The sequence below is a fragment of the Vanessa atalanta genome, chromosome 7 (genome assembly GCF_905147765.1).
Source record: "Vanessa atalanta chromosome 7, ilVanAtal1.2, whole genome shotgun sequence".
NCBI lineage: Eukaryota > Metazoa > Arthropoda > Insecta > Lepidoptera > Nymphalidae > Vanessa > Vanessa atalanta.
The window spans coordinates 8,563,651-8,624,598 of NC_061877.1; the positions used below are offsets into that span (position 1 = coordinate 8,563,651).

The window sequence follows — 60,948 nt, forward strand, 5'->3', positions numbered from 1 at the left end:
CTTAATTGTATATTTTTAAAGCGTATTATCGCACTGTGCTGAAGTTAAAATACATTGGCCAGATCATCATCAGTATCATTATGGAAGGAAAACATCGTATTCTTTCAGTTTGAAATTGTAACGTTTCTACATTTGTAAAAAAAACTGAGATAAATACATTTTCTAAGGCTTAAGATCTTCTTTAAGCTGCGCGTCCACCACGCTAAAGCCAAGTTTCTTATACTTCTTCTTTGACTTAGAAGTCTTATTTTTGTATTAGAACATTTATTAACTTTGACTTACCGTTTTATATTTTGGTTCTTCTTAAAAAGGCTATAGAGCCGTAAACATGCACATTCAAGCCCTTCGTTTTCTTTTATATACAATAATATATTTAAAAGTTGGCTGCATAAGCAGTCTAGTTTAAAAACATGTAGATGACCAAATAAAAGCCAAAGCCCGCCTGTATAATGACGCATTGAAACGTCAAAAAACCTGCATCTTGTACATGAAAACACGTCGTCTGTCTGGTTCATTATCTGTGCAACGCCGATTCCTTTTCTAAAAAAAAAAGCTTTCAGTAGTTCTCGGCACACGTCGTCAAGGCCTCTCAAAAATTCATCGCCCGTCTGCACGCCTTGAATGGGTTTGGGCGTACACCGCCCCTGACTTCTTTTGCATAATCTGGTTAATAAGTAATCTTATAGATGCTTAGATTTTATATTTTAAGACGGGCACCTCCTTCGATTACAAATAATATTCGTGACCGATAACGTCATACCTCAGACTTAAAAAGAAACGCCATAAATTAACTAAATATTATTTTAACGTAAGGATAATAATTATGCTTTTTTTATTATAACGCAGTTTTCTGTTTATACATTATACGTATGATTTGAAGTTTGTATGTATTAGTTATAATACACACAAATCTAATTTTGTATATTTTCGTTTCAAGCTTAGTATAATTTATGAGGAAAAAGTCATTGTACTGGCAAAAAATTCGCAATTAATCTTCGCTTCGTACAGATCAACCAACAGAAGCGACGAAGCAGCAAAAACGTTAGCATCAAAACTGCGCCGTACATAAATGACTTTCTTTTTTGCCTACGACACCGCAGATTTTCATCCGAAATGCGCCCAGACTTACATGAGGCTCTCAAAAATTCAACGACACGCGAATGTTACGGTCCTATTCCGTGCATTTCCTAACGAATTAAAGAAAGACTTGGTTTTCTATAGCAAAATTGCATTCAACCGGTTTTAGCGTTGATAATCCTTGGAAATTAAAATTTAAGGTTGTGTGCTAATGGTATTGCTTGCTTTTAAATTATGTTTTATTATTTCGTATTTTTAAGCTATAGTTACATTTTCAAAGTCAGAAATATGAAACTGAGTGTCAGACAGTGTCTGAACTTAACATGGGTAACAGCAGTTTTATTCACTTACATTTAGTAGTCCGCCTTAATAGTTTTTTTTTTTTTATACAACAAATATACGTTGTACATCCGAATTACCAAAATAATATTATTATTAAAAATTAGTAATATTGATTTCTATTTATTGCCTACAGTATTTGAAAATATCTAAACTCTAATTGAAAAAATCTAAAGTAATCATTTTTTTTTTATTAAATTATAATTATTATTTATAGTGGTTGACTGAATACATACATATATGTAGCTTGAAGCCGCTCGTCATACTAATTATCTACGGTGATAAACTAGCCGTTACACGTTCACTTCATTTATCTTAAATTAAAATTTAGCCAGGTTTTCTATACAAAATAAATATATTACATAAATAAATGAGATATGATGTAATACTTTTAATATCAAAGATTAGTATCGTTCATGTCATCTTACCACAGACCATACATCCAAATAAAAAGCATTAATTATGGTGAATTTAAACAAAATATTGTGTACATTGTTTTTTCTATGTGCAGTCACAATTCCATTATTCAATTCTTCATATGTAAAGTAGTCATGAAACACGTAACTTTATTTGTTATGAAATACTTTATTTATTTTATGAAAATTGAATACGTACACCAAAGACACGAGAATTGCATTTTTTGGTTAAGTTGCCTGCGGAGCCTCAGACAATGTTTGATGAATATTTTACTTCATTATAAGGGTCGTTTCAATCTCTTATGCAATTTTAAAAATGATGACGTCACTTTTATAGATACTACAATACATACATTACATTTTATGAATAAATTTTTTTTTTTTCTTATTCTCGTAAATACTATTTGTTGTATCTTTGTCGTATCTTCTAAAACATTATAATTTGCAATAATTACTACTATTACTATATTAGTCATAATTAAAAACTCGATTTACCAATTAGTAAAAATTTTCTATAAAAGTTTTTCTGAAAATGTTCAGGGTATGTATCCTTTCATTTCAGGGTATGGGTATATATTATAACCAGTTCGAAGTACTTGTTAAGTTCGAGTTAACTAATTATTTCTTAAAATTGTATTTTTTTATCATATATCATATCATAGACCGACTAGTACCTAAATAGTAAATTACATTTGCCAATGTGCGACCAACTTTGGAAACTGTGACTTCATGTCCTTTGTACATGTAGTTACACTGACTCACTCACCATTTAAACAATAATAAGTATTGCTATTTGGCGGTAGAATATCTGACCTAGTACTAGTCCAGACGGGCTTATACAAAGCCGTACCACCAGGTATGTACTTAATGTAAAAGGCTTTAGAATACTTAATATGAATAGTAAAAACATTTTCATTATATATACAAGACTGCGTTTCTAGGTGACTAACTAGCGTGCTATTTATATGGAAATCAGTAAGTAGGTTAAGTGCGAAGGAGCCCCGTACTATGAGTATTCTGTTCAAAGAGCGCCTAGAGCTCTCTGCTAGACATTACATTCGCACTTTTTAAAATACAAGTATACCAATGTGATAATTAAAAAAAAATACATTTAACTAAGACTTTATAAAAAGTTTATAAAGTATAAATTAATATTTAATATTAGTTCTTGTAATCTTAAATAAATTTGTTGAGTAATTACAAACTATATTATAGAGGCTACAAGTTATTCTAATACACGCCAAAGATAGTACGTATTGCTGTATTTCAGCTTAAAAGGACTCATATACCATAGGACTCATAAGACCAGCATAATCACAGCTAATAAAGGAGACATACTTTATCTTATGGTTAATAAATTGTCAATATAAAGATGGAGCTATAGTGAGCAATTATTGTACCTGGTAGCTCATTTGATTTTTGTTTACTGAGAATAAAGAAAAATCTGTCAATATAACAAATATTTTAATATTGCTAAAACTCAGTTCGTAATTAAAGAATAGAAAGAAATAATTATCATTTTTGATGAACTAAGGATTATTAATATAATTGAACAGAGTCAGCGTCTCGGGCACCCTTTCTCTTACGTTAGAGACTAAAAGCCTGCTATCCAGTGCAAGATACAAGCGAAAAATTGATAACAATAATTCATAGCACGCATACGTAAAATGTAAATGCTGTCCGTCTAATGTATAGCTTATAAGAATAATTTACGAGTTTACATACCTCAAAATATAAAATATTTATTCAGTGCAAAATTACCATAACATGATGTAATATTGTACATGGAATGTGTCTCCATGACACTGTATTAACTGCATTAACTTTCTTCTGAAAGTAAAGTAAATTTAATTCCTGATCTAAAAACCTTTCACTTTGATCAGGTGAACTGAATAAGGAAGGCTATAAGATTTACAAGATTTTGTGTCTATACATACAAAGTCAGTCAGAAAGCCAATTATGGATATATGTAGGTCATAACATACATATATACCTATGTACGTATAATGTACTATAGATACATATATATATATATATATATATATATATATGTAATATATGTGTATTACTCCGACTTGTTTTTGTTTTCACACATTTCAAGTTAAATAAGAGCTTGTAAAAATAAAAGCGAATCTATGTCCATTTAGTGCAGCCGTGGTTGCTTTTCGGTAGCAATTTGTTACGTGCTTATAATGTAAGCAATGATATATATATAGTGATAATTTATTTGTAACTCACGATTAAAGTACGTACTGTGTATAGAAAACACATATTTAAAAATGTACTCTTTGAATTGATTTCATAAGCCGCAAAACCTAAATTATGTCACTACACATATATATATATACGCGTATATTATATATTAGATACAATTATATGAATCAATGAAGCAACTATCAATACAACGGTTTTATAAATGTGTAATAAATCGTTGATTAGAGAAAATCGCTGAATTTTATAACTTGTACATTGAACTTGAGGTTCTTTTCGAAGGTAGAGACGTACGTAAATTTCATTTACCGTTGGAAAGTGCCGAGCGAGGAGCTTCAACGTAAATTCCACTTAATTACGCACACAAATTGAAGTGCTTTTTCCTATAAGTTAGTACAGAGAACATCCTTATTTTTTACACGTCAATATAATAATATGTCGCTTTTGACGTAATAACAATATTGCAATGTGAAAATACGAAACATATATGTAAGTTATATAATATAATTATATAATTAATCAGCTTAGTAATATAAACTTCAGATTCTAAAGGTAGCTTAACTCATATAGTTTGTTAAATGACGATTCAAATGTGTTCATAAAAACCTACTTGAATAAAGTATATTTTGATTTGATTGACCTACGAATAGTTTTATTATTACAACAATTAGAAAATTAGAAAAAATAAATTATAATTATGTAGCCATTAATTTTCCGATCGGAAGACTTTTACCATTCATTTTTATTTTGATAAAGTGCAAATGAATATAGCATAAATATCTTTTCGAATTTTGGTGCAAATACAAAATGCTACATTTCAAACTGGCAGCAGGAGTGTCGGAATCGCACACATTTTGGCACGACTTTTGCTCTGAAGATCGGCCTTACGAAGGAGGAGCCAAATTAGTAGTAGTTACGTCGTCAGAAGAATCCATCGGTGATGTAACTTTCAAATAATCTCAGTACCTCTCAACACTTCACACTTTGCTGAAACAGGATTAATTTATTAAAAAAAAAAAAACTTTTGTTGTGTATGGTTTAAAAAAACGATTTCAAATTTCAACCATTACTAATTTTAATATATATAGGTACGTTTCTATGTTGAAATCCATTGAAATTGCAATATTCTTTTTTGAATATTAAAACATTTTCAGCAGGGCAGTGAAAATAATTCAAATACGAGTAATTGTACCTTTGTGGGAAACAATAGAATAACCCATTTTTTTTTACTGCAGATTTTTTTAGATAGATAATAAAAGGAAAACATTTTTAACTTAAAAAAGGATCATTCCACATGGTCAAGTCTATTATAAATGCAATATGAAAACGTCCTTTCAATTATTGGACTGCCCGCACCTATTTGCAGTACCGACCCGTATCAAATTTACGCATCGATGCTCTTCCAATAAAAGATTTTTTTGTCAGATTTAACAATCTGTCGATATTCACATACTCGTATATATTACATGATATATTTGTTTTACTAATCATTTTATCTTTGACTGCTAATTAATGCGTATAATTGCTTTATGCCTGGTTCAAACATTCACGAACATTTATTGAACAGTAATCGGTCTTTTATTTGTTACGAACCCTTAAAGACGTTCCTATAAGTTTCTGCGTCACTATCACATAAAATTGAAACTTACTAAACATTTTTTATGGGGACACTTGAATTACACGCCATAGATAATTCAGCACCAGTAAGCAAAACGGATTGTTTTTTGTTTCGTTAAATACGTATAGTTAGTTTTTCATATGTAGGAAATACAAAATCAACTCATTTATAATAAACGTGAACCAATTCACAAAACCACACCAATCTATTAACAAAACCGCCAAAATAATACCGTGAGCTTATTAAAATTTATCATGCTCACGTGCATAGTTATAGGTCTTTGTACAGGCAGCCTGTTGTTTGACAAAGCAGACGCGTCCGGTCCTCATCTCAAGTTTGGCAAGAGGTCTTCGTCAGCAGATGTCAAGTCACGTACATAGAAGACCCACGTTAATAATAATATTTTAACACAAACAATATTACTAACATCGAAAAAATACTAACATCAGTATTCACGACGTATCTTTATCTGTGGATCTAACGAAAATTACTGCGCGTATTTTCAGTGATCAACACAGAAAGAAGAAGCAGAAAAGTGGTAAATAACTCGAAAGTTAACATGTAAGAAATAATATTTAAATATATATATATTATATAATATATAAAACTAATTCAAAAAGTAGCTTGTTCGTTTCAAATAAAAAGTTGCCAATATGAAAAACCGGTTAATTGGTATGGAACCCAACGCAAAGTTAATTATAAAGATCAGTTCAGAAAAAAATCCCGAACTTACATGAACTACACAGATTAAGATGAACTTAAGGCCTCTTAATTTCTAAGTTAGTAAATAATTTTTATGGTTGTATTTAGGTTTTAACGTTCATAGTTCAAGATCATTCGTGATGAAAAATTTTAATACTTATACTTATGTTGGATTACCAGGAAAATCATTAATTCATTCGAGGGTTGAAAAGTAACATCGACAATTCTTCAATTGTATATTAATAAAATTAAAATAATAATATAATTAAATCAAAACAAAATCAATTTATTTCGTCATCGCGCAAACACCGTTTTAGTCAACGTGATGTGAACGTGCTGTTCCTTCGTCCGTATAAGGGCCGTCTACACGCTGTAGGGTACTCGACCTTTCCCAATATAAAGAAGAGTCTGTTTTAACTTGATCTTCATTATACTTACGATTTCTGATCACTAGCCATTACCCATTGTTTCCAACACAGACATTTATTCACAGCGACTTTTTGTTCAAAAATAAGCACAATATTCAATTAAACATATTTTACACATTAATTGTGTGTGTGTGTGTTGTAAAATAAATACTGTCTCAAATAAATTTAACAAATTAAAAATAAAATAATGTTATATTAGGTATTCATAATAATACATGTCATGTCAACAGAGGGTACCTTTTGTTATAACAAATTTGTATACAAAATAACAATAAATATTTAGATATTGACTTAAGATTCTAACACGTCCTCTACGACATAAATCCAAAGAAAGCTCGTTCCTTATTAACTTAGAATCCCACCTCACCGATTTCACAAATTTCGACTCTAAATAATTCTAAAATTCATTAGAAAAAGCCAGCAATCATTGAAACATTAACGACAATCTTAAACCCGTTTCTTCCGTTTCTTTTGTAATAGAGAGTTGAAATAATACAGCTTCTCGCTATTAACTGGATCCGTTAAATTAACTTTTAAATAATAAGAAATTATCTTTTAAAGCTCTTGACAATTTATTCAGAAATCATAAATCTACTTAAGCGTCGAGGCTTCTCAATCACAAAGCCGTGGCCCGCCTTTTTGTGATATATTCTTTTACTCACCATTCACTTCTTCCGAAGTGCCTACTTAGAATTGTACAAGATATTCTTATGGCCCATCCCGCCGGGAATTGCTCGAACGTAATATTGTTTTCTTTGCTTCGACGAAACTGAATTGTTCTCGGTTATGATCGAGCATTGTAAAATCCCCTATTTTTATATTTAAAGTATCTTTGTCTGTTTTCCAAATTCGTGAAAGAATTGTAATGTTAATAAAAAACTACTTATTCTTACGTCGTTTATACAAATGGTGATCTACACTAATCATACTTAATGTAATATTTTTAATAACATTTTGAGATTTCCCAAAGCTTATAATCAAGCGTAATACAAAAGTAATATCAAATGTAATCAAGGAAAACAATATCGCAGATTCACAATTCTTCGCTAAACCAAAGTTGTAGCTAATAATCCGGTTTGAATCGAACACTTAGATTGCAGAGGACCAACTCAAATTCGGTAATTGGATAGAGATTTGTTGATCAAAAACTGAATACACAGACGTTCTGTTTGCCGAACATTCCGAATTCCGATTATAAAAGCATTTTCAGCGTGGTATTCCAATAAAGAAATTTAAAATGTCGAGGACAGTAAATTCCGTTTATTTTCAAAATAAAGTTTTAGAAACTATGAAAATAAATCTTTCCTTTAAAACAGACATATCCTAAAATTAAAAACACATTGCGTATTTTTCTATTTCAATTGAGTCTTCGCTGAGATGCTCACGTAAAAAAAATACGATTTACTTATCACTTTCATACCCACATAAACTATCAAATATTATGTAAAACCATCAACTTTATTAAATAAGGTAGATCGATATTCTAGTATATAGGTTATTTCAATTGTATTATTAGTGTAATTTAAAACTGTTTCCAATCGAGAAAAAGAATATTCACATCCGACCACCAATTACTCAATCGGCCGTGTATCACGGAAATAGAAAAGTTTTCTTTGGAGGTCTTTTGTGGAATCGAATTATCTTGATGAGAACTAATTAAATTAATTTACAAGTTACCGCGAAGAACATTCTTTGTTAAGATAATTTAAAGCTTACAATGGTTTTTGTTGCTAAAGCTAATATATTTTTAAAGTGTTTTAAATGTTATTTATGACTGTAAATATAGTTGTATTATACCATTACGTTACTAGTTTTATTAAAAAATTAAATACGATTACGTAGTAGCACTTTAAAGTAAAAAATAATTCATTTGTTTTTAAAAATTGTTGTTATAGTTTTTTATATACTACAACTACTAATACAACTACAATTATGTGTGCCAAATGCAAAGGATACTTTAATTTTTTTAAAACTGATATCGATAAAACACTTGATTGTGTTCAATTCTTTATATAAATTACATATACAGGGGTTATAAAAACGAAATCTATTGGCACGCTATTGAGGAACAAAATGCATACATGCATGGATAGAACTGTAAACATGTTTTTTTTTTAATTTCCTGATGGCGTTATTTTAATGTTCAATGAAAAATAATCAAATTAGTCGTACTATTTTCAAGTTCGTTAAAAATACGTGAATACGCATCGAACTCTAAACGCCCTCATTTTTTTAATAGATTCAATATCTTCACACTCACCCGCGACCATAGTTTAAATACTGTTTATTTTAATTATTTGTATCGATTTTTCTATTTTTAAATTTTTAATACTTAGATTAGATTAGAAGACCCGAGATGGCCCAGTGGTTAGAACTCGTGCGTCTTAACCGATGATTTCGGGTTCAAACCCAGGCAAGCACTACTGAATTTTCATGTGCTTATTTTGTGTTTATAATTCAACTCGTGCTCGGCGGTGAAGGAAAACGTCGTGAGGAAACCTGCAAGCGTCTAAATTCAACGAAATTCTGCTACATGTGTATTCCACCAACTCGCATTGGAGCAGCGTGGTGAAATATGCTACAAACCTTCTCCTCAAAGGGGAGGAGGCCTTAGCCAAACAATGGGAAATTTACAGGCTAAAAATTAATACAAGAGCAAAAAGTTATTAAATTATTACAACAAGTAAACCTCGTGTTGAGTAAAGCATTTTTTTTCTAAAGAGATGAATCAACCACACAGCTACGACTTAGATTAGTGATACGTGCCTCCGAATTTCTTCCGTTATATAAAATTTACTCTCAATGTTCTCACCCCTGAATATAAGGTTACTAAAATTTACACCACAGTTTTTCAAACTCATTGCTTTGGATCCACAATATTCGATTGTGTTAAGTTATTATTATTATTTTTTTATATATTATTATACATTTACCAATAATTGTTACGCTAGCGTTTTAGAGATTTAGCTTTTAAGTACGAAAAGTGTATTATATCTTTCCTTAGAATTCAAGCTTGCTTAAACACAATTTCATCAAATTCGGTTCAGTAGTTTGGCTATTAAAGAGCAACAGACAGAAAGAGAGAGCTCTCTCTTTACTTTCGTATTTATAATATTTATATAGATAATTAATAAGAATTATTTTTCTTAAATTACAACATTCTTACCTCTTTGTAATACCGTAAAAATAACTTTATTTAATTAGTTAGTAAAAGGTTAAGTGCCATGAAGTTGTAAGGAAGATCCACATTTTTTTTTTAGCTTACATTATCTTCATATCATAGGAATTCTTTGACTGACGCAGGCTAACACCGACCTTTATTAAAACCCTCAAAAATAGCAGCAAGTCATTAATTTCACAGGTGACATTTCCATCGACATTCAACCATCATCATAGCAACTTAGCTATTAAGATAGATTTGGTTAAGAAAACCGGAGGGAACGGCCGCGATGGGTGACGTCTCCAAATATTACCATTTAAACAAGTTTTATGTAAATCACAACGAGGTCGGAGAAACTTATTTTCAGGCCAAATTTTGAGTCGCGTTATTCTTTGAGAGTTTAAAGGTATAAAGTTACAAGATTTCTGATACGGCTTTAATAACTGTTGCTACTAAACAATTTAAAATTTAATAAGCAATTCTGTTCAGCATTCCACAATGCTTTAATATTTTCTTATTTTTCCGTAATCTACATGAATAAAATGGAGTCGTAATTGTTAACGTCGAGAGATATGATATGTGGACGAAATGATCGCTGACTAAGTAACTATTTGTGAAGTGAAACCTAAAAGGACAATGTTTAGCTGAACAGTGAAGTGACAGAAATGCTAATACTTAAATTATTATAATAATATCCTGACTGATTTCTGTCACATATGTCACGGTAACAATGAAAAACGACTACGACTACTGAACAATTGCACAAAAATGATTATAGTGTGTGAGCGAAAATATATAAGTACATTTCGTATTTGATAGAAAGATTATCTGACGCGACCGCATAATTAATAATTTAGTAATGTGGCTTAGGACCCTGTTTTAAAAATGATATATATATCTGATATATATATTTATAAAGAGTTAGTGACTTTATGCCGTAATAGCAACGTTGACTTAAAAAATTAAACTTTTCTCAAAAAGGTTTTAAAGTTAAATAAAAGGTGGAAATTATCTTCGGGCATGAGATATTTTAACGTCGAAATAAAGTTATAAAGTTCTGTGCAAGTTGTAAAGAGATGATAAAAGATGGTGCTTTAAAAGTTAAATGTTATATTATAGTCGAAAATGTTAAATTCTGATAGTTTTATACAATAGACTTCTTCTAATTTTATTCTAAATATTAACATATCCTCCTTATTATTCATAAAATAAATAGCAATAGCAAGCATTATTAAATAAAAATAAAAATCAAATGTTCATTATTATGAATGTCAATTATTGCATATTATAATTTTGATTGTAATACTATTCACACACATTTAAATTTATTTATTTCAAGTGTTAAAACCGCGAAGAATACTTGCAAAAAGATATTTCCGGTTCTAGCGTAATTCCGATTCTTGGAACGAAAAATGAACCAGTCTCTCCTATCGCTATTTCAAAACAAATTTTAATATTTATTGAAATATCATCCGCGGCAGAGCATTTTTCAAAGTTTAAGACTTTCATTGAAGGTAGAAATATTGAATGGGAATATTCTGCAACTCTATAACAACAGTTACATATTATTTCTAATTGCAACTAAATCCAGTCCAAAATTTCAATTTGGTCTACGTAAAGAACGTACATCGCCTTGTTTGTTTTGGCCATATAGTTTCGTAGCAGACATAGCTTGCATTTACGCGTATTCAAGGCATATTTATATTTTTCAATATACATTCATCGTTTTGCTTTAAACATAACAGAGTCTTAAAAACTTAAGAAGCAGCTGTTTATATTACTGATTTAATCTAAGAATAAATATTATTTCACACATTCATACTACTAAAGTTCTTAGCGGTTCTTCTCTGAATAAAATCGCTTTACTTTTAATTATAATCCTGTGAAATGATTTAAAAATGCTTATTGAAGATATATTTTTACTTTTGAGGTTATGAAATTTTGTTTTCAAATATAATTCATAAATTAAACCTGAGACTAATTTTAAGTCGACCAAATCAGGCTATTATTTACGGAATAAAGCTCGAATTGTATCGATACAATTCGCAGAGCGACCGCGACGAAATCACATCGCGTATTCCTGGCTAAGTATTAAATGTAAACGATTGTAGACTTATTACATAAATAGCTTTTTTTGAAGCACTAAAAATAATACGAGAATGAGGTTTATAGAAATCACATTAAAAATTAAAACGTGTCTTTCTAATTTTAAACAAATAGAGAGCAAAGGATCTTAATTTCTATTCTAAATAGAATAAACGAATTTCCGTGGTTGAAAAGGTCTGGAAAAGTTTACGCAGCGAACATTCAGAATTAAGAAGGCCGAATAAACCACTAAGCTATCAAAGTTTCCTGGAATGATTACAGGCTTGACATTACTATTCCCGTCGCATTACGTTACGTAAACTCGTCGGGGCAATAAAAACTTGAGGCGTAAAACAGGAAAGTTTAACGCGAATTGCAAAAAGTTGAAGTGGTAAAGAAGTAGTATCTCAAAAATTCATTGTGAATATTATCTTAACGAACAAAATGTTTCAAATTATTTGTATATTGATAAGTTTAAAAAAAAAACAAATATACTTTACAAGCACTTTGAATCATCATCATTTAACAGAATAGTGAAGCTACCACCGGTTTGGAATGCAGATTTTACCGAGAAGAACCGGCAAGAAGCTCAGTAGTTACTCTTTTTCAAAATTTAAAAATACAAAATCATATTAGTTAAATACAATTGTATATGTATGTAATATATCTGCCTGGAAGTCAACAAGTATTAGCTCCATGCTTTTTTCGCTTTTACATACAGCAGGATTTTTCATTATATTTTAATTACAATTTTTATTCAAAGTTCGTTATGCATTCAATAGGTACTTTTTAATTATTTTGCAACTAATGTAATAATATCTTATTCAGTTAGACGCTAGTACCTAGTTAGTGATTACTCTTCGACACTTTTTTGGGCTCGTTGAGTGACAGGAAACCTTAGAAAGCTTCCAGGCAGAATTTTGGGAGGATTATATTAGTTTTGTGTCAAAAAGCAAATTTTATAAAAATTTAAAATCGGTAACGTAAATTTAATTGTTTTACGGTCGCGACAAAACTGTTAATAAGCCTGTCCCAATTACGTCAAAGTGGCATCCATTTCATTATATCAGTGGAGAGAACTTACATTTTGTTATCACGCCCATTGTCATTCTTCTTTTTAGTCCTTTTCTTAATATTTAAAGAATTTATTTACATTATTATTACTTCCAATTTGTACTCTTTTTTGTTGTTATTGATATGATGGTTAAATGATTGATCAATTGTGATCATATTCGTAATATTCACTGCCGTTTTTTGTTAAAAAAAATTAAATAGATTTTTATAAACGCTGCAATTTAAAATAAGGAAGTTTTAAACTAAGTTTTTAACGCCTCATTCAAGCGAGCCCCGAGATGGCAAAGTGATTTATGGAGGCGAGTTTTATCTGTGATCTGAACCATTTAAATAAGAGAGCTATCCTTGTGATATGTATCTAAAAGACCTACATTTTCTATTTACTTCGGAAGAGGATGCGCAAACAGGACTACAATTTATATTTTTACTTTTAAAATTTTAAAAACGAAATACCACTCCCCTTAAAATCAAATAATAGACTGATTCATTAAATTATTTTCATTATTAATTTACTCAATTTTTCAAATAAGTGCTTTTTATTGATAATAGTTTAGAAAGGGTTTGAAACAGTTTGTTTTTTAGTCTCACAATGCTTGAGAAAAACTGAAAGTTATCGTTATTGTTAAATTATTTTTCCGTGAAAAAACAGAAATGTCTTGGGACACACGGTTGAAACGAAGTTTCTTTTGTTATAGATCATACTTTAAATAACAAACACCATGAAATAAATAAAAAAACGTTTGAGAATAACGAAAAAACAACACATAAATTTGTTATTAAAATCCCGAGTGAATTAAAACAATGACAATAATATAAAATAATTTAATATAAATTCGTATGTAATAGAAGGAAACAGGGAGAAAGGTTGCTTATAAGGGGCATAACATTTCTTCCTAGTGAAGATTTCTGCCAGTTCACTTAAGTACTTCTTTCCAATAAATAATATAATTGAAATTATCCGAAGTGTCATTATTTTTGCATCCATCTCGTTGAGTTGTTAATATACCTGTCACCACAAATTAAAATTGCCAATCCTGATCTGTTTTTTTAAGGCTTATTAAGCCTATGGGTCCGAGGCCAAAGGGCCGAAGGTTGTGACGATAGTCGATTAATAGCTTCAGCTACGTCGTATGTAAATTTCTAATCTAATACTTACTCTACGAATTTCAAAATAAATATGAATTAAAAATTCTCGAACAATTTATTTACGTATTTATTTATATGCGTTGCAACATGGAAAGTAAACTTCACGCTTCATTCGGTAAAACTGAAGCACGAGTAACGAAAAATAAAAAGGTTATCCTTTACAGAAAAATCCTTATTATATTAACTTAGAAATTTATAAAATGCAAAAAAAATGGTTACGAAAGCCTGTCAAACGAAGTAACGAAAACAAACAATAATAAAAATATATCTGCGAATATAAACCTGTGCTGAAACCATAACAATTCTACCGCCATATTCTCGTGTTTCATACGATTGCTTACAATTCCATAATTTTTAAACTAAAAATAAAAATCTAAAACGTGAAGCACTAATTTTCTGCGTGCTTAATTCGTTTTTATAATTCATTTGGTGGTCATTGGTAGATGGAAATATTGAGAGGTGACCTTCACGACGTATTCGATGAAAAATTTTTATATTTTTATCCAATACTTGATATAATATGTGAAAAAATATATATATTCAAATAAGGTTAAAACATAACACGATTTAACAAACAATAGCCGTATGTGAGTTCTTAGAAGAGCGAGCATTGCAGACATAAATTTCGAGGAACAAACTGTACCCAGCTGTTGTCTTGTTTTCAAGAAATAAATACGAATTAACGCACTGGAAGAATAATCCTTTAACATTTAAATTATTGGTTAGCCACCGTTTTGTTATCATATCATTTTATTACCTTTAAACAACACGGTATATATTCAATAATATTTAATTATATATTACGAGTATTTTGTATATCAAACTTCCAATTGGAATAAAATATATCCGATCAATTTACGGTAGGTGTTTGTGTCACAGCAACCAGCTGGAGTAAGAAAGTAGACGGGTGGCGTCTGTGGGCGGCGCGGTTCGTGGGGTCGGACACTCATTAAAGTTTTTATATATATATACATTTATATTAACGTATATAGATAGGATTAATTTTTTTATATATTAAATATAAAAAATATAGGTTGGCAAAGATATACAAGAAAGGAGTGTAAGTATGCATTTAAAAAAATCGAAATGAACGTTTATTTTAGTAAGTTTTTAAAAGTACTTTGTAATCGGCGTTTTACAAATGTAAAGCTACCACTGGTTTGAAATGCAGAATATTACGTAAAGATCCATCAAGTAATTCGGTAGTTAGTCGTTTAACTAATTAAAATCGATATTGCTTGAATTTCACACATCAGAGTTGTCATAATAATTATCTCTTGAAAAAATAATTATAACGAAAAAACACATCATTCGTGTAGAAATTTAGTTTTGTAAAAACTACACTGTTGCATAGGGACGTCGATATTTTTTATAATATGTATGTAAATTCGTATCATACTTATTAACTTTACAACAAATACATATTCCTTCAATTTAATTCAAAACAATCGCTCAACGCGGCTAAAGAAGTTTTCACTGTACATTCAATAACATTAAAGTAAACTTCATCCAAATGTAATCTATGAACTAAAATAAGTATACAACATTTATGTTTGTTGTGCAAAAGATTTATTATGCGAAGTAATGAACTTAGTGTAGAAGAAAATAAATATCTACTTGGAAGAGTACGTGGGGCTCGAGTACGCTACAACTAGATTTATTACTACTTCGCTTCACTTAGTTGAACATCTAATTGATAAAATTAACTCACTCTATCAGTTCTACTTTTATTAAAGAAGCCAGTTCATTTCTGTATATAATACGAATATCATCTGGTCTATATTTATTCAGATTCTTTGTTAATATACATATAGTAAAATTAATGTTGAAAGTATTATTACTTTACGTTCGTTATTCTTTCCTTACTCGAACTCGCTTCAGTTGTTAAAAATATTATTTCATTCATGCGTGGAAATATACATGTTGAATTCGTAACATCATTTGCAAGTCTGATAAAAATTCAATTTCAGATTCAGTCAACATATCAGATGAAGATAATATTTCAGACGGATAAAGTTTTTGCTTTTGTCTAAAGTGATGATAACTTTCCAATAAATTCGAGGTATTTAAGTCCATCCAACACACACACACACACATTTCACACAAGAACCTTATCGTACGGATTATTTAAAAAAACTCTACATCTTAAAGTGCGAATACAATTTCTGTGAAAATTTATTAGTATTCAGTATCACAAGCCAATTTAAAACGCTGTACCCCTTATATACCTTGAATGCATATTAAATAAGACCGTCTTCAATCTAGAGGATTTTCCCTGAAACATTCTAACTAGAAGAGACGAAATTATTCTAAATATTTTCTTATGAAAGAAATTCAAACAGTTTAAAAGAAAATAAAATATAAATGCAATTGGAGTAAACAAAAGGTAATTAAAAAACAAATGTAAACACGTATTTGAATTGAGCCATTACAAAACGACACCATTACTAAATTTTCAAAACAATTACATATGGTATATATTTGCAACATAAGTACCAGTGTAATTATCAGTCGTCAGTCAGTCAGTCAGTCGACTGACAGGACAGCTGGATAAAAATAGAACTTAGTCCATTTGAAACCCAAATAATGTTTTCAAACTTTGCTCAATTGATTCAACGTTTTAGTCATTGTGTTTGTACTTTGTATGTTTGTACATGAGAAGTAAAAACATTTAGTTCTACCCTATATAGTCAGAGCAACATATTATATATCAATTTATTATCCATAAAATATTAAGATTACATCGAAAATAAATGAAATATAAATTTATAGAATAGCGCTTCGTGTTAATATTTATCCTCGTCTAAGACGGACAACCTGCATAGAGAATTAACTAAGGAATTGCCGGTGCGGTTTGCGTAATAGACTAAAATCTGGAATAAGCTGGTATTATTCGGATTTAAATCGAATACTAGTATTAGTAAGCTTTAAGTATGAAAATGAAAAATAATGAAATTTAAGCTTTGAATTAGAAACAGTGCACTATAGGTATCCCACTAATTTGATTATGGTTACTTATGTATATAATATAATGAATAAAAAACAATCAATTATAATAATAAATACGGAAAAAAGTAAGGCTGAATTGATAACTTGTTTCTTTTTATATTTCGGCTTAGGATTATTATTAAATAACATTCCTCAGCATCGTAGCATACTTAAAATCCGCCCAAAGACATAAATATTATAGGAATATGTTATTAATTTTTAAAAGATTATAGGGACTTTGTGTAACAAGTAGTAATAATCGCCGCCAATTTTGCACATTTTCATAACCAAACTGCCACTAGCCGGCCATTAAGGATTCTGTTCGTCTACTTCTTGAAAAACTTATTCCTTAACTATGATGATCAGATGTGGCAGTAAATTAGACATGACTGGGAAGAGTACAGGTGTAGGTCTAACTAGCCGGACATCTTTATTTGTTGTTTGAAGCTAAATTTCCACTAGTAACTACAACTAGGATAACTAGGGACTTTTCTGCCACCTTATAAGTCGCTTTGAGTCACGCTCTTAAAGGGATAGTCTTTCCTTTAATTTACCGCTGAAACAACGGCTTCCAATATTTTTGTTTGGTGACTAGGAAACGGGAATTGTTGTGCCAACAAATAATCACTTTTTAATTTTTCTTAATGTAATCAAATCTCTTGAACCTTCATTTTACAAGATAATATTAAATGTAAAACAAAATTTTATGATAAGTTTTTGATTTTTTTTTTTTAATATTTTGAGTAATAATTATGTAGCTATACAATTTGAGAAGGAATTGACTTCCAAAATATAGCGAAAGCTAGTTCGGAATACTGAGCTGATATACAAAAAGAATAACAAAATTTGTCAGTAAAACAAGTAAATAAAATAAAAATATGCAGGTTTAACCGAGAATTAATTTATACAGCTTTCCCGAAAACCCCTAACACTAAATAAACGATTTTTAGCATATATATAATAAGCGTAGATTAAAATCACAAAATTATATTTATAGTTATCAAATGTGTTGTTTATATACATATTTAAAATAAATGGTGTCTCGAACATTACAACATTGTATATAATGTAATATGTACATATAAGTAGATTAATTAACACACACCCGCATGACATGGCGCTCTGTGTTCCGCTCCTTTCTTTGATAAGAGCTTCAACTAAAATATTTACACTGTGAAGCATTGGTCTAAAACAAATTCAGAACATTCATATATTTTCTACCCTACTTTAATTAATAATTTGTTAAATGTTGAACCTTTTTGGTATAAGAATATAAATTTGAAAAAAATATAAGAAGGAGGTTTATAAGATAAGAAAATATTTGTGTTAATTTAAAAATGTACAGACAAAATAAAAAAAAAATATGATAAAATATTAATTTATGTTTTTGACTTAAGTAAAATATATTAATTTAACCGTCGAGTTAATTCGGTATATTATAATTAGGATATAAATTAATTAAAAATGTAAAAAACGATATTTAATAAGCCCCTTATGAATTCTTCATATTATTTTCTATTTAAAAAAAAAACAAAAACAACGACGACGAAACTGCAATATTTCAATTCATTGGGTAGTATATTAGTAATGTTGAGTAAAGTATCAGTAAATCTATGCAAATAGGTACTTATACTGGGTACAACTGGGTAAGTACTACAAACTCATCAGATATTCTACCGCCAAACAGCAATACTATTATTACCAGTTTGGAGAATAAGTGTAAGAGTTACTACAGACACAATCGATACAACATCTCAACTCCCAAGGTCAATCTAATGAATAGTCATTATTTCATACATCGTCAATGTGGTAGTGACCACTTACCATCTGGTTCATATGGCCGTCCGCCAACCTATAATATAAAAATATATATATATAGATCAAGTATCACGTATAAATTATTTCTCCTATTGGCTAAAACAGATATATCCGCCATGCTACTAGGTTTCTGCTAAATTCGCAATGGAAGGGTTATTAAGGCATCATAATCAATTCTTTATTTAAGTATTGTTTTGATGATTTATAGATATTAGAAAAAATACTGATTTGTCAATTAATTCTTAATTCTAAAAATATCATAATAGTGATGTTATTATAGATACGAACAAAGTCGTCAGCGTGGAGAGTCGTTGATTGTGTATAGTTAAGAAACAAAATGAAAGACAAAGAGAAACGAAAGACGAAGGGGTGAGAGATCTCCGAACCTTCGTTTGATGCTCTTAAATTTGATTAGCTGTGTAAACTATGTGAGCATTCAGACAACCCTTTTTAACATTAATCAAAGGTTAAACTTTAATTAATGAACGGAAGCCCGTTACAACTGTAAGTTCTATGAAGGATTTATGAGATTACAAGAAATACTTCATTAATTTCAATATACTGAAAATATTCATGAAAATATATATTTTGTCGTAATATACGCGTAATATACACCTTGCCGAGCTGCGGCATCATCCTCTGCTAAGGAGAATTATACAGAGCTTAGTCCTTACTCGGTCCAACGGGAGCCTCTGCTATGCATGAGGTTTCCCTATTATGCTACACAATCGAGTACTGGATTAATGAATTTTGCTCGTCATTATTCAGTGGTGAATGTTCAAATATGCAATTAGTAATTTCTATTAAGATGCATATAATTTTAGTTTTTTTCGGACACGTGTCATCTCCGCTTCTTCACTAATACTAAGTGTCGTTATGCTATTAGATACTATAAATATCAAAAAGTATTTATAGCCTTAATAGTTTTTTACCTTATTTTTTCTCAACTATAATAGAATGGAAGTTTTTATAATATGAAGAAAACGGATTCAAATAAGATGTCAGGGCTTTGGCGCACTTTGGAAGCGGCCTGTGTCAAGCAGTGTATGAATGCTAAAGAAAAACAAAAGAATAAATATAAGTCATTGAACTAAAAATCAATAACACGATAATTCGTAAATTTATTGTAATATTGAACATAGTCATAATATTGTGAAACTATTTTATTAAGCCGTTATAAAAACGATATCGACGGTAAAACTTAACTATCACAATACTCCAGCGATAAAACGCTTCATTTTCATAACACTACGTTATCAAAAAATCAATCAAAATAGTTGATGAGAATTGATTGAAATTTGATGCAGATACATGTATTAAAATTAATACAATATAAAAAAAAGTTTAGCAACAACTATCAACAAAATAAATGAAAGATAAGATTAAAAAGGCTATGAATATTATGTAAGTTTTCATAAAAGCAACGTGCGCTTAAAACTTATAATTGGCATTTTATATGAAATCCACCTTATAGGTTAAGGTGGATTTCATATAAAATGCCTGCAACTTTGATTGCATTAAGTATGAAGATCGAGTTACTGTCCTAAGAATATTTCATAAAAATTTAATCAATTGATTTCGTATGTTATTTATGTACAGACAATATACATTTTTATTGTGCCTTTAGGAAATCTCTCTGATGGAAAATATGGTTTCAACTATTATTTTTAATTCCTCTACCAACAGTTTACAGCTTAAAATGTGGTTGCTCGGTGCAAGATACGCAAGTCTACGTCATTCACAAGGTTAGGTAAGTTGGCAGCAATTTGTGGCTTCTAACTCGATGGACGGACTGCCTTGGCGTAGTGCACTTAACTTTGCGGTCACTCGATATTACTGAACATTGTTGTAACTGTTACCAGCGACAAGAATTCATGACCCTCAACGTTTAAGAGAACAATTTTGGTTATGTGAAGATTTTCAATGAAGAATCTATAAGTTTCAGGTTTCATATCAAAATGTATTTATTTATGAAATATTTGTTATTCCCGACATTACCATAAAAAATAAAACAACACACCTAGTACAAATTTAGTTAAAATTGAAATTATAAATAATGTTTTGGACATAAAAATTAGAAATATTAGTCATAAGAATTATGATTAAACCATAGAAATCTATAGTAATATTATAGTGTACACAGATCTATAATAACATATTCATTTTTATTAGATTCATATTTTATATAAATATATATTATCTGTGTATTTATGCATCTGTCATCTCAATTGACACACATCGCAAAAGCGCGGGAAAAGAGGACATATAAAATGGGCGCGCTGTGAAGATGGTATGTGTGCACAGCGAGCTGATATTTAAATATAATATTTATTTTATTTTATTGGTAAATCGACTTTACATGTGAACATTGCAAATATTATAAACGCGAAAGTAATTCTATCTGTGTGTTGCTCTTCACGGCCTAACCACTGAACTTCATACCAAATTTCATCAAATTTAAAGTTATGAAGTTTGCCTAATCGCCAAGGAAAGACCATTGACTACTTTTAATGCACAAAACCTGACGATTAACCCCTAAAATGCGATTGAAGCCACAGACAACAACTAATAGTTAATGATTATAATATTAAATATCATAGTAATATCAACGCAATAAAAAATTATAACAATCTTTGAACAAGCACAACTACTGCAAGTACTACAACGAGCTCAAAGGAAACCTTCAATTTTACCCACATATATATTTGAAGATATCGCTTAGTTTTTACTATTAAATATTTCTAATCGTTTTGCTTACATATTCATTCGTAATTCTAAAGACCAAGAGTAAGAGAAATCTAAGGAGTTGCTTTTTTAAAACGTTAGTATCACTTTAGAGGTTAAGGTTTAGAGTTAACCATTAGTAACGACATATTAGCAACCAGTGCAAGTAGGTATTTTAGTATTCATAATCGAAAACAAAATATACTCAATTTAAAAATCGGTTCAGTATAAGTTCAGCTAAGAATAACGGAATACAATCTCAGTTACTCTACAAATTAAATATTTTAGGTATGTTAAGTAAAATCGAGTGTACAAATAAAATAAATTTAATAAATACACTCGATGCCCGTCCTGAAGATGTACGAATGACTAAGAATGACGGGTTCTTGTTAAAAATAAAATTTTGAAACTAGTTCGCAAAGCCACACATACAAAATAATTATATGTCCTTATATATCTTAACAAAATATCGGATAAAGCTTTTTCTAAGCCTCAAAAACTCAACGGTATAAGCTGCTTGGACTTTTGTCGTCCCCACTTAATCACAAGTTTTACACATTGCATATTAAGAATATAATAAATAAGAAGAAGGCGAGCTTATCAAAATATTCCACTTGAGGTACTTTCTAGATATTGGAATGTTCTCACAACTCATACATGGAAAAATATGTGATCTGTCATTGTATATTTCTAAAATTCATAGGAAATCTATGATACATTTTGTAATATGCACTTTTCCTATAAAATATATAAATTTGCTGAAAAGCAATCACAAATGTATAACATTCTTGATATTCGTAACTATGGTGAAAGAACGATTTTATAATGCTTTAGTATCATCAAGATTTGGAAACACGGTGGTCTTTGACTGTACGGGATATACAGACCCATTTTCGTGACTTCGGTTTCTTAAAAAAACTCTAGGGACAAGACTAAATAGAGTCACAATTAACAGAGTCGCCTTTGTTTAGTTGTTATATAGTTCCTATTACAGGAAATGTGTCTTTAAAACATTAATTTACAGAAATCTTAAGTAGGCTCTTAAGTTTCATATATTTACGGTTACATATTCAATATTCAAACATCCTTAACCTTTTCACCGAAAAAGCAAAGTTGTGCGAGAAATTTCTTGCGTAATTACCGTGCGCAAATTTGTAACATGTCTTTAACAGTAATGATTTACTAGTATACTTATCTACTCATATATAATCTATTCCTAACAAATAACTTACCGTTGTTCAATAAAAACATTGCACAAACTTATATTTAGCTCAATGTTTGTTTGTGCTCAATTTACAAATAAATAAATAAATAAATAAATGTTTTTTAGTTTCCTTATATTTACAAATTGTATTAGAATCATTTCCTTTTATTCTACTGAATTGAAGTTTACCAGCCTGGTTCAATACCAATTAAATGCAATTTTATATTCTACCCAAGATCAGCTCCAGAAGGAACTCCTGAACGATCAACAGCATCGACACAAAATTTAGTACAATAAACCAGTACACAGGTTTCTTTTTAAAAATGGGATTTTACTTATCATTTATTATTGTATTATAACGGTCAATATTTAAATATATATAATAATTCAGATTTTACATAATCGATGGAACATCTAATTTTATATGAATATCGGTAGATTCTAGTAATAAATTGTGAGCACGTTTTATATTGCCTGCAAGCAAGCAGAGACGACATTCTATTCGTGTCAGTTGGGTTACCGCTGTTTTGAGGTACAGTACAAAGTTTTAGAAATATGTCTTCGTTAAAATTCGAACTAGTAAACATCGACGGCGCATGTTATATATATTAAATAATAAGACAACCTTCTATTTTATGTACTCTTAAAATATGTTGTCTCGTGTTTGAAGATATATATTATTTCTTTATAAAACGCAGTATTTATAATGTTATCGTTAAATCAGAACAATAGAAACGGTACATCAGTGCAATTTACATGTCTACTCTACCAAAATTTCTTAGAATAACGAAACTTTTTAAAATAACGATAACTCTTTTTTCTTAAAATAACGATATCAGTTAATAAATTGAGTGTATATTAACGAATATATTTATATACTTCTCTAAATATGTAAAATCACGACTCGCTACTTTTTGCGTCTATCTGTATATTCAATTACTTCCTATTATCTACTTACGTCAAATTTATACTAAAATGTGGTATATGATAAATATATCGCAAAATACAAAAGATGAATTAAAAAAAAATACACCAAATATTTTGAATATTATAATCGTCAATGTTCGATAATCTCAACTAGCGACGTAATAATCAAAAATGTATTGGAAGGCAAGTTTGAACCAAGTTTCACCAATGTCCGCTAAAACTTCACAAATAGTGATTTGGGAAACTTTCTATCACGCCCTAGAGAAATAAGTTGACTCCTACTTTCTTAACGAAATGATTGTCTACGTGTACGTTGTTAGATGTTGGCTCCATTTGTTTGGGATGGATTTTATTTACTCTCTCCCAAAGGATAATTCACTTTATAAGCATCGTATCGACCCATCGGGACCTATAAAGTATTTTTCGCTTTTAGCAGGGAATGAGTAAGGGCTGTTGTGTGGAAGCAAAATTAGGTCACGATAAAATTTTCTATCTGCGCATTTCCTTCCCGTGTTCTCGATTGACTCGCGATTCACGTAACCATAGATAAAAATAACGCAGATCAAAGATTAAACTATTTAAAACTTATACATATTAGTTTATGTATAAAAAAACATCCATGAGATATTTAAAAAACTACCAAAACAAACATTTAACTCTATATGTAATGCACTATTTTCATAGTTATTCTGTAACTTTATAACAATTTGAAAACAATTTACTTGTCATTAAAATGTACGTAACATTTGTAACGTAAAAGTACTTAATAAGTATATAAACTGAAGTTAAAGAAAAATAATTTTGAACTTAAAATTATATTTAATCAAATATTTAACAACAAAGTTGTTATAAAAAAAAAAAAATAAGGCAAAACCTACCGTACTTAGACAAAATGCACTTTAACTAATTCAAAGCTCTCATGAAAGTTTTTAAGAAACTCTGTTTGGTATTTAACTCTTACGGCTATTTTTGCTTAATATAAAGTACACTTAGGCTATTACTGCTTGCACAAAAAACTACGACGAAAAGTTTTAGAAATTTTCTCCGGGCCTCAACATAATTCTCTTAAGAATCTATTCTTAAAAATTCATAATTTATTTGTACAAATGGATTCAAAGAACATGCAATACGTGAAACAAATTCCTTTCAGGAAAATAAAATTGCTCAATGTTTTATTATTAAAGGAGATGTGCGACCGGACCATACAAAATCCGACATAATAATAACTTGCATATAACTTAGATATTAGTGTTCTCTTGTCCTGTATAATATTTTTCCACACTAGAAGTTCGGATTTAGTGATATATACTAGGAGTCACACATACAGACTTATCAATAAAACTTAACTAATAACTTAAATAATAATAATAAAAAAAAAAACAAAAAATATAATCATATATGATGCTTTGATTACAATGTGTGTTATTATTTTATCACGGGTAAAACCATTTCCATAGCCAACATTATCACTCGGTTCTATACCCACTAGAAAAATGTAAATCTACTTAAAAAATAATAGTACTTTCAAAAATTCACTTTTTAAGTACTTGCAAAAAGTCAATTATATTTTTTGTTAAAACATTTAATATAGTAAGCAGTAACGTTTTTACAATCAACGTTTAAAAGTTGTAACAAAATTCTAACGTACAAAATTGAAAATTAAAAACATTTTGTTTCACTAAGGCGTCGTATTTAAGCATTATTATTTTACAACGCTGAATGTTAGACGAGGCAGGGGCAAAGGAAGTTGCACTTCTAAATTACTTGAGCTGCGTAATAAGTGCGCTCATAGCAACACGTGTGCGGAATATCCGAGCATGAGTCGGTGTTATTACCTGCATGATAACTGTTATCTGTGTACCAGATGCTCTTTATGTTTAGAAACCAATGTACTTTGATGGCTTGTATCTAATTAAACTCTTAAGATTCAATTTATTTTATTATTTAGTAGCCGGCTTTGCTCGCGTAGAATAAAGGTCTCCATAAAACGTCTATATTGAACGACAAACTAAAAAATAAAAAATCTGATTTTTAGGTTAAGCAGCCTTCGAAAGCGTATAACTTAGAAATGCTTGGAGGACAAACAAATAAACATAAATTATATTTTATTAAGAATCAACTTAAATTAAGTTTTCGGTTAATTTCGTAATTTTACTATCTCAGTCAGTTTCAGTCAATTAAACAAAAGAACAAACTGTAATTGCAAAGGAAAGCGACATAGTATTACCATGACTACATTGAGCTTTTGTTCGGGTTAACAAATATGACGCACCTGATCGCAAACGCCGCGAAAAGTAAATATTGTCCACGCTAGGTCAGAGCTTGTGGACGCAGCACTCGACCTCTTTCATCGGATATCCGCAGAGTCCGTCACTCGTGGATACTCGAGCATTAGGCAATATTGACTTGCTTTGAGCACTAGCTACTGATTCTCCTGTAATACACACACTGAATGACCGCAAACGATTGCCGTTTAATATCAATTGTACCTAGATTTAGATAAAAATAGTTATTAAAATATTTATTATAATATATTTTAACGTAATTAATAAAAAAAAACAAGACAACTATTTACTATCGATGCGGAATACTTAGAATGAATCTACGTAGCTTCGTTTAATTGTCCATTAGTCAACGAAACGACCAATTACGCGTCCATTAGTGTAGAAACACTCGGAGCAGTAATGGGCATTCAACTGCGGCGGTTGAATACAAGTCTAAGAGTGTACAGTATGCAAAATACTTTTTAAGAGCTTGTCCGAACTAAAAAAAAGATTTAAGTGGAATTTCTTCGATCGTACTACATTTGAGGAGTGAAAATTTTGCGGGTACTTTTTTATTCTGTGCACGCTTATAGTATGCACGCTAAGCAACTGCCTCGTTGGTATTGTGACCAAATATGATGTTGCAAATTCTTAAGTTCCTGAGGTTCCGAGAAAAACGAATAGAAGTTTTTAGGTATTTCTTCCATATTGAAAGAAAAACTGAAAGATTGAAAAGCATATGCTTTTTGTTATTTCAATCTAAATATAAAAATAATTTAAATTATTGCTCTAATTGATGCACGTTTTTTTTTAATTGTGTATTGGCCTATTTTACTAATAACAAATTACTAATAATAATGAACAAATAATAATTGTAAATTCGTTATACTATAAAAAAAAAAAAACACTCGCTTAAATATAATTGTACAAAATTCATGTCCGTACAGGTGACGTGATTTAACCTCGTGTGTTAAATTCTAGGCGTGAAACTCTCTAATAGCAATTTGGACGGTAAATAGGACGTCGCGCTTGGAACCTACTTTACAAGAATTCCAATAATGAAATAAGGACCAGCCTCTCAGCTACTACCGAGCATATTTTGAAGAGAAGGCATATTTTAGTGCACATAGTAATTACACTCGGTTATGAGTTAAATAGAATGCCATACTAATTGATATTATATGTTTCCCTGCACTTATTCACCAAGTATTTTCTTAAATTAAATGAATAACGTTTAATATATAAGTAAATAAAAAACTCAGCCTACATATAATTTGATAAAACTACGCAATAAATTTGTAATATTAAAACAATATATATTATTATTATTAGCAACATAAAGACAACATTATTATAATGTGTAGTGTTGTATGAGAACAGTGCAAGTTGCAAAAACATTTTGTCGACGGCGTCATGTTGTTTCTAACTCCCCTCGACCATTTGTTTCCTGCATACAGTGTGACATTGTTTTCATCCTGGTTTCCCGGTACATAACAACAACAATATTAGAATAAAGTGCATCGATTTTAAGTTACTCTGTTTGTTCAAAATTTCGCGTAAACAATGAGCAGTCGAGGATGAAACGCTAGAGTATAGTAAAGCAGACGTTTTATCTATACGTGTTGAATACTTACGTAAAGTAAGAGATTATTATTAAATACATATTTATATAATTTTTTTAACTTATTATGCATTTTTCAGGAAAGTATAAAATCTCAGAAAAGTCAAGACGTTAAACCTAAAGCACTTTACAGCTTCCTCACGAAAACTCTTCAGGACGTCAAGCAATTTAGAATACAGCACTTATGTGAATGAGAGATCTTATATCTTATTCCAAATGTTTGTAAGTTATATATTTACTGTTATATATTATGTAAATATAGTTAAATACTTGACTTTTCACAACACTAATTAGAACTAATCTAATCCAAAATTGATATTTTTTTTAAATAATGAGTAGGTCCACCCAGCCAGGGGTACATGTCAGTCACCTCCTCGTGGTGTACCCTGGGCAACGGGGCCGGCTTGAGCTTGCTCGTCGGCCACGGCTAAGACTGGCGGGAGGGATGCCGCGGGGCTGCTCCTGGTACGTCCCTGATCGGCGTCAGGGTGGACCATGTGAGTGGCCTCGTTGGCTAGGAGGGAGTGGGAGGGCTCGCTACTCGAGCCTCCCAGGTGTTTTACACCGGCGGTCAGCGGCGGAGCCTACCATCTTATCCGCCGCAGGGCGTCAGCTTCGTTGACGCCCAGCCTCCAGTGGCGGACTCGGGGGAGTTCGCCACATTTCCGCGTGGAGGATGAGGGGGAAGGCGCGCACTAGGCGCGCTTTCCATGAATATTCAGCCGCCTTACGGCGGCTGCCGCTGGTGGGGTCGTGGTTGCATGCCCTTGGCGATCCCGTGGCCTCACCACTCGGCGGCATGGTGGAAACCCGAGGATGGTTTTAGTGGGTAGGACTGGGCATTAGCACTAGCGTGCCCTGGCACGGGGCATTAGTTCCCGGTTGAGTCCCACATACCCGTCCCGGTCCCCCGACCGGGCGGCATGCGTAAATGCATTTCCTCCTCGTTAAACAAAAAAAAAAAAAAGGTCCACCCAGCGATTTTCAACCTCGGCGGCATTTCATACTCATCAACTGCATAAGAGATATTTTAGTGCATAAATGCATGTAAAAACACAGTCGCATTATTTTAAATAAGACTATTTATGACAGAACTAGAGCGGTAATCAAATACGACTGGCAAAATGTGAAGAACGAAGAAAGATTTCCAAATCCCAACCCAGCCCAGCGCTCCTGTCCTCGGGCCTCGGGACTACCTGATAGTGTACCCAATAGATAGAGATAGGTCAACAATGCAGTATTATTTTGTAATACATGACACAGTACAGTAACAGCCAATAAATTTTCCACTGCTGGGCTAAGGCCTCCTCTCACTTTGTGGTGAAGGTAATATATGACATTAAGCAATATTACATACATATTTTAATTTAATACAATCAACTTCGAGCCAAGTGAGTCGAGCACACGTATTTTTTTCGTTTATTCAAACGTTTTGTAAAACTACTGACGCGGATTACAAAATGAAAACGTTATTTTTTATTTACAGAAAAATAAATAATCTATGACAAATAAATAAAAATAAAAATAAAGTTACCGTGGCTTATATCTTAATAAACTAGATATTGTAAAATTATGTAATTTACTAGCAATACTGTCATCGGATAATGTGGGAAGAGAATTATTGTTATACATTTTGAAATTGAACATAACATTACACATGAACAACACACAAATGCACACAAAATAACATTGACTTTTCTGAAGATATTTTAGAGAACTCAGTCTCATATACTTACTAAGATTCCATGTATATACATAAGTGTTTTTAGCGTTCGCTTTAAAAGTCCCGAAAACAAAAAATGCTTTAACTAAAATGTGTTAAAAATGTATTACTCAAAAGTCAGAGCTCTCGCCGTCTGTCTCATTTTATTCATTTTCGTTAGGATTCTGAACATCATTAACTTCAGAGGCAGACATGTGCAAGTCATATATGTATATCCACCTTTTAAAAAATTTGAGCCACATTTTGAACAGAATTTCATTATTATCATATTATATATCATATCAAACTATACTTATAAAACTCATATCAAAAAAAGGTGTTATAGACCAAAAACTTTTTTTGGGTATAGGTATAATATTTACCAAGTTTATATACCAATAATTAAAGCACAGATTAAAAAAAGATTTGAAAAACCAAAAAACACAATGCAGCAATAATTCCAACAATCATAAATTTACTGCTAGGGTTAGGACTAGGGTTTACTGGACAGTGAATAAAATAAAACTCTGGTTAATATTCAGTATTGAAAGGAGCAAAACTTATTTATATATTCTTTTTGTTATAGCAAATATATTATTTGTATTTATAATAGATATCGGTAGAGTAGATCCTTGAAAGCGAATATATTTTTATTTTATTTTTAGTATTTACAATTATTTTATTTAGGGTGATTTTATTTCTTTACTTTCTACTATGACATTATACTTTACTCAATTAAGTGTATCTTTCATAACCACAACACTTTCTGAAACGCCCAGAGGTCTTAAATTACTATATGAGATTTTGCAACTTCCCACTTTGCGTAACATGTCAACATAACTGTTAAACTTTCTCAAGTTATATACGGTCATCCGCAGCTTTACCACCTAAGTTTTATCCCCTCGTAATATATTTAGGTCACCTTAGGGATTGTAATACATGTACAAATGAAAATAATATCTATAGATACAAAGTTATACTAATGGTGAATGTAGAGCAGTCAATTATTTGTAATTATATGAATTAAAAATCAGCCATAATGCTTAATATAATAAACGTATTTGTGTATATGTTCTACCAAGTGCAAATAGTGTGGTCTGACCTTTTTTACGATGTGTGAATTAACTACTGGTACTATTACACACATTTATTTAAGCCATGTAGTTCCGGTTCAGTAAAATAGCACCATCTCGTGGATGTATTAAAAGCAAAATACTTTTTTCGTCAAGATAGTTACCTCATCGCTAAGATAACATAAATTAAACACACGGAAATTTAGTACATAAAATACATTTAATATAAAATTGACCATCAGAGTAAGCTTAAAAAACACGAACATAATATCGGCCTAATTATATTCTATTAAAATACGTATAGGTTTTTTATATTAGATTGAATTTTTAATTGTCTTTGGTATTAGATTTAGCCAAACCGCGCTAAATGTGAAATACATGTAATTAAACATTAATTAAAACACCGCTGCAATTAGTAGGGCTTAACGACTACCCGCTCAGGGCAGTCTTAGAGAAATTAACCCCGGCATGTCCCCTACTACGGTACCGAAAATTAAATGTAATAGTTATGCATTCAATATTTAATTTGTTTTGTCTTCGCGGTACAAATTTTAGTGTTTATTATTACTGTCCTAGAAAAAGAAATATCTTTCGAGAATAATTGAAAATCTACAACATTTAAAAGTAAAGGTAAAATTCAATTAATAAATTAAGGATATCAGGATAATGTATTAGTTAATTATGTAATATTGGAGACAATTATTTTATTGAGGTTTAATACAAACATAATTTTAAGCCTTACTTGGTGGTAGGGCTTTGTGCAAACCGGCCTGGGTAGGTACCACCCACACATCAGATATTCTACCGCTAAATAACAGTACTCTGTATTGTTGTGTTCCGGTTAGAAGGGTGAGTGAGCCAGTGTAAGGCACAAGGAACATTACATCTTAGTTCCCAAGGTTGGTGGCGCATAAGTGAATGTAGGAAATGGTTAATATTTCTTACAGCGCCTTTGTCTATGGGCGGTGGTGACCACTTACCATCAGGTGGCCCATATGCTCGTCCGTCAAAAAATGCCATAAAAAAGCCTGATAAATAAGGAGAGGTTTTATTTATGACGGCTTAATTAAAAAATACTATACAAATATACATAAAACCTATATAAGACGACACGGCGCGTTACGAAGAAGGTTTAAGTATTTAATATTGCTATGCAAGCATGCGCTTCGCAATTTAACCAACTTTAAATGTATTACTATTGACATTACACTATTTAAATGTATTTACTGTTGACATGATAAGCGTGAATTTCATGTTGATTTTATTAATAATATCTCCTTTGTGTTTGCAAGTTAAGAATCATGAATTCACTCGGGTAATCAAAGAAGACACAAACAGTAAGCACGTTTGAAAAAGGTTTTTCGGAGATCGACTTTATCCATAATTCATGGGATCCCCTTAAGGAATAGACAGTTAGATGTCGCCGAGATCACTGACACAACTTCTATACCATTGGGAATAATCCAATTGCTTCCACCTAAGTCAATGACGTTTAGCTGTGTTTTTAAAAACAATAGAGTGAAAATTTATACTTCAAAAGGAAAAAAAACGGTTTACTGGTTGCAAGTCTTTACGCAATTCTGTCTGAGTTCCACCCATTCATCAGTTATTCTCTTGACAAAGCGAGAATACTTTGTTTTATTGAGTTTCAGTTTAAAGAGTACTGGTACAGTTTTCATGGTTGGTTAAAAATTTTGTAAATATTTCTTACAAAGCTATGGGTGATACTGACTACCTACTCAGAATCTTATATTTCCTAGTCTACCGTGGATCTTTACATATATAAAAATGTAATATGAAATAAAAAAATACTATACAAAACTGCTAAAAACACGAATTAATAAAACTTTATTCTTACTTCTATTTGCTTGATGTTAAAGTCAGTTATATGAATATAAAATTATGAATCATTTATTCAAACACGTCAGTTTTGACGTAATTGAAATACCATACAAAACAACTGTATATGTTTGATTTGATCGCGGGACCCTAAAGCTGTCGTCGCCTGGGGTGAAAATAAATCTTGCAAGATACAAGAAGGACGCCGCCTGCACGGTAACTGAAAATCAACATTGCCACAGCGACCCTTGTTTGTCCATTAGCTTGCCGCGAACTGAACAAACACAAGGCGATTCGTTGCCAAAGATTCCATTCTTACTAACGTTTTGTCACTTTTTATTTTCCCGGCTTACTTTGTTTTTGATTAAAAGAGAAATCACTGGACTTATAGTATCAAAAAGTTGTTTTAATAATGTTATTTTAACAAAGTTCAGACATAACAAATATCCCGAAATGCAGTAAAATAATGTTATTGTGTGCTTTTGAATAGAATTTATTGTTTTAGTTATTTTATTCTTTTATGTGAGAGAGTGGGACTAACACAATACATTTAAGAAGCAAATAACTTTATATCGATACTAGTATCCATTCAACAAACATTTAATTTATTTTAAGCAAATAAACTAAATACTATTATATATTTTATCGATGGTAATTGGGACTTTCGTCAATAGACATTGCAGGAATTGTTCCTCCAAATCCCATCAATACGAAGCCGCAAGATAGAAACATATTGTACAAATGTATTGTGTTTGAATGAAGACTAGCTGGTCAATGTGTATTTCGTTCAATGGCATTCGTAAATACAAAACATGTACGGACAGATCCGTAGCAATACTTAAATAAACATATATAAGAACCCATCGTGTTGCGACAGATCGTGCCCATTGCCCAACAATATGTTACTACAAAAAGTATTTAAAGTAAAATGTAGTCATTTTATTCTCATTGATATATACTACTTGTAGAGAAAGTCACTAAAACAATCACGCCTCTGTACCGGCAGTAGTATACCCCGTATTTGTATCTATACAATAATAGTGCTTAGATATGAGAAACGAACATAAAATTGTACTCTATACTGACTTCATGTTATAATAAAATTTAAACTGTCGACTTCAACTGTAAATAAAATTGCTATGTTGAGAGCCGCTGTCAAATGCTGCAAGCAGTGCGATGTATCTACTTGGCAAATAGCCATATCAATTGATTTATCCAATTCCTGTATCTGAAATGGGAATTTATATATTTCTAGTGACTTCGTAACAAAAGATGGATGAAATAATATTACACCAACGTATTAAAATAGCTTTTAATTAAATTCGGATTTAAAACATTTGATTATCTAATATACTAGTTAATTTTAAGGAAATTCATAGCTTTTTGTAATATCTACTACAATGAAAATTCAGAAGATATTTTTTTATAAATTTAGCATATGTATCACTTGGTAGGGCTTTTTTCATGCCTATCGTGGTAGGTAACACCAACTCATCACATATTCTACTATCAAGCGGGAAGTTAGTTTTGTTATGTTCAGGTTTGAAGGTCTTAAACCCTGAATTGAAATCCAAGTAAGTTTAAGATGGAAGCGTATTGACAATTTGTTATATTAATTTTTAGTATTTATTTTAGTGTGCATTCCTATGAGCGGTGACCACTTACCATCACTTAGTTTATATGGCAATTGGTCTACTCATATTAAATTAATAGCTAATAATAATAAATCTTGCTTAAATGATTTTATTACTCATAAGTCACAAAACATAATATTTAAAGAAAATAAAGTCCTTCCTACAAAGAAATTGAATTGATTAAGTTTTAAAGTTAAATGTATTATCCAAAAAGAAGATACATTTTTATGATAGTTTTTAATTGAACTCTTTGGCGAATATCAAAAGCACAAATGTTGTTTATGACATAATGACACGTATAGAATGCTTGAAATATTTTATAAAGATTTTTTGTCAAGAGAAACTATTTATATTTAATTTGTGATTACTAAAGCCGTTTTCGATAAAAACTCAATAAATAAGGAATAAAAATAATAGGAACTATACTATGTGGACTAAGAAACCTGAAAAAATATTTTATGACAATGTCAATATTAGTGATCCTAAAATTTTAAACCAGGCGCCTTTTAGGTTTCGGCGATGTCCTGTAATCGTAACGTTAGGTATACCATATTATTATTTGTTGCTAATTTAGTGTTAAAAAACTAAAATACTCATCAACAAGGGCGATAACGTAACCTAGATGTGTTGGGCAAAATTCTGCCAAATGCTTATCTGCACTGAAGCAGCCTATTGGAGCAAAACTCCAAGACTATAAAGTATAGGCAAATAATCCAGCAAAGCAAACTAATATTTTTATTAAAAATCGAATCAAATGCTTTGACCTTGTTTTACTCACAGCTGATTCACAAATCACGACAGTCGATGTACAGAAGATGCTAGAAGCTGGCATGAATATAGCCAAATTTAAAATGTCAAGCAGTACTATGGGAGATAAAATAAGGCTACTGGGAAAAATCGACAAAGCAGCAAGAGAGTGTTGCAAAAAATATAATGTTACAGACTGGCCAATAGCTACTTGTATAGAGTTGAAGACTTGTATAGTGAAAACGGGCTTATTGGAATCTGCAAGTATATTTTTAAACACATTCTACACACTTCATGTAACTACGTATTTGAAATAAAATATTTTACTACGAAGAATAATAAATACTTGTATCAATCAACAGACACACAAGTTAAATTTTAAATAGACAATGACTTACGTCAATAGAAATAATATTTTTTTTAATTTAAAATGATTAAAACTTTCCAGGAAAGTGAATTCATTTCACTGCAGAAAAACTCTGAAATTATTTTGACACAAAACGTTTCGTACTTTAACAAATGCAATGCTGAGAGGATTTTTGTCGATAATCCTTTTTTGGTGGTCGATGTGAAGGCCGGAACGGAAATATCGTTAGCAGCTGATGAAATTGTTTTAAAATGCACTGGTGTAATGGATGACAAGTCAATTAAATGCGTTGTCTCGAAAGGCGGCAAACTGACAAGCCTTTGTAGCGTGTGCACTAGGAACATAAAACATTCAAGACCACTGATAACAAAGAAAGATATAGAAATAATTAAATTTGCTTTAGAATATCAAGTAAGAAAGAGCATTTTTTATAACTGTTTTTGTAAAATTATTAATATGTTTAAGAATACAAAGGTTACTTGACACAAATTAGAGCACACGTTGAGGTGTTACTTTCTTATTTATACATATAATAAAATTGGAGTGTCTGTTTGTAATATTAAAATAACCGCTTTTTACTAAATGCTTCCATTTTTATCTGTCTGTCTGTTTGTTCCGGCTATGTAATATATATATATATTTATATTACATAATATAAATATGTAAAGAAATAATTTATATTATGAAATTAGAATTAATACATTTTCTTTATTTACAGATTGATACTATAATAATAAACTACGTTCGTCATCCAAATACAATTATAAGAATAAAACAATTTGTTAAGTCAATGAAAATAAAAAGGCCATTTTTATTATGCGGCATATGTACTGAAGAAGGCCTTGAAAATATTGATGATATAATAAAGGTGCTTATAAATTAAAAAAGAAACGATTGTCATACAAAATAAATAACATGAAAAATACTTTATCCGGGAAATCCAATAAATTATATAAAAACGATCATTTACAATCTGATTGTCTGTGTAGTCCCACAAGTGATAAATATTTAAACTAAACTGTTTACTATAGATTATAGAAAAACTAACGTTGATACATTTTCTTTATATAAATTAGTGTTATCGTGATCCTGTTTCCAGAAATTCAGCTCTTATAAAATTATTCACGAACTTACTTCTATCATTTCGCTTTTCTTTTTAAACTTCTACATTTGAATACATGTAATTGAATAATTAATATATTATATCTTAGGAAACAGATGGGTTGATATTATCTAGAGAATATTTACCTTTTGAAATAGATGTATCAAAACAATACCGAATGACTCAAATACAAAAAAGTATTGTAGGCAAATGTTTACAGGTAAGGTTATAAAAACAACTCTTTCTAATCTATTCATCTATCCAATTAAGGTTTTTTTTGATTATAATAATGAATAAAGTATATTTAAAAAAAATATTAAATAATATTATGTTGTAGGCAGGCAAGCCATTGTATGTATCTGGCGGTGTCTTTGATAATGCTCTAAAAACTGGTAATTTCATCGACTGTGAAATATCAGATGTGACGAACGCTGTGTTGGAGGGAGTCAGCGGCTTCGTGTTAAAAGATTGTTACGATACAGATCTCATAGTAGAAGTTTTAAAAGGGATGAACGAGCTGTGCTATACTATTGAACCATTGACATTAAGCAAGACAAACTTCTCTAGAATAATCAATGAGGTAATTATAAAACCAATAATAATCAATTATTTACATTAATTTATATTATAATAATATATTCTGTACAGATTAAAATGCCAGTCAACGCTGCGGAGGCCGCTGCTATATCTTGTGTTACTATTGCTAATCAGACAAACGCACGGGTGATTATAATACCGACGGTTAGCGGCAAAACGATCAGATTCTTGCATTGGCTGAGGCCGTCCTGTCTGATAATCACGATTAATACTGACGTACGCGTGATGCGATATCTTCGAATCTACAGAAGCATAATGCCACTTATGTACAATGGTTGGATATGAATATTTTTTTATAAGTTACAGTAGTGCAGATAAGTTAATTTGAATTTCATTGAAAATATTCAAGTGAAATTATGTGAGTAAGAAAAATATTTCTAAGAATGATTTTAATTTCAATAAAAAACACACAGAACTTCGGCCTGACTTATGTCAGTTTATTAATTATAAAAATTATCTCTATTAATGCTTCACAGTAACTTGTTAAATGTATGTATAATCGTTTTAAAATTTTAATGTTCCTTTTTATATTATAACATAGGGGAACAACATAACAATTGGGACAAGAATATATCAGCGCGTATCTTCTCAGGCGTGGAATACGCAGTCAAGAGAAGATGGCTTTTGTATGGGGATACATACATAACCCTTCAACGAGGATCCGAGTTCAGCTCCTTTTGTGATTCCGTCAGAATTTGGAAAGTCAGCATTACCAACAAACCTACAGTAGAGTAAGTATTTGTATTAAAATAAAATAATTGTTTAGTAACACTTAATTATTATTTTATCTGAATTATTAATAAGAATGTATAATAATTAATATACTTTATAACGTCAAGGACTTGTGATATAACCATAACGTGTTGTGTCGCAAAATCTTCAATTTATTTAATTTGATATAAGTTAATATCGCTCTTTTTTAAGATAATTCTGAACATTTTTCTTTTCAGATGTCCCGATGGTGATGAAAATCCTTTCCACTCTGAATTGTATTTAGAATAAATATCTAAATAAAATATTATAACATACAATATTAAAATGTTTGTTTCATGTTCCTATGCTTGGGTATTTACAAGCAGTTAAGAGATATTAGAATAAAATAATATTTGCGTGCAAAACTCGGTACATGTAACAGAAGTGAAACTTTGCATCATAAATGTTTCTTTTTAAAATTTTACACAAAGAAAAGTTATACTTCAAAGAGAAAGTATATAGAAAAACTTAATATCTTGGTTTTATAAAAATAATACTTCTTTTTTTTCACGCAATGGAAACCTTCGGCAAGGTACCAGGATCCCTGGGTAGGGAAACCGGCTTATGTGGGATTCCTACCCACTAAAACCACTGCGATTGGAGATCAGAATATAACGCATCCACGCATCCCCTCCCGTGCAGTGCTCCGCTCGTGGCTCGACGAAGCTCTCCTCGGGGGGCGACGGTGATCTCGCCCTCTGGCACTCTTCGTTCGTGCGTACTGTTATACCCCTACTTAGTAAGTGGTAACGCTGAGCCACTGGGTTAGAGCTGCAATGTCAGCAGTATAGGCACGAGAGACAGTAGTAGGGCTCAGCATCAGTTCAGTTCTCTTTCAACTTACATCCGTGACGGCTGCCTAAAGATCATTCTATTTCTTATTTTAATTCTATATCTTATTTTAATTCTATATCCAATAAAAATTAAATAAATGTTTAATTCTATTTCATTTCTTTTTTTTTAAAAACTGAATGAAGAGGGCCGATATAACATTTGGTGGCAGCGTAAAGGGATCTTTAAAATTAGTGGATCCCCGGTACGTCCTCAATCGTAAAAGTGTGTGAAAGTGTGTGAAAGTGAGTTAATAAAATCAAAAAGAAAAATCTCTGTTTCTGAAAAAACTGTTCCGTAAACAATATTACAAAGATAAACCTACAAAGTGAAAAAACTCAAGTGATTACCAAATTTATAAACGCACTTTTTCAATATAACATCAAGTTATACATGTGCAAAATATTCAGTGATAAAGTTAGAAACAAAATATATGTTATTCTTGTTAGCAAGAAACATAATCGCATCGTTGAAGCAGGAATTCATTTCTACACCTGATATGTTTTCTATCAAGACCACCGTGATGTACATTCTGTGAGTCTGGCTTATCAAATTACTATAATAATTACTGAGTAATCTATTGAATATAAATCTATATTGAATTATAAAATTGTAATTAGTTTAAACGTTCATAAAATAAGTGTTTCTGTTTGTCATTTTAATTTAGTAATTTGTCTTGATTGGTATCAATTATTAAATAATGGAATCTAAAGTGCCAAAAATCAATAGAGGTGAGGCTCTTCAGGTTCCGAGCCAGCTTGAATTACCCTCAGAGTCTGAAGATGATAGACCACTGCACTCCGTAAGCAATGACAATAAAAAACAGAAAGGCAAAAAAACAATCACAACGCCTGAACTAGATTTAAATATTTTACTTAAATTCATCAAGCCCTATGACGGATCTAGGGAAACCCTAAATTCTTTCATAATTAACTGCAATAATGCATACGATCTCGCGACTGACGTACAGAAGCCTATAGTTTTCAAGTATATTTTATGCCAACTCAGCGGGAAAGCTGAACTTGCTTGCTCGATAAAGGAGTTCATATCATGGGATCAATTAAAAGATTTTCTAAAAAACCAGTTCAGCGAGAGAAAACATTCCTCTCACTTATTAATGGAGCTTCAAGATTGCAAACAAGGCATAAACGAAACAGTATCTCAATTTTCCCTTAGGATAGAAACATGTCTTTCGCAACTTTTAACCGAAATTTCCCTTACTACCTCCAAGGCCAAGGAATTAGCAGGCCGAACTGCGGCCATGGAAGAATTGGCCCTTCATCACTTCTTAATGGGCCTCCATCCTAAAATTTCAAATATAACCAGATGTAGGGTACCTAGAACATTAAACGAGGCAACGAATATCGCTATATCGGAAGAGCGAATTCAACAAACCTTATATAAATCAGCTCCACGACCAATAAACAGACCGATTCGTAATAGCTTTGGCCCCAGACAAACCTTCCAAAGTCCCCAATATAACAAGCAGTATCCCCAGAATCCACCGAATTTTATGAAACGGGATTTGCCCATTCCTATTAAAAACCAACTGACTTGCAGATACTGCAAAAATATCGGACATTCTATTGATAACTGTAAAAAACGAGAATATAATAATAGATTTTACAATCAAGCTTCAATGTCTAAGCCACAACATCGAGTCAACTTCACCCATGAGGTCTCAGACGAAAGCCACGATGAAATTGACAATATAAATAACTATTCAAAAAACTATTAAATGTCTCGCGTCGGTGTCGTGTGAGACGCCATATAGAGCAAACCGACACCAATAGTTTAGCAAATCATACCAGACCCTCTGTATTTTCTATATCCACTGAAATTATTAAACCCGCTGAATCTAATAAAACCGCTGAATCTATTAAACCCGCTGAATCTAATAAAACCGCTGAATCTATTAAACTCGCTGAATCTCGTAAAACCTCTGAATCTATTAAAGCCGCTGAATCTAGTAAAACCTCTGAATCTATTGAACCCGCTGAATCTGATAAAACCGCTGAACCTATTAAACCCGCCGAATCTAGTAAAACCACTGAATCTATTGAACCCGCTGAATCTGATAAAACCGCTGAACCTATTAAATCCCCTGAATCTCGTATATCCTCTGCATCTCGTAAATCATTTGAATTTCTTGAATCCTCTGAATCCCTTGAATCTACCAAACCTAGCGAACTTAATCAACCCGACACTACTACGGAACGCAAGCGATCAAATTTCGAGATTTTTGAAATTACTTCTGATCCTACAAAAATTTTACTACCACATATCCAAATCCTTACCTCCATATCTAAAATTCCTTTATCTCTGTTAATAGACTCTGGATCGTCAATAAGCTTAGTTAAAGATAGTAGCATTCAAAACCTTCCAAAACTGACATGCGATGTTATAAATCTAAAAGGAATAGACCCCGCAGAGGAGTGTACCCAAACCATAGGATACTTTAATCTCAAATTACATATTTCAAAATCATCAAATAAATACGTAACACATAAATTTCACGTAATTAAAGAAATTAATTTACCTTACGATGGAATAATTGGTTCCGACATGTTAAACAGCTTCGGTTGTACAATAGACTACAACAAAGATATACTAAAAATTAATAATATAGATATTAAACTTCTGTTTCGTGAACCAATTTATATTATTCCTCCTAGAACAGAGATGGTAATTGAATGTTCCGTAAAGAATCCTGAAATTGGAGAAGGTTTTATTTTAGATCAGAAAGTGTCCGAGACTTTATTAGTTGCGAACTGCATCGCTAGAGTAAAATATAATAAAAGAGTGAATGTATCAATTATCAATACCTCTGATTCATCAGTTACACTTAATTCTAATCTTGATCTTTTAATCACCGCTAAACCTAAATCACTTCCTCATTTCCCTTCTTACCATGTTACTTCTACTAGTTCTGCTAAAGTCACTAATGCATATACGCGAACTCAATCGGTTTTAGATCAGCTTAGGGTATCTCACCTCAACGACGAGGAAATTAACGCACTCTATGACCTATGCTCAGAATATTCCGATATATTTTATCTATCTGGTGAAATATTAACTTGTACTACCGCAATAGAACACGAAATAAAAACGAATTCTGATATTCCAATACATGTCAAATCGTATCGATTCCCAGAGATACATAAAGAGGAAGTAAGGAAGCAAACCGAATTAATGTTAAAGCAAGGTATAATAGAACCCTCAACTTCCCCTTGGTCTTCACCCATTTGGGTAGTTCCAAAAAAAATGGACGCGTCTGGCCAGCAAAAATGGCGCGTAGTCGTAGATTACAGGAAACTAAACGATATAACGATTGGAGATACATATCCTATTCCTCAAATAAACGAAATCCTAGATCAACTTGGGCATAGTAAATATTTTTCAACTTTAGATCTTGCATCCGGTTTTCACCAAATTCCATTGAATCCAGCGGACGCAGCTAAAACAGCTTTTAACATTCCCCAAGGACACTACCAATTTACCCGTATGCCATTTGGATTAAAAAACGCACCAGCCACATTTCAGCGTCTAATGAATACCGCTCTCTCTGGACTTCAAGGAATAAGATGCTTTGTATACTTAGATGACATAGTTATTTATTCTTACGACTTAAAATCTCAAATAGAAAACCTTAGATTAGTGTTTAAAAAATTACGGCAATTTAACCTTAAACTCCAACCGGATAAATGTGAGTTTCTAAGAAGGGAAGTAGGATATCTAGGTCATGTGATAACTGAAGAAGGAGTGAAACCTAACCCGGAAAAAATTAAGGCTGTCATGTATTTTCCAACACCAAAATCTCCTAAAGATATTAAATCCTTTTTAGGTCTCGTCTCATACTATCGCCGATTCATTCCTGATTTTTCCAAAATAGCTAAACCATTAACGTTTTTACTTCGAAAAAATACTAGTTTTGAATGGGAAAATCCACAAAGACTTGCATTCGACTCGCTAAAACATAAATTAACCACTGCTCCTATACTCTGTTATCCAGACTTCACAAAACCATTTGTTTTAACATGTGATGCATCCAACTACTCTATTGGAGCAGTTCTATCTCAGGGCCCAATCGGTAAAGATAAACCCATTGCATTTGCTTCACGAACCTTGAATAAAAGTGAGTGTAATTATAGTACAACAGAGAAGGAGTTATTATCTATACTCTTTGGCTGTAAAACCTTTCGTCCATATTTGTACGGGAGAAAATTTCAAATAATAACTGATCACCGACCCTTAAAGTGGCTATTTAATCACAAAGATCCAAGCAGTAAGCTCCAAAGATGGAGACTTAAGTTAGAAGAATTTGATTATGATATAGTTTACCGCAAGGGAAAAATGAATTCTGTCGCTGATGCACTATCTCGCTATCCTGTAAACCCAATATACCCTGAAAACCTTCCATCTTCAATTCCTCGTGAGAATCCCAGTAAACAATTTTTAGTCAATCCAATACGTCCTGATAATGCAGCAAACCTTAATACTAACGAATACTCAAACTCCAGTGATTCTATAACAGATTTTGGCCCTATAAACTTAAGCCCACAAACCGAAGATCTCAATTTTGATTTTTGTGACTTAGATATTCCATCTCCTGAATTAACTTCTCAATCAGATCCCTTATTCATTCCTTGTTCCGAAAACAACCCTTCGATGCTAGATAACGTCATTAACACACAAGCCACCTCTTTCACTCCGAATCCCAATTCGAATAATATTGAAACAAAAGACCTTAGACAAGAAAACATCACTGATTCCAACACAGCCCCTGAATCGCCGTTTCAAGTTCCAATTTCTAAAAAGCTCAATCAACCTATCTCAACAAAGGAAAATATATCGAATCTTGCTTCTACATCTGACAATTCAAAGAATACTATAATTCACAATAACGATTATACAAAGTTCATCAAAGAATTTACTAATAAGACGAATCAATACGATACAAAAATAATAGAACATAATCAATCTCTACTGAATACACATTGTAACATCATTATTGTACCGACGTCAATAGACTTAGATGAGTCTAATATTTATGTGCAAGATATTGTAAGTAATCTTGAAGATCCGAAAGAAATCATGTATAGTGAAAAACAGTTGCACTTATTCGAAGAAATCAAATATAACGGAAAAGACGTTTACTTTACTTATACGAAGGTCCATCATTTTGACGATTGCACTTATCCAGAGATCTTTAAAACAATGAAAATAATAAAAGATCATTTATCACAAAGGTATTCGAATGGTAATGAGATAGCGATTACAGATTTTAAAAATCCGTTTGAAAATAAGTCATTTATTAAAATATATAACATTCTTACCTATATTTTCCATGAAAGTAATATAATAATCAACATATATCATAACAATGTACTATACCCAACCCCTAGTGAAATAAAAAAAATATTACATGAAAATCATGATTTACCTATCGCCGGTCATTTAGGTTCTGTTAGAATGCTGAAAAGAATTCAAGAGAGATATTATTGGAAAGGTATGCGACAAGATGTAGAAAATTATGTAAAAAAATGTTTACTGTGTCAAGAAAATAAAGCTCTCAGGAAAACAAATAGAGCACCAATGCAGATTACTACTACATCCAACAGTCCATTTCAGCGTGTAGCATTAGACATTGTTGGTCCCCTACCTGAATCGGGAACTGCAAAACTCAAATATATTATGACACTCCAAGATGACCTTACTAAATTCTCCACAGCTTACCCTTTGCGTAGCGTTTCTGCTGAAGAGACATCTGATTGTCTTCTCCATTTTATAGCAATGTTTGGTATACCAAAAATGATTTTGACTGATCAAGGTACAAATTTTACCGCTGAACTCTTTCAGAAGACTTGCACATTTTTAAAAATTAAACAATTATGGTCAACTCCTTACCATCCTCAAACACAAGGAGCTTTGGAAAGAAGTCATTCTACTCTTAAAGAATACTTAAAGTCGTATGTTAACGAAAATCAAGATAACTGGCCTCGTTATGTCTTTACAGCCATGTTAGCTTACAATACTGCTGTACACTGTACAACACACTATACACCCTATGAACTTTTATTTGGTCATAAGGCATATATCCCTGATTCTATTTATAATGAAGACCTTTACGTTACTTACCCTGACTATGTGAAGATGCTTCAGCATAGGCTTAAATTTTCCCGAAATAAAGCCCTTGAATACATTAATAAATCGAAAGAAGCTTCTAAAACTCACTACGATCATAAATCTGCAAAGAAACATTATAAAGTTGGTGATTTAGTTTACTTAAAAAACCATCTTCGTCTTCGTAAAGCCCTCTCACCTTTATGGAAAGGCCCATATAAAGTGATAAAGGTACACGGCAACAACACTCTTTCCCTATTAATAAATCGACGCCACGTAAAGCACCATTTCGATGAAGTCAAATTAGCAGAAACATCTAGTAGTTACTCGAACTTATAACATCATATTACTTCTATAAAATAAAGAACGCCAATATTGATCCTAGAAGAAAGCTTATCATTATTTGAATTCTACTTTAGTTCTACTGGTAAGGTTTATTATTATTACTTAATTCTATTATCTATGCTTTATTCCATTACAGTTACATCATTTCAAACTGTTTCGAGATCTCCGCAACTCAAAATCCTAGCCTAGTTCAATCAATCTCATCAAGCTCCGGTATCTATTTTGATTTCATGGGCAAATTAAAAATTATTAACGGTCATTTTAACGTTCTAATGCCAATAAGTATCTCGCATATGAAATCCCATATCGAAAATATTAATTCAGCTTTAGGTACCGTCAGATATCTTTGTAAGCAAACAGATGCAATAGATAATTCAGAATGTCATAATATGCTTGAACCTTTGACAGCACGATATCAAGATCTTGACAAACAATATTCATCCATTTCTCATTTACTTGATAATCGAATTAGGCGAGGAGCATGGATTGGCGGTGTTGGCACGGTTTTCAAACAAATTTTTGGTACTTTAGATGAGGATGATGCAATTAAATATGATAATGCTATTAATACTGTACAAAATAATTATAAACAACTAGCTTCATTAATTAAAGAAAATATATTGGTTACAACATCGACCATTTCTTCTTATAATAACTCCCTTCATAAATTAAAATTTAATGAAGATAGTTTAACTGAAGCTATTGAAAAGTTATCTATTCAAATAAAAAATGTCTCTGTTACATCCAATAAATTAATAATGATTTCTCAAATAAACTCCATCTTAAATAATTTAGAAACTTCACTGCTTAATTTATCCTTTCAGATAGAAGACATTACTAATTCTATTCTCTTTTGCAATACAAATTTACTTCACCCTTCTATAATAACACCTAAACAATTGTATCAAGAACTTATCGATAGCTACAGACACTTGCCGAATGGGCATGAATTAGCAGTAAATTTAGACATAAGTTCGATTTACACTATTTTAAGTATATCTAAGTTAGTTTGTTATTATCTAAATCATAAAATAATTTTTGTTCTACAAATACCACTTGTTTCCTCTCAAGAATTTTATTTGTATCATAATATTCCTTTACCGATTCCTCATAATTTAAAAAAGCCAGACTCATTCAGCATGACCATACCGGATTACAAGTACACCGCTGTTACTAAAGACAAACTATATTACAGCAGTTTCCAATCTCTGGAAATTTGTAAAACAGTCAGTGTTCAGAACTATATATGCAGTATAATGAATGTTTTCTCGTCAAGTGCCAATCCATCCTGTGAAAGTGAACTATTATCCAAAGTTTTGACACAACTTCCAAAAGAGTGTAAAACGGAATTTCTATACGGTAATCTTGATATTTGGAAGACTCTTAATAACAATCGATGGATTTTTGTACAATCTATACCAACGAAATTATCAATAGACTGCGCTAAATCTCAATTAGCAGAAATAAAAATAGTTGGTACTGGAATAGTAAAACTTCCTAATCATTGTAAAGCCTATTGTAAGAATACTAAACTTTATACCAATAACAATGTATTTAATATAAGTTCACCTTTATCTAGTTTCACTAATTTTAATCTTATTGATGATTTATGTTGTAATTTAAGTAAATTTAAAGAAACTGTTAGTAATGCGCCTCCTATTAAGTTACAAAGTCTTGATCAAGAAAATATGAATTTTAATTATAACGATATTATTAAATCGCATATAAACAATCTTAACAACATTATAAACCAACCTCATATAATAAAATACGGGGCACATTATTCTATTCTTGTTGTTTTCCTAATTTTAATTATGATTAGTTTTATTATGTTTAAGTTTTATACTAAAATTTATAAATCTGGCGGCAGTCCAATTCGCTGTAATACTACTTCTATAGAAATTCAATGTTCTGAGGAAAACCAACAGACATACACAGCAATTGAGGAAATTCCTCCTGCTAAATTACGATGTAAAGTCTAAGATCTGTCACTAATCTGGAAATTAAATCTTTATATCTATTACATTCTTCTACATCTTAGTTTCCCTTAAACTTCTTTAGAAAACCTAGAAGTTTAATCTCTAAGGGGGGAGGTGTTATACCCCTACTTAGTAAGTGGTAACGCTGAGCCACTGGGTTAGAGCTGCAATGTCAGCAGTATAGGCACGAGAGACAGTAGTAGGGCTCAGCATCAGTTCAGTTCTCTTTCAACTTACATCCGTGACGGCTGCCTAAAGATCATTCTATTTCTTATTTTAATTCTATATCTTATTTTAATTCTATATCCAATAAAAATTAAATAAATGTTTAATTCTATTTCATTTCTTTTTTTTTAAAAACTGAATGAAGAGGGCCGATATAACAGTACGGTAGCATGAAGCCACCCCGGATTCCGTCCTCCTCAGGACCGTCTGAAATAGGAAACGTGAGGTCCCCACCTCACGCATTCACGACACCAGGGTCACGTCCTATCTTATAAGCCCCGGACGTCAAAAAAAAAATACTATATTCAGATAATATTATTAAAGATTTTACAAAATAGAGACCGGCATTATTTAAAATTAAATTACAAAAATAAAGGTTGTAAGAGAAAATGCAATGTATCATAAAGATTAAAAAGAATATTATACCTCTTACGTTATCAGTCAATATACTCTTTATGCTTTTGACGGCAGCTAATGACGTCTGAGTTATTGAATTTCTTTATTTTTATAATTTATCACTTTATTATAAGTAATTTATTTTAATAAAAGCTATCAAATAAAATGGTGTGGCCAACCGAAGATGATCAAAAACTTGATGAGGTAAATTTTTAGTCAATTACAATACCATCATAAATTGTTTCAAATAAATATTAACCTACATATTTGTAAAAATAAACTGAAACACGAGTTAAATATAATTTATATACATTTTACTACATATTGTCTATTTTTTTTTATTTATGTGTAGTCAATCTTTACATCGAGAACCTTCATTTAGTTTTAGATAGTATTGTATTATGATAAATGTAAAAAAAATAAAAAATAATCAGATCTATGGAAATATTATTAAACGCCCGTGTATATACAAAAAAAATATCATATTTTATATTTATAAAACGAGTATTTACTCGTCCATAATGTCCAATTAAATAATCTCTTAATCCGTCCATACATCAGATCACTGTTAAAGCTCATTAAGCTATTTAACAAATTAAAACTATCTTCAAAATGAGACTATACTTACTATTTCATTACATGAATAGATTCAATGATAAATAAACTCTCTAAACAGAAGCTAATGGAACATTAACAACAGTTTGATAACTAGAAGCAACGACACGACGTGCTAGCAAAGTTGGCGGGATACTAACAAGACACACCCAGCCTGCACTAAATGTCGTTGTGTTTGTGTTTAAATGTAATATATCTTACAAGTTAAATATACAGCAACATCCTGAAAATCTGCCACAACTAAGCAAAAGCCTTCACTCCTGAAGAAAAGGTTCTATCTGCTGCTTTAATGCGTTTTAGTGGATACGATATGTGGTAGAATTGCAATATTTATTATTCGAACGAAGTTCTTTTACGCAACTTAAGGTATACATATAAATAGTTCTTTCTAGGTGACCGAAAGGGAAACTGCCGTTCTCATTCTCTCTGTATCTTTCTATCATATTCGGTTTTATATAATATTATTTCAACTTATTTTTTGGTGTTTTATTAAATCATATAGTGAAAGCAAAGCAAGCAAAGCCGGGTATCTCAAGACACCTCTCATTTTTCTTTTTCTTAAGAAGACAAACTTGTTCAACAATCTGATTATAAGTAGTACCTCTAAAAAATATTTTATAGGAAGATAAACCATTATTATAACTGTAAATACCAACCGTATAAATTCACTAGGCATATTAAGTATCTTTTGACTTTAACTAGTTAACTTCATATTTCTTAGTATGATGCCATGGACCTACCGGGACAGCAGCTGCCAGCTGCGCACGCTCATACACCTTTAGATCACATATTAAATCTAGACATCAAGTCACCAGCTGGTTGTCAGAGACTAACTGGAATTATAGCAACGATGGGTAACTAACTTTCTCAGTATTTGTATGCTACGAGTGTATTATACGATAATATGTTTATACATAACTAGTCATCGGTTCCCGCGTCGCAAGGGAACAACTCGGGTTACACTTCATGGCAAGTATTTAGAGATTATCTGCGTTCTCTTATACATCTCAATCTTAGTATATAATGTTAATGTCACAGCCTGTTAATTTCTTACTACTAAGCTAAGGCCTCCTCTCCCTTTGAGGAGAAGTTTGGGAACTTATTCCACCACGCTGCTCCAATGTGGCGTGGTGCATACACATGTGGCAAAATTTCGTTGAAATTAGACACATGCAGGATTTCTCGCGATGTTTTCCTTTACCGCGAAGCACTAAATGAATTATAAACACAAACTAAGCACATGACATTTCAGTGATTTTTGGCTAAGTTTGAACGCGCACCATCAGTTAAGATGCACGCTTTGTAGTCACTCGGTCATCTCGGTTCTAATTCATGTGTTAATTCAAATATAATATAATATGTCTCAAATTACTCTTAAACACAAAATAAAACGCCACTGAATATATTATGACAATGATTTTGTAACAAATAAATGAAAGTAACCGTAATTATTATTTTTAAATAATATTATCACTTATCAATGCAAAATGTACGCCTCGCGTTTTGACTTTTCGGAGCTATTGTTCCTTATAATTTATTAAAATCAATAGTGCGAAACAACGAGAGTCTTCATGTATTATCATTTAGGAATCGCAATGATCGCAAGGATTTATAGTAAATTCTGCACAAAACTCTACCACGCAAGTAACCTTTTCCATGTAACGCTTATTCTATTAGTGAAAACCGTATTAAAACCATTCAGTGGTTTAGAAGAAGGAAGCGGAGATATAGACAGAAACAGAAACATGTTGAATACATAAATAGTATACAACAAATAAGCTGCTTGTTTCTGTATAATATAGATATTAACTATATAAATATATTACATGATGATACATCAATACGTAAATAAAGCTAACCAGAATAAAAGAACGAAGGTACTAGAGAGAATTAAATTATTAATCTGTACTCGTAAATAAAATTAATATAAAACATTTATGTGAAATATCAAATTTTGGTACAGTTGCTATTAGTTACGTATTTCCGTGTAGGTTCATATAATTCGGAACCATTGTGTTTTATAAAAGAGAAATTATATTTCCGTGTGAAAATTCTACGCATACAATAGTTCGTAGAATAATAAAATAACAACAATTTTATTGAATTTAAACAATGAAAATTAGTGAACAACCTGTTGACCAGTAATTGTTATTTGTGTTTAAACAGATTTGATTAAATTTAATCTAAGTACGTAGTTTCGTTTATTTAGTATTACTTTAGTAATACAATTATGTATACACTTGACATCGTGGTAAAATAATATCCAAACCTTTCCCCAAAGGGAAGTCTCAGCCTAGCAGTGAGAATTGTTTACTACACTATATAACTATTTATCTATCTCAATAATTATTTTTACTTTGTATTAAAGGTAAATCGACCACTGATGTCGAAGTTTTGGAGAAAATGATGTCAGCTGGCATGAATATTGCTCTACTGAATTTATCTTTTGGAACCAAAGACGAACATATGGACACTATTAAAACGATCCGACAGACCGCAAAAAACTACAGTATAAAGATGGAAAAAGTTTTTCCCTTAGCCATTGCTGCCCGACTGCCGGGCCGAAAGATAAGGACTGGTTATATTTCGGATGTGTGTTTCTAATTATTTGTTTTAATTACTTTTTGGTACTTACTTTAAACAAAACACCCAAAAACTATAATTATTGAATCTTGCATTGAAAAATAAATTTAATTTTTAAGGTTGTTCTTTGAAAGAATATTCTTTATATATTATAATTACTACTTAACATGTGCACATATCTATTGGTTGTGTGTGTGTGTGTATTCTCCGCCTAGCAACTATACTTTTTGTTGATGTTATACCCATCCCTTATGACTGACATAATCGCTCCTATATTTCCTATATTACATAGTATTAGCATCGTAAATCTTAAGACCTTATGAAATTTATTTAAATAAAAATAAATAAAGCAATAGAACATTATTAAAGTTCATGCATTAACAAAACGCAAACCTGGATTCACGCAAATTCGAATTTCGAATCTGGGGTAAACTGAATAAACAGAATCTCATTATAGTTTCGAATTCCTATTGCGTTAAGAGACAACATTTATAAGTTTGTACAGGTTTTATCAAACAAATGCATGTGTTTCCATTTTATTCACAGTCTTACGGCGATAGCGTGGAACTTATCGCAGGAGAAGTAGTCCGGTTAACAACAGACGAAACCTATAAAGACAGGTGTTCAACTTACACCGTCTATGTTGACTTCATGCACTTTGCCGAGCAGATGAGCAAAGGCAATTACGTTTTATTAGACAATGAGACTATACAGCTCAAAGTTGAAATGATATCCTCAACAACTTTAACTTGTAAAATCGAAAGAGGTGGTTTCCTTGGGTCATACAAAGATGTCTTCGTACCCAATGTAACATTCGATATGCCAAATTATACTGAAACTGATAAAATTTATATTGAAATGGCAGTACGCAATCAAGTAAGTAATCACTTCTTTAGTTTAAAACGGAAATACTTGTATAATAAATAGATCTTAATAATATATTGCTTGTTCGGTATTCAAAATAATATAAAATAATGTGTTAGGGTTTGATTGCCGTCTTTCTTGGTAGAATTGAAAACTCTTAATACAAAAAAATAACTCATAACATCCTTTTAAACACCCATTTAAAGTATTTTCCATTTTTGTATACAAAGTAACACACCAACAAAAATTAGTTAATGTAATAAAGTGTCAGGTCTTTTCAGTTGGACATTCTTATCGCGTCTTTCGTAAACTCGGCTAATGCTATTACTGAGCTCAGGCACTTAATGGGCGAGAAAGGAAAGAAAATAGCTATTGTCGCCAACATCCAAACTATCGAAGGTTTTCGCAACTTCGATGACATTCTATCAGTAAGTGCTACATTGCATTATGCGAGTAGAACAAACTTCTGACGTATTATTAAGATATGATTACATTACGGGATATATTCTGCACTTAGAAGTATTATTACATGTATATGTTATTAGTTTAACAAAGTATATTTATCATTTATATAAAGATCAATGTAGACACGGGAAAGGCAATTTTACGTAAATTAAAATTCTATCTGTTACAAATAGTCATCATTCGACTGTTCTTATCTCATTTATTGGAGGTGTTGTGCGACATTTCATGTAAAATTCCAATTTTAATTTTATATCAATATATAGCATTTTTTTTTAAGACTAATCGCCGTTCTGAAGTCGGTCCTGGGGAACATGTTTGGTGGATTAATTTCTTGCCATTCTTATTCAAACCCTATTCCACTCTCCTCAAATCACAAACCATGACGAACTTTTATTGAATACTTATAACTAAAACCTGAATATATGCTAGAATAATTCATACAATCGTACATTAATGCAAGGAAGCAGACAAGCAAGCTTGCCACCTGATGGCAGATCGCCCATAGACCCGCCGCCAATCATGGAAACTAATGTACTTTTAATAACACTGGCTCAATAACCTTTTAACATGAGTCACAGCAACGCATTCTATATTCAAAGTATTGTTAGATAGTCGAATTTATAATGGTCGTGTCAAGCAATGGGCTATAAAGTTCTACCATCAAAAAGAAAAGTTTATTCTACGCCACCTGAAATCACATCTCAGTAATGTGATAGATATAATAATATTTAGGATTACATCACGGCTATTTACAGTGACAGGTTTTATTCTCATGACAAATATTTGTGCAGCCATTCTAATCTACATGGTTTCTTATTCGTATAGTCTACCCTAAGTTGTTGAATATGGGCCGTCAAGAAATGCTTATTTTTAGACATTAAAATTATGTTATTGTGGTAATTAAATTATCAGCTATTCTAAATACACCTAATATGCAAAATTCTTTACGTAACTTCAAACATTTCAGATTGCTAATGGCATTATGATTACAAGACAAGAATTGGGCTCGGACATTACGCCTAAAAAATTAGTAATAGCGCAAAAAAATATGATTGCACGAGCAAATAAAGTAACCTATTTTACTAAATATTATGTTTTATGTATATTATTATATACTGATCTTGTAAATGTTTCTAGGTAAACATCCCAGTTTGTGTAAGTGCACACCTTTTAAGTAGTATGCGTTATAACGAAACACCTCTCAGATCGGAATTGCTTGACATAGCAAATTGTATCCTAGACGGCGCTGATGCCCTGGTACTTTCAGCGGAAACCGCAGTCGGACAGTATCCGGCAGCCACCGTGGCATGTATGGCTACAATATGTAAGGAAGCAGAAGCATGCATATGGACCAAGCAAATTTTCGAAGATTTTATTGAAAAGGTTTTTAAATATATTTTATATATATTTTATATATATTTTTAAGCATTTTATTTTATATATATATAAATATTCTATACATATCAAGACATATCTGATCTCCCAAGAATTCCAAACAGTAATGAAAAAGCCCGTAAATAATTTATCTTGCCTAAACGGAGTATTTCTAATAATAAAATACAACAGCACGTATTGTTGATACTTATATTGTTGATACTATACTATACACGCATTTATTCAAAAAATTTCTTATAATATTAAAAAAAATGTTAAAATAATTTAAATAATGTTAATATATAGACTCCTCTTCCCTGTGATCAAACAACGGGCGCCGCATTGTCCGCGGTGATGGCTGCACAAAGATCCTTGGCAGCTGCAATTGTCGTCGTTACCTCGTCGGGAAAATCAGCTCAAGTCGTAGCGAAGTACAGACCGCGCTGTCCGATCATAGCTGTCACCAGATACGCAGCAATCGCTAGGCAGCTACATATGTGGAGAGGAATTATACCGCTTGTTTACGAAGGTATCTTATCATTAATTATTTCTCAGTCCAAATATGGTTTGTATACGTACCGTATAAATTGGTTTGTATACGTACCGTATAACAACTTATATTTTTTCCTAATTCACTTATTTCACAATAATTTATTTACAATTCATAAATAGATACAATATATAAAATAAATTGTTCTTTCATCTTGCTTTATATACGGGCGATGGTATACCCAATTGAAAAAGCAAGTTAGCCTATTTAATTATTAAAAGATGTTACTAATCATTGTACACCTTTTTTTTAAATATTCAGCTGATCCATCTACAGACTGGCAGCAAGATCTTGACAGCCGCGTAAACTTCTGCACGAAATGGGCAATGGGACAAGGATTTATTAGAATAGGTGATCCTATAGTGTTGGTTTCTGGTTGGAAACAAGGTTCCGGCTCTACAAACACTATGAGAATTATTTATGCAACTGCAGATATGGCAAACCAATAAGTTATACGTTTTTAAATATTATATTTCCTAACTATTATTATATGTTTATTAAACAACTTGAAACATCGTTTTAAATAATTATTTAAATTATAAATCATTACATTACATGGTATCGTAGATACATCCTATCTTAAGTTAATTAAAATATATTTATACATTCCGCTTTACGAGTGGAATAAAAATTCATGATTTAGAATGACCTCACGAAACGTTTGGGTGATGGAATGGCGGTGATCGACATCAAAGGGTTAACTCTGCTTGCTGGTCGACGAGGCAATTTGCAGAGCTCTCTGAGGTGCTCAAATTGAATTTATGTAACCTCGCCTTCACACTAAAGAGTAAATACATACCGCCGTCGAGGTCTTTCGAAATTTCAGAGCATAAACATCTTTAGTAATATTTCACTATTTTTGTGATATTTTACTTATGAGAACAAATTATTCTAATGTTATTTTTTTATACATTCTATTATATAGTAACAACCACTTAATGTAATCGAATATTTCATGAAACATTTTTGATTTTTTTTTATAAATTAGCTTTTGATGAAAACTTGGTTTTGCTTATAGCGTATTTTTGTAATTAAGTTTATAAGACCGAATACATTCTTGATATCTGTATGTCAGTCGGCCAATATTGGGCGGTAGGTATATAAGAGACGCCGGTTCGCGCCAAAAGGTATCGCCGTCGTCATTGCGGCTCCATACGATAGACGATTTAAGGCTTTGCTTGAAAATTCTCTTGGCTCATGTTTTACATGCTACGTCAAAATTTTTCAAGGAGAATTTTTATTAAACTTCTCATACTCGTATTATGGAAATATATACGTGCATATTAGAAGAAAATAATAACGTATCGTACGATATTATTTTCGTTTTATTATTATGTTTTTTATACAAAACATTAAATTATTATAATAATAAACAAATATAAAAATAGATATGATATTGATAAAATTCAATAACTTTAATTTAGTTCTTCAAACAAATATAGCACACATTTATATATTTTATATTATAAATATATTGGAGCATATATATATTTTTTAATTTAACTACAAAACAGACTTAGCACAATTCATCTTATATGACTTATAAAAAAAGCATTCAATCAATTCGTAAACTACACGTTCACATTTTTGAAACTCTTTTTGTCTCCAAGAGTTCAATGTGAAATATTTGCTGACACTTTACAGCATGTTGAAAAGAAAATTTACCAAGCAATAACGGTCCGCGCTATAAAGCTACATTCGGATGACAAAGGTGCAGCCCAGGTACAGCAGTGAACAGATCGCCTAGAACGGATGCAATTACCTACACCGATTACTGAGCTGGAGTCGACAGACCGATGGCTAGGGCTGCCACACAAAATATAACATGAAAAATATCTTAATATATAAACTAAACTTTTTACAAACGTTCTTCTTTTTACAAATTTCTGAGTTGAAATTTCCTATTTCTTAAATTTCATTCATTTAGGGACAATAATTAAGTCAATGTTTCAACCGATTATGCAAATAACCTCAACATAACTTACTCATATATAAAACTAAATCAAATGTTTTTTTTTTATGTTTTCACTTAATAGAAAGGGATACGATCAAAATCAAAATTTTATTTTAATTTAATTTTCTCTGTTATTTTTAGTACCAATAAGTTATACTTATCATCAAGGCAAGATTATCAATTAGGTCCTGGCTAAGCGAATGCAAAATTTGATCGATCAGAACCGTCCCCATCCCAATTAATGCGTCGTCCACATCGACGCCTCGCTTTCAAAGGGCTAATCAATTTACTTCGTGATTCGGGGCAATTTTAACTTCGCTTTTCCTCTGACCTATTTACGTAAATTCTGAAGAAGTTAAAGTAAAAAAACTCAGTTTCTTTTTTTATTTGTGTTATAATCTTTTCTGATACTCTTATTTTTCTTTAACTTTGTATATATGAATAGGATAAAAAAATTACGTTCATTAATACCGTTTATATTATAAAGTAATGTATATTAATCCAACCCTCATAATTAATTCTTATTTAAATAATGAACAAAAGAACCAAATGATTTCATCAAACAAAGCAACGTCAATATCGTAAGTAATAACAATGGGAAATGTATTTACCAGATAATATATTTTCAACTCGACTATTTAAAGTTGTTTACTTAAGAAATATATTTCCTAAATAATATATTATAATCTATCCTATCCCAACCGTATTCGGCCAAAGCGACTGGGATCCGACAATTAAGAATTTCTGTTGTATGACCTGTTGTCTGACCCGAAATCAGGTCCACTCGACTTATCAATATCAAAGGATAAAAGTGCTTAACGAACTGCACTTTGCTGTAATGTAACGTCCAGCATCGTGTTATCACACCACGAGATTGTTGGTGGTGGCTTTCCTCGGTCATCCGGAGTCGAGTTCAACGCGAAGAGAGAGTCTAAAAGATCAGCTTTCTCCTTCACGGTATGGGCCAAAGACTCACTGTCCCTGTACAGTGATGGACAAGGGGGCTAATAGAAATTCCGTTAGGGAGAGACCAGAAAGCACGCCTTTCTGAAGGGAGGCGCACTAGTCTCTCGCCATTCTGCCATGTAGTCCGTCTTCGCCTTAGCGATCACGTTTTTGAAAGACCTAGTGGCTGGGTTATATTCCTTTCTGAATGCGCTGGTATTTACATCACGAGACTCCGATGCGTTAGTCCAGTCTTGGTAGCGTTCCCCCTTTCCCGTTCCCGTTTTACAGAAACGACCAAACTAGGGCTGGGACTTGCCATCGATGGGGACCGCAGAATACGGAATGAATAGTTCCATACCCTGAAGCACCACATCGGCGACAGAGTCAGCAACAACGCTCGGATCATCCGGCGAGAAACAAACCTGCCCCATGGGTGAGATGCAAAGAAGGACCGCATCCCATCCCAATCTACTACTGTAATCCGGACGAGACAGTGGCCCGACGAGCCCGGATGCAGAAGGACCATGGGAGGTGTATGATCCTCCACGACCGGTATTCGCGTTAGCGAGATGACTAGTTATGTCAAATCGTAAGCTAAGGCGAAGTAGAGAACAGACCCACCCCCATGATCGATAGTGCGTGAACCAAGCCATTCGGCATGCTGGGCCATTAAAGCCGCCAAGAATTGTGATCTCTGCGGATGGGATCTGCTGCGGCACAGAATCTGTAGAATGTGGATGCGCTCAACTTGAGAGAGTGGTACTGCCCCGGGCGTGCCGGCTCATTCGGCTGCAACCCGTAGGTATGCAACGTGGCACTACCACTTATGAATGCTTCCTGAGCATAGATATACGCGAGATATCTAGACATTGTAATTTAGCAATGTCCAGACGCTTAGTCTTTGCTCCTTGGGCTCTGCTAGGATTATGCAGTCGAAGTTTCAGTTCAGTGACGACCAGTCGGTGAGAGGTCGGTGAGGAGCAGACTGCATCAGCATCGCGCATAACTCGTGTGAAATGCAAAGATATATTTACCAAGAGGTAAATATCTCTTTGTTGGACAATTACGTAGTCTTTTTGGTGCCAATGTTTTTTTTGTTTCAATGTTTTGATCTTGGATGCATCCAAGTGGTCTGATATTTTGCCGGAAGTTTTAACATGGTGTTGGTGATGGCCAGCACATAAGGATATTCATATTTCCAACACCATGCCTTCCCAATACCCTGCTTCAAAGTCACGCCCGACTCTTGCGTTAAAGTCACCCATTAATAAAATCTGCTCTCTGGTAGGAAGACTAATAATTTGAGAGACTTGCGTAACTTCTTCGTAAAACCTGGCCTTGATGTCATCATCCTTATACATTTTTGGCGCATAATACTCATGACGTTCAGGCAATTGTCCTTGTGCAGATTTAAGCGCAGCGTTATGACTCGGGCCGAAATGTGTAAAGGATACTCCTCCAATTTAGATGCAATGCAGTTTTTTATTGCGAAACCAACACCAGTTCGCCCAGGCCCAGGAGTCTTGTAGGAAGGCTACAAGAAAGTATAACCTCCTCCACGTTCTACCCTCTACCCCTCATCAGCCAGGTGCGTCTCACTGAGAGCCGCGATATTCATGCCATAGCGTCGGAGTTCTCGGGATACGACGGCGGTTTTACGAGGAGGAGCCAGGTTGATTTCACAATCCAGGAGAGTGCGAACATTCCACGCTGCAAAAGTCATATTTAGTGGTTTGTGCATGTTATGCTTCGAACTATTATTATTGTACTTTCGACCACGTTATTAATGATACAGGGAGAGCTGCGGTTACCGTCCTCGAATATGTTGGGTTAAACCTTTTTTAGGACACCTTTTCAAGTCCCCTTCTCGATTGAGGAAAGCAGGGTCTTCCTAAATAGAGCTGCTTTGTCACCCAGGGAGCTGCTGAATTACACTGTTAACCCATTGCATTTCAAAGCGACCTTCTTTCCTGAACCGCCGGCGTGTAGACATCAGACAAAGTCTGGTTGGCATCACAACCAGACCTCTCTACCTCAACCTAACCCGTAGGACACTAATTATTCAGAGTCATCATCAAGTACAATTTTCATTCATCATTCAGTGCAACAAATAATACTTTTGATATAAACATCTAATACACTAGCAGTCTTAATAAATGTCAATTAGGTATTATCAACTGTTGTCGATTTAAAGGGATTGAATAGGTCAAATCTCAACCATTTAGTATCCAACTGTTTAGGAGGACATATACACAGAGAATATAAATGTATATATTAAGATAATAATTTATGCAAATAAAAATGTCATATGGATTATCATAGTACTTAATTATATAACTTTTACTTTTTTTTTCATTCCAATTCATCCAATGACGTATAGTGAAATTAACACGTCAAATTTTCGGGTTTCTGAGCGTCTTTTTCGTACATTCGTTCAATCTGCACCTCGCTATCTATACTAGATAAAGAAATCTCCTCGGTATCGGACACCACAGTCTGCGAGTTCATTGAAAGGCCGAACCCTTAAAGAAACTCTTCAAGGTATCTTATCTTCCTTTTTTCTTTTTAAGCCCCTTTAGATTAAAAGCGGTAACGCGATTGAATGGGGAAACGGACTCCTATGTCAATTTCCATGTCATGTGACATCAAACAGTTTTGTAATTCATAATGATCAAACCGCCTTAACGGCCCTACGTTTTTTCTTTTCGTGTGATTGCTAAATATTATGTAATATCATTAAAACTGTAACCTATGTATAAGAATCTCATATAAGCGTGTCTTTAATATTAATTCAAAGTTCTTATAATATTATGATTCTGTTCTAAGCTCCTAATTTTTGTTATTTACTTTTTTATGTTAAAATTATTTGTGATATTGTATTATTTGCTGATGATCCCTCATTACTTCTTAAAGTTGACAGGAAACAACCTTATAATGAAGATGTAAACGATGCATTATCCCTAATACAAGGTTGGTTGGTTTAAAAAAAATAACTTAGTTCTTAATGCCAAAAAGTCAAAATGCGTACTGTTTACCTTACTTAAAGTAAGATGGCAACGTTTAAGTTAGCGTTAAACAATAATGATCTAAATGTAACCGATGTTATAGTTTTTCTAGTAATCACTTTAGATTCAAAACTAAAAGTTTTGAATTTGATTTTTTTTCCACATCAAATATTCAAATCCTTGAAACTCAGCTCTGCAGCATACGCGGTTAGAAAAGTTAGGTAACTAACTAATCTTGATCCTGCTCGATTAGTATACTTTGGATACATTCATAGCATTATATGTTACGACATTTTGATTTGGGGTAACGCTGCGGATGTTGAAACTGTTTTGGTACTGTAAAAAACAGCTGTTAGGTCTATTTATAATCTTGGAGCTATACTCTCTTCGGGATGTTTTTAACAGATTGGGTATACTTATAGTTGCTTCACAATACGTTTACAACAATATTACGTATGTTCACAATAATATAAATATTTTCGAAGGACATGGTGACAATCATTTTATGGACACGAAGAGGACTTTTTATTTATTGACTCCTAGGTTGGATATTTGACATATGATGATATTGGACATATTCTGTAATTAAAATGGTGGAAAAGAATAACTAATGAGTTTTTTACCGGTTCTTCTCGATAGAATCTACTTTCGGAACCGGTGGGTGGTAGGATTGAATTTAATTCAACAGTATAACATGATGATTCAAAAGTGCTTTATGAAAATACTTGAATAAAGATCAAAATGATTGATTAATTTACAAATATCCCCACATTTATCCCCACTTTCACCATAATAAAACAGTTAAAGAAGTTTGTCAGACTCCTTTAATCACAATATTTGGTCGCGCTAACTGATTTTGAAGCTAAAATTCTCAAAGCTTCACAAACACAATAGACCTCTTAACGATATTCACCAAGTACTATTTCAAGAAGAAATAGCACCAGTTTGCTCCTCCTGTATTTGCGGTAATATTATCTCTACTAACAAACAGAGGAAGGAACAATAGTCATCAATATCTGTTGATTTTCGGGAAGGGAACGGAGTATTATAGGACAATTGAAAAGCATTATTTTGC

At 31.9% G+C, this 60,948-nt stretch overlaps 2 protein-coding genes across 2 annotated transcripts; both read left to right on the top strand.

Moving 5' to 3' along the window:
- Positions 1-34,477: 34,477 nt before the first annotated feature.
- On the top strand, positions 34,478-37,874 carry LOC125065440 (pyruvate kinase-like). Its single transcript, XM_047673020.1, has 9 exons — positions 34,478-34,592; positions 34,831-35,057; positions 35,246-35,575; positions 35,883-36,032; positions 36,376-36,486; positions 36,604-36,846; positions 36,915-37,137; positions 37,405-37,594; positions 37,814-37,874. Exons 1-9 carry the CDS (start codon positions 34,478-34,480, stop codon positions 37,863-37,865), a joined length of 1,641 nt encoding a protein of 546 aa, XP_047528976.1. The 3' UTR covers positions 37,866-37,874.
- Positions 37,875-47,680: 9,806 nt separating this feature from the next.
- LOC125065441 (pyruvate kinase-like) lies at positions 47,681-58,918 on the top strand. Its single transcript, XM_047673021.1, has 12 exons — positions 47,681-47,719; positions 48,852-48,984; positions 50,499-50,722; positions 51,260-51,589; positions 51,859-52,005; positions 53,010-53,111; positions 53,180-53,425; positions 53,723-53,945; positions 54,228-54,403; positions 54,610-54,710; positions 58,372-58,562; positions 58,728-58,918. Exons 1-12 carry the CDS (start codon positions 47,681-47,683, stop codon positions 58,916-58,918), a joined length of 2,103 nt encoding a protein of 700 aa, XP_047528977.1.
- Positions 58,919-60,948: the final 2,030 nt, after the last annotated feature.

Bases quoted from the DNA above. Each gene is read 5' to 3' on its own strand.
- LOC125065440 (XM_047673020.1), top strand. From the start codon at position 34,478: ATGTGGACTAAGAAACCTGAAAAAATATTTTATGACAATGTCAATATT. The intron at 37,138-37,404 runs GTTGGATATGAA...ATTATAACATAG, and splicing joins AATGCCACTTATGTACAATG to GGGAACAACATAACAATTGG. The intron at 37,595-37,813 runs GTAAGTATTTGT...TTTTCTTTTCAG, and splicing joins ACCAACAAACCTACAGTAGA to ATGTCCCGATGGTGATGAAA.
- LOC125065441 (XM_047673021.1), top strand. From the start codon at position 47,681: ATGGTGTGGCCAACCGAAGATGATCAAAAACTTGATGAG. The intron at 47,720-48,851 runs GTAAATTTTTAG...CATATTTCTTAG, and splicing joins ATGATCAAAAACTTGATGAG to TATGATGCCATGGACCTACC. The intron at 51,590-51,858 runs GTAAGTAATCAC...AGGTCTTTTCAG, and splicing joins AAATGGCAGTACGCAATCAA to TTGGACATTCTTATCGCGTC.